Source organism: Micropterus dolomieu, linkage group LG02 (genome assembly GCF_021292245.1).
Source record: "Micropterus dolomieu isolate WLL.071019.BEF.003 ecotype Adirondacks linkage group LG02, ASM2129224v1, whole genome shotgun sequence".
In the NCBI taxonomy this organism is placed as follows: domain Eukaryota; kingdom Metazoa; phylum Chordata; class Actinopteri; order Centrarchiformes; family Centrarchidae; genus Micropterus; species Micropterus dolomieu.
The window spans coordinates 27,566,856-27,638,944 of NC_060151.1; the positions used below are offsets into that span (position 1 = coordinate 27,566,856).

Below are 72,089 nucleotides of genomic sequence, written 5' to 3' on the forward strand. Positions count from 1 at the left end.
ATTACTGTCTGAGCTACTTGTACCTGATGCTGGATGTACATCTATGGTTGTGCTAGTAAGCTACTACCTGTATTTCACCTGGGTCTGTGGGACCTGCCACCTGTACTGGGTCTGTGCTTGTACTGGCTGAGGCAGGAGTTTGTGCTGGTACTGCCTGATGAGCCAGCATCTACTGACAAACTTCAACATAGCACCTGTAATTTATAGATAACAATACTTGCTAGATATTGATGTTATCAGCTCCATCAGGAACACTCCTGTAATGCATTTTCAAATGTACAATACTAGATGACTTGACTGAATAAGTGAAGGTAATTACTGAAAGATGTGCATCTATATTGCCCGGTCTGCCCAGCTAATCAACATTTTAATAATCAATGGTCAATGTGAATCCACAGCTTTCCATCTTGCATTAGTACAGAGTTGTATCTAAACTTGAGACGGATAATTACTGTCTTGTTTTAATGATGAGTTGCAAGAGGAGTACCATCACACCTGTGTCTTGTCTGGACTGGTCCCACTTATGTTGCTGCTGGAATGCACAAGTTTAATTTCATGCACGTGTGTGAACTCTTCCAAGGTGCAGTTTATAAACACCGAGGCCAGTCGGCGGTAATCAACTGTAATAAAAAGTTGCAGTTCACTGTAACATTGTTCAGACACAAAGTCTGGCAAGCAACCAAAAACACAGACAGAGCACGATGCACTTCCCAGCTGGGTTAGCAAGACAGAAAGACAGACAGGTTCACTGTAGATAACACAACTTACTGTTATCTGCTGACATCAGACTTAGAGCGGAGAGTACACAAGTTTTCCTGACTGCTGTTCCTAAAAAATTCTAGTGTCCAGACGGATAGTCCCTCGTCATTCTCTCATCAATGTTACAGACACTCGCTTTCACCTTTGACTCGTTTCTTGTGCGACATTTCATAACGGTAGCAACACGCTGTTTTACTTTAACCAATAGTTTTATTTTGAAAGCGTAACCGGACGTCGTGTTTTTATTGTTGCTAACTTGACTGGATGTTGCAAATGTTTTGTTGCTAACTTGACTGTGGAGCGAGCGAGCTAGCTAGCTACGTTCATGTTAAAGGTGTTGACAGCCCCCCAAAGCCCGCTATCCTTACCATAACCATCAGAAATGTTAGTGCCTAAACCTAAGTCACTGACACATAGCACATAGCTGACCCTACTAGTACATCGGCCTTGCTGTGACGTAGCAAACGGTGGCGTTTCATACGGACGCTGAAGGGTACCTTTAGCATAAAATAATTACGCTTTGTCATGCTGTCTGAAAGTGTTGGTAATGATGCACTGAGATGAGAACGCGTTGGATTTTCATCTCAGTTTAACTTTTCTTATGTGTTGTTGAGGGCTGTACAAAATCGAGGCCTTAAAGATTATATTAAGGTTCAAAAAAAGTTTCAGTGCACGTTTCCTAGATTTTTATTTCCAGTTCATTAAGAGCTTTGTAGGCATGAAAGGGAAACTTTTGTTCACAGGAGTTGGGGTTAACTTCTGTATATGTGGGGATGGAAAAAAGTTGTAGAAAGAATTTTTTGGCTCCAGAGGGAGCTGTGTGAAGTCCGACAAATGTCCTCAAGTGATGTCACTTGAGACCGGTCAGGGTTGAAGACTACAAGTTTGAAAAAAGAGTAAGAAGGAAGTGAACTTACTTAGAGAGCCTAAGTCACTTGCTTCTGCTTCCGGCCCATGGGACCATATTTCGGAGAGACAACTTATTTTTTGATCCTGTAAATAAATCAGTAAAGTTACATGTTTTGTGGGAAACCGTTCAATGACCTACATCTCTCGTCTCATACAAAATATACGTCACCAACATGTTAACGCAGTAATGCTAGCTAACGTACATTGCTTGGTTGCTGCTAGATACATAACTTAGCTATGTTCAATGCGGAAATATATCTCACCTGATGTGTTTAATCCAACAACTCTCAGTACTTTTATCATCTACACATAGAAGTTTTTTGACGTTAGTTTCAGTCATTGAGGGAAAAAGTTACAACGTCACATACGCGACTTTTGGGTTTGTAGTCTTTGTAATTATGTATTTTCAGTCTTATACTTCAACAGTTTTACATCAAACTGTGACTTTCTTGACCTTTAAATTTATATTTTAATTTGACCATCATCATATGCGTAAATCAGAGCACAGTCCAAACGGGATCAAAATATTTGTTGTCTCTTGCCATTGACTAACATACATATTTTTTCCAAAGTAAGGTCCCAGGGTGGTCCACCGGAAGGGGAGGGACTTAGGGTCTCTATAGCAGTTCCTCATCTCTGCTGCAGGCTGTCAGAGGATTTGTTGCATTGTGGCTAATGTAGGTGGCAGGTTTTGACCAGTTTTTTTTTTTCATTATCAGTGCTATATGTGACGTTGTCTTTTACTTTTTCTATTTCAGTTCACTCACCGCACATATAGCATCACAGGCAACTATTTTTAGAGGAAAAGCTTTAAACCACACAACCTGCTCAGCAGGTGGACATCGTTAGAGACTAGCTGGTGAACATAGTGGCGCATTTAGCAGCTAAAGACAAAGTTATTTCCCTCAGGAGTTGGTAGAGACCAACAACAGAGCTAAAAGAGAGGATATTTTACTTATTCACCAGGTGGACAAACTCATAACTCAAGTAAAGGATCATGTTGCTCCTTAACTGCTGGGTGTGTAAAAAAGCAACTATTAATTCACCAGTTCACCATAACAGCTTATGTGGATTTTTTGTTGCACCTGGGTGTAAGAATAACATTGCAAGCTGATTCAGGGGTTTCGACATCAGCGCTACATCCATGTTTGTCCACAGTCTGTGGTTGGGCAACTTTTGTTGCATGTTTCAGCTCCAGAAGTGACAATGTTGAACTTGACCGCAGAAAAGTTCATGTTTACCAACCCAGACAGTCTAACTTTTACCAGCAACAGATACCAAACAGATGAGAAATCCTTTCTGTTGTGGTGTTTTGTCCAACATACAACACATTTGAATAGTTGAATGTAAACAGGGTGAATATGCAGCATTTCTTTTTCAGCCTCAGTTAGGAGTTTCAAAAGGGCTGTATTTATATTTAATATCTGCCAGGAGAATTTTAAGTCTATAGCTTGTCTGCAAAATGAACAGTATGTTTTCAGCCTAATAGAGAGCGCCTGATGATTCAAAGGCATTCGATGTTGGAGTACTCATTATAAAATATAACCAGCCTCAATCAACCTGTTATCAACCCCTAAATTAATATGTAAGACATTGACTGCAGCAATAAATTAAGGCAACATGATAAGTACAAAGTTATAGAAAATGGGGGAGAAGAATGTCTGGAAAATGTTTGTAAATGGCTTAATTTATGTGTTCGTTTTACTTTCTTTTTCCTCTGTGTCAGTTTTCCACCAACACGATGGCGGAGCAGCAGAAAATGCCCTAGCAACAAGTGCAACATTACTGGATAAACACAATATAAACAAAAGGTAGAAAATATCAGGAATGCAGAAGAGCGGGTACATGATCAGAAAGTTTACATTGCACAGATTGATGGTATGACACATGTGTGAGGCCCTGTTCCTGTGAACTGCATTCCTTGTACAGGGAGGCCTCCAGGATAGGGGCTTGCTGCAGTATTCTTGTGCCTGCCTGTTTAATCACATTTACAGGAAGCCACAAGCCGTGGCCGGGGACCGCCGGGCCGCCTGGACCGGACTCAGGAGCTCACGTGGCATGCCATGCTCGATGCTTCCATCTCCTCCTAAATCCTAACACAAACCAATACCTTAACCCGTCCGTCAACGTTCCCCCCGCCTCCTGATGTGCCTCAGCTCCTCCCTCAGTCTGCTTCAGTGCCGGAATCCACTCCACGTCTTCTCTCTAGCTTGTTCCCTACTTCGAAAGTAGGTCACTGTTTGCTTTGTATTATTCAGCAACTGGAATGATTGTGTGGTGAGGGTTCTTGACTGAGATCTGGGTGACATGCAGCCAGCCAGTGGTGTGCAGGGCAAAAGAGAGAGAGGAACCCACCAAGCAACAACACACCCAGACCAGTCGATGAAGATAATGTTTGGCTCTGGAAAGCGCAGTGAAACTTCCCCATGAGTTTTGCTCCCTCATGCTTATATTGCAACTGTGAATGACCTCTCGACCATATCAGCCTGTAAATTTCATGCCACAGAGGAAACAGATGAAACATCAATGAGCAGTCATGAGGAAGCCTATGAATAAACAGTGAGCTGAAGACCAGGGAGATCACGGCAGGATAGGGTCATAAAATGTTTTAGCATGGAAGAGCATTAAATAAAATTAAATAAGGCTTCTGCAGACAGTCATTGAGATAAGATCATTTCGTCTCATCACAGTCCCTGCACAGCCTTCAGAACATTGATAAAATCTGGCAAGAGTTTAGTCTGCGTGCGTGCAGGTATATACAGCATATTTGTGCCCACTTGGTATAAAATATATAAAAAAAATTTTTGTGCTAAATGAATCTGTATTCGGTCCACTGGGGTATTAGCCCAGGCTTGGATCCTACCTGGAATGCAGAGCTGTTATATAACTCAGAGGACTTAGGATGATCTGTGATTGATGCACTTTGTGGAATGTTTTTTCAACCATCTCCATCTGAAAATACAGCAATGACATGCATGCATGCGTACACGCACGCACACACACACACACACACACACACACACACACACTAAAACTATTGGTAAAATGTTAAGCTGTGTGTAAAAATCAATGAACTCTGAACAATGAATTACCGTCTGAATATTTATGTACGTCCCGTTCTCATCTCAGGCGTCAAACACACATGCTTTGACAAAACCGTGGCTACAAAACGTCGATTCTGCGTGTGTATGATATGCTGCAGTTTGCTATTGCGTTGCAACACAAAGGAGGCTAACCCTACCTGCCACGCCCGCTGTGCACAGCTGTAGGTTTAGCTGGTCACCATGCATTTATTTACTGACTTAGGTTTTAGGCACAAACTTCTGACGATTAGGGTTAGGGTAAGTTGATTCAGGACTGTCAACGCCTTAAACACAAACTTTGCTAGCTAGCTAGTTAGTGACCGGAAGCGCTACTAGCGTTCCCGGTGACCCCAGGGCCTGGATGCGTAAGTAAGTACAAAGTTCACAGTTGGAACTTTTTAAGTGGAACGCCCCCTGAAGTCGGATTTCCGACTTAGAAAGTCGGGACAACCGCACTACCAACTTCGTGATACAAGATGGCTGTTGGGGTATCAGCAGTTAGTGAAAGCTGTAGTTTATACTGTTTATTAGCACTTCTGTGTACTTGTGACTCATGGAAATGTTCGTACACAAAGTGCTGTCCAGCAGTATGAGTAAATACCGCACAGTGCGTTGTTTTTTTTTTGTTTTATTTTTTTAATCAACCTGTATCAATAGCTAACCTGGCTAGTTGTAAACAATGGCCGGCTGAGCGAGGTTTTCCGACTGGAACGGCGTCAACTCTAGTATGACGTCTTTCCCAGCCCGGACTTCCGAGGTAAATGGAACGTGCCATCATACACACGCACCGAGGGGCGTCTCCTCTACACCCATAATTGACAATTTGCGTGAAATAACTAGACTTGTCTAGCGTGTGTATATGATGCCTGAGATGAGAACAGGCTGGGATGTATTAGAATAGAAATATGTTCTGAGAGTTTATCAACTGTCATTCTCATAGCTAGAGACTGAAAATTATTCAAGGCTCAAAAGAGGAAAGATTGACGATTTTTCTTTTTGCTGAAAAGACGCCAGTCGGACATTTTTGTAAGACCTTTTAAAATGTTCTCAGTATTAAAATGGAGTGAATAATGGACTAACATTCATCAGGTGGACACAAACATGACTCCAAGTGAATCATAACATTGCTCTGTAACTACTGGATATGTTTTTGCAGGTTTAAGTTTTACTTCATTATACAAGTTGAACTCATTCAGCGCTGTTATATTATTTTAACATTAGTGGGGAGGGTGTTGCAGGAGGATCCATTAAAAGTCTTTAACAAAACTGGACTTCCTTTTTGTAAAAGGTGAACTATAGGCTTTAGCTGCCCTCCCCACAGCAATCATTTTCGTACAGTCCTTCGGTTTTTACGTCTTCTTATTTTTCCATACAATATATTCTCATTATAAATAACCAACATAATAACCACAGATGATGTAACCTGTCATCACGTTAATGCCATTGATGAAAAAGACTGAATGCCTCCGAACACAAAGGCTGCTGGTTTCAAAGTGATACACTGGCCAGAAAAAAGACGGCGTATGTGCAGGAATAAATCATATCTTTGTTTCCTGCTGCGGTTCTGATAACCTTTTCCTTTCCTCATTAACAGATGGAGATTACAGATGTTCCCCTTTTTTAGAAATCTGTCGCGGTTTCGTCTCAGCGTGATAAAAACCCATCAAACTGGCTTTCTGATTGACCTGCCTCGCTGTTGTTGCTGCCACATTCATCTTGGTAACTCATCTTTAGTCATTACATCTGATAAATACAAAAGTCGCTCGAGGTTCTAGTTTCCTGTAAAAGAAGCATAGCAGCTAATATTTATCCAACATACAGGAAGGCTGCAGAGATTCTTTTACAACCCACAGAAAATCAGACCTTTCCTCGTATCATGTTTCAGTTACAGGAACATCATTGTCTCTTTTTGATGATTGCCTGGAAAATGGCTCACCCAACAGGTATTAAGGTGTGGACGAGATTAGACTGTACTGAGAATAGGTCAGGCGTGTCATGTAAAAACTGAAACTGACAATCTTCAATCAGCCTTCCACATAACAATGTGCATACTTAAAACATCTTTTGTGACGTGGTATAATTAAAGACACTCTGAGACATGTAAAGTTGTGATACACTGTTGTTCTGTGCAGGAAAAGTGAGAAGAATACAATGAATGAAACAAAGGTTGACAAACTGCCTTCAGCAGTGATCTTGTAATTTAGATTCACTCCCTTGTTCATGTCAATAAGCGAGCCTGTCTGCACCAGCACAATTAAAGACTGGTGAAATGGTTAAACCCAGACTAAGGCAGCATTTACACTTAGCATTTCTCATATCTGGATTAAATCAGATGTGAATTAACGCTTAGCCACAAACAGTATGTGTCTCTGTCACCCAGATAACAAATCTGTTTGCATCACAAACTTAATTTTCCAGTCCAGAGGGAAATGGTGATTAACCTAAAGCGCTACATAGTCTTGGGACTCAATCGACTGGCAACTGACCTATTCTGTCGCTTAGATATGAGGCTTAAATTTAATAGGAAGAAAGATTTTTAAGATTAAGTATGGGAGAGAGACAGATGTATTTACACTTTTTCAACATCCAGCCAAATGCATCCCAAACCACTTTCAAAGGCACTTGGGTTTTTGGCTATCTGATAACCCTCTGATCTGTCAAAGATCGCATAAAGTGACAAAGGGGTATGTTTAATTTTTTTGCTGAAAAGCAGCCAGTGTGGCCACAACATAATGGTAAAAGCTAAAACATAGGGTTAAAGTAGCACAAACATGTCTATAAGTTTGCTACATTAGCTATTGGTTATACCAGACCAAGTGAGGCTGTATCAGCAATGCCCCTGAGTGCACTGAATTGAGCAAATTTTCTTTCTAGTGAATTGAATTGTTTAATTTGTAAAAGGAATGTTGTTTATTACCAGCAAACTATTTCAGTTGTGCAGAAATAATGGCTGCCCTCTGTCAGTGGCAAAGGAATTAGCCAAAGTCAGCCTTGGTTTAGTTTAACCATAATCACCATCTTACCTTAAACTAAGTGATGTAAACAAAGGAACTAGTCATCCAAAGTCTTTCTAAATGCCCAAACTTAACCAGACTGTAGCTAATAGAGGTGGAAGATCAGAAAATGTCCATAGTCTTTTCTAGAACAGGCATTCCAGTTCAGGAAGACACAGGCCTGGACCTGTCCCAGTCCTGTCCTGTTCAGGGGAACATCCACCTTTTTGATAAATCTAATTTCCCAATTATACTTGTACCACAGTAGAAGTAGAACTTCACTTTTTGTTTTGTTGAGCAGCTAATATTTAAATGTATTTGTAAGTGATTGTAATGTTTCCCTTACATACAAAAACTAATATCTTCTTTATGAACTTCATTTGTAAAAGGAAGAATGTGTTTTTGAAAGGTACATACTAATAAGTGTAGATATCATGGATTTTTTTTTTCTGTTGTTCGTAATCAGTAATACCAACAAAAAGCCTGAAACTGCCACTGTATTTGCCACAGTCAGAAGCTCACCTCCTGAACATCACACTGTGTCAAAAACATCAGGTTTGTGATCTTTAATGTGTTTTAATGCCAGTACAAACAATCGTATTTGTGATAGTCTGCATTTTATAGTTTGTGCTCAATGTACAAAATTGTATGAAATTCCTTGTGCATTTAAACATTAAATCCTTTCCAGTAAAGGAAAGTGAACCATCGTAGCATGGTTTCAGTGGGAACATGCAGCCCACACAGCTGCCTGCTTGTTTCAGGGTGTCTTTGTTGCCTGCTCAGTGGTGGGTTTATAGCTGGTACTGTTCTCTGCCTCGTCCTCCACAGGGAACAACAGAAACTCATCCAACGTGTCCTGCAGAGCTGGAGATGGAGGATGCTGTCTGCTTCAAATAAGCTCTGTACAGAGGTGAAAAAGGACCAGAATATTTTGCGCTAGCAGATGTACTGCTTCTCTGAAGAAATATAACTTTTTTTTTTTTAGTCTTGTGGCTGTGAACTTTTGGCAGCTTTTGACAACTAAATTGTCATTCTCTGCCAACTGAAGACTTGTGATATTCACATTTTCTTTAAAATAAGCGCCAAAAATGAACATGCGAAGAGTCAAACTTATGGTAAAAATATTAACCGGTCCCAGGTAGCCCGCCATACTGGGCTGATTGAGGTCAAGTGTCAGCACACTTGGCTCGATTCGAGTATCAGAGGACCTAATGTGAGCTGGTTCTGATAGGGCCTGAGTTTGGTTATACAGGGCTAATTTTAACTAAAACTCATCTGCTGCTGTTTCAGCAATTTGTTACTTCCAACCTTGTCTCTTGTCACCTCTAGCATACATCAATTTTCGTTTTGGCACGTCTGCCAGCTTTACTGTTCTCCCAGTATTGCCTTATCTTTTCTGCAGGATCATGCAGACAGACACTGCTGACACAGACGAATCAGTCAAAGCGTGGTCGGTGCTGAACTTACAGCTGCCATCTGCTGTGTGCCCTGAGCGGCGTCCTGAGCTCCGCCCTTAAAGAGACACAAACCAGGAGAGACTCATACACAGTTCAACCCCTGAGTGCTGCTTTTTATGCTGCTTACTGACATGCTTACTAACCCCGCATCTGCCCCGGGTGTCAGGCGGATAAACATGAAGAGATCAGTTTGAACTCACTGCACCACATCATCTCAAATTCACAGAATTACACAAGACTCCATATTCATTATTTTTATTTTCAGAGTATTAGCATCACATAGAAGGTGTCTCATTTTTTATGATCTGAACAAAAAAGATTAGTTATAAATTGCACAGAATACTGCAGGTGATTCATGAAGTGTGCAAAAGGTAGATTTGGACCAGTTCAATTTGCTAAGACAAAATCAGAGAGACAGTGCTCATTAACATCAAAGTTGGATTACCAACCAGCCCCAGGTTCACTGAATGTCAGCTGGTTCAGATAATTTGATTTATTGCTGATTTGTAAGGGGAATTTGCACCACTCGGGTATAAGATCAACTAAGGCTGCTCCTTAATTATTAGCTTATTTTGTGAACATGTCTGAGAGGAAATGTCTCAAACTCAATTATAAACTTTATTATTTTTATTTACATAGTGCTCACATGATGCATTTCCATAATAATACTAAAATTAATAATAAAGTTGCGTTGAATCAAATTATAGCAAACACACTGGAGCTTGGAGGCAACAGGGTAAACACACATTGCACAGAGGGCCATAGGGGTCAGTTGGGTCCCAACAGGTTAATATGAATGACTTTAGTATTGAAGCATCAGGAGTGCAGCTAAGACTTCAACATCCAGTTAAATAATATTGCTCGGGGTGGAAATGATCCACTTCAACATTTATTTCTCAGCAAAATCATTTCTTCAATTAATTTTGTGATTTATTTTTGTTTCAACAATACATTTTAGTGGTTACTATTAAAATGTGTTTGTTTTGGGGGGCTTTGTATTGTATTTATTTTTCTGCTGTATGGATTCCCTCTATGGGATCAATTAAGTTTATCTTATATTACATTTTTGTTGTGCCGTAACTTTAGTGATCCCATGCAGGGAAATTGAAAGCTTCTTTTGTTGTGGTTTCCTCTGCATCACTTACATTCAATTGCAACACCTATTACCAGAGCAGCAAAACAAATGTCAGCCTCTTAAAGTCTCTGAAACAGCTTTCAGCACATTGAGCAACACTAAAATGCTCAATTGAAAGCCATATTTATGTGGGAAAATATGACAGCTCCTGGTGAGGCATGTTTTATTCCAGACTGATACTCCTCCTGTAGCTGTAGTGAGGAACATTCTCCCACACTGTGATTATTTTAATGGCCATCTGAAAATGCCAGAAATAGCAGTGTTATTAGGTGGACAAGCACTGAGGGTTAAATTGGTTTCAGAGCTGCAGGTTAAATTTGCAGCTGCTGCTATTTTTGTCCTGGCAAGTAGAGGATGCGGTCAGAGTAAGTCAAAGTGAGCAAGTAAACCATTGTCGAGATAGATGTGATTGGCTCAGAGGTGATCAGTGTGTGAGTGTATATGTGAAACTAGGTCGCGTTAACCAGAATACGTAAGAGAGCGACAATATGAACATTCCTTTGTATATTTGAACTGGCCACGGTCAGCAGAGACGATGTTGCCTGGAAACAGAGAACGTGTACTTTCCTCAGCTGTCTAAGGTTTCATCTTGTTGTTGTTGATTTTGTTTGTCATCAACAAATACAGTCAAGGAAACAAAAGAACACAACATGATGTTAATATACATGTTCACACAGATTGTCACATTATTTTCTTACTTGTGAGTTATAAGAACACAGACTAATCCTTTATTCTTGATGCAGATTTAGTCAAGTAGGACCTGAATGTGCAGCATAATGTGCACATGAAAGACAAGTATTCACATTGTACAGCAATAACATAACTGCATACCGTATTATACATTATATTTGATCCACTTCTGGTTCTGTGTAATTGTAAAGATCTGAAGTGCCCTCCAACACATTTAGGTGGCTTGTTAAGATTTCCAGGACACCAGGGGATTTACGAAGTAATCCTCAGCTGGTCAAAGCTAGTGGTCGACTATTTTTGCTCTAGTGATAGTGCACTGTACTATTCCTGTAGTGATTTTAATCGTACAGGCTGTTCTGTATGGATTATCATGGGGAGGCATCAACTACTGTTCAACTGGTGGTTTAGGTACATTGTTAGTGTCGTAAACATACATCAAATCTCAGATATTACATGAACAAAAACATGATTAATAGATATTAGTCCTGAAAATATTTTTTTATCTTAAAAATGTAAATTACTTTGAATCAGTTGAGGTAATTTCAGTACCAGTTTATGTTTGCAAGCCCAAAATATTTCAGAGTGACAGTGGTGGCCCGCACCAGTAATCTTCAAAGGTTACTGTAGGGAGATTATAAAGGGCAGAGCAGAATGACTAGAAGCAAGGAATGGAAATGGAAGGAATGGCATATACTAAATTTGTTCATATACATTTCAGTTCAATTTACATCCAGTTTGAACCATTTGTTTCCCTTTAAGTAGATTTCAGTGTTGTGTTGCACTTTTTCTGACCTCATATTATAGATGTTTTTTGCATCAGTATCCTAAATTCAGCCTAATTTAGTGTCCTTGGATCCTTTGGACTCTACATAGACTTTAAAATAAAGTTGTGTAGGTGTGAAAAGTTTGGAGGCACAGCATGAGTTTGTAATAACTATAACCACCAGCAGGTCACCATTAAGGGGTTAAAACACCACAATTAGATTTATGCTCTTTGTTTATTTCTCTGTAACTTCAGATCATTTCTTCTTGACCTTCCTGTAACTGCATTATTTGATATTCTATTGTGATTTGATTTATTTCTGTGAGTTTCAGCGGGACCACATATCAACCACGTCATCGCCATCATTTCCATAAATACCCACAGGTCCTAACTCCTCCCCTTCGCTCTCGTAACCTGCATCCCTCCGCCCCACCCCTTTCTCTGTCCTGCCTCCTGATCTTCTTCCTCTACATAGGGTTATAGGGGGGTCCGTCGTGCCCGGGTGCTACGGCGGATTTCCCTATCGTAGCTTCCCCACAGCGCCTTTGAATGTCTCTCCGGCAACCGCAAGCCTCGTACATCTTCTGTTTAGATCATCAATAAATCATTTAATCATACCTGATGATTGTGTGGTCCTTGCTAGTGAAATAACTGTTAACAGGGAATTTGTGTAAAAAAAAATGTATATAAATGTTAAATGACAAACCACACATGGAGCTTTTTTTAAACAAACTATTAATATTGGTATCTGGTTCACTGAACTTAGTTAAGCCCTGTAAAGACTTCCTGTCCCCTCACTCTGTGTAACACAGACTAGATCCAGCTCAGCAGCTAAATGCTTGTGTTACTAACTACATGCTATGAAATTAGCGCCTGTGTGAATTACTTTGAGGCTGGCTGGCAGGCCTCCAAGAGGCTTCCGTGACAACACTAGGACAACCCCCACAAACTCACACACACTCATACAATAACACACACAACTCGTCGTCCTTCCCTATTCTGCTCTGAAGTCTCAGCTGGTGTGATGTTGGTACGGCCACAGCAGCTGCTGGCCTGGCGGTACCATCGTCCTGCCTTCAGGCGGTCAGAGCAGAGCCAGGCCAGCAGCTGCTGTGGCCGTACCAACGCTGGTACACCGGAAATAACAGACGGGCCTTACGAGCCTGAAGGACGCTGTGTGCCATGTCCATTCAGCTAAACCAGGGGATTTCAAAGTGTGAGGCAGGCCTCCCCAGGGGGCTCCAAACAGTTTCAGGGGAGGCTCAGTGAATGGAAGTGAAACAGTTTTACATTACTTATTGCATTAGTTATCAAAAGGAGATGACATATATCTTGTGTGAGAGTTCAGAGATACAGTAGTTTTTGGGAAGTTATGTCAAACAGCAATATTAGGCTATTTTGGCTCAAATGAGTGTCTATGGGATCAGATAATATAATCGTGATCCCATAGGCATCTAGGAATTGAGCAAAACTTTCCAAGTAAACTAAAGATGGGGGGGGACAAGCTTTGTCTGAGGGGAGGTCCCGCAGTCTCAGACTTTGAAAACCCCTGAGCTAGACCAATTGTGCATCATTCGTTATGTTTACCTGAGAGAATTCACCCAACCAACTAAACAAATCTGGTTCTAAGTAGACATACGTAAACATTATCCAATTATGAGAAAGCCAGTTATGATACTTGTCTCACTCTTATATTAAACCAGTTCCTGCGGCATGCAAACTTATTTCACCTTTGGTTCAACCCAAGTAGAACTTAAATTGGAGTTCTGCCAATAAATGGATTAGCAAGTACATGAAAACACCGTGAACATTCACTGTTCATTACATCTTTTCACTTCAACTCTTCTAAATGTGAGTGGTCTACAGGCCTGTTTGTTCAACATTAGAGAAACCAACACGCTAACGCTAGCGCAGAGAACGATTGTCTTGTACGTGATAATCTGAGATAATCAGTCCAATCAGAACAGGCAAATGAATCGCACAGTTTCTGACGAATTATGATGTTATGCAAAAACTCTACATTGGCAGCATTCATTGCCGATGAAGGAAGTAGCGTGCAGATAAAACAGATGGTGTGGCAGTCAAGGTTATGGGCGTTTCCACACTGGAATCCTGCTTAACAATTTTACAATCTGAACATGAATTCAGTCGGCTTCTAACTTATTGAGGGGTATCTCTAGCTGTGATTCATCACATTTAGGAATAACCTGTTGAGTTGTTGACAGTCAACATTTTAAAGATACATTTTTGTACAACTTTTCCCTAAATTATATGTTAATAATTCCAAATAGTTGTTTATGAGCACCTGAGCTGATACTGAAGGAAGAACATATTTTTAAACCTGCACACCTGCTGCAATTGGCTGCAATTTATACCTTCAGGGCAAAATACTTTCTTTCCTAATGTTACTACACTGTGTGTTACAACACAAAAGAAGCACTTTTTGTGTAAGTAATTTTGACGGTTGCAATTGCCCCAAAGGACTATGTTTAAATATTTATTATACTGTTTCAATATACCCAAATTACCCCATTTGCTGCTATAACAGCCTACTCTGATTTCATGCTTTGCACCAGATATTTGAACCTGGCTGTAGAGATTGGCTCCCATTCAGCCAAAAACTGATGTTGCGATAAAGTCTGGATTGGAATTGACGTTTGAGTTCATCCCAAAAGTGTTGGATGGGGTTGAGTTTAGGGCTCTGTGCAGGACACTCAAGTTCTTCCGCACCTGTTTGGCGATGGCGTGTTTCTTTATCCTGTCACTGAATGTCTCAACTGTTTCATGAAGTTAGTTTTAGTTGCACTGGTGCACTGTGTCATTTTGCACCCTACCAAATATTGTATGCCTTTTTTTATTTAATTAATTATTACATTTAAAGAAGAAAGAGTCAAAGTTGAGTTCAGGTCTCTTTGATTTTGTTAAGTTTAAAGTCAGCAGCTTCATGGCCACAGTCGAGTCCAAGTCATGTGATGCAAATTCACAGTTCTGTTAACTACTGCTAATCATTTATGTAAAGTAGTAGTCAGTGACAGGGAGTAATTTAATAACAAAATAAATGTTACTGTTATCCATTACAGTTACTGATGAAATTGTTCATTATTACTTTTGGGGTTACATTTGAGTATTTTCTGTATAAAGCTGGACTGTATGTTCAATAATATTCATTTTGTTGCTTTGTGTGTTTTTCACATGCACAATGTCTTCCTTTGCCTTTTCCAGCCACAGCCGTTTAAAGTTTGATGCTGTTCTGATGCCTTTGATTAGTTTTCCTTTGTTAATTTGCTGCACCACCCGTCTGCTGCCAGTTAAATTGCCTCTCAAGCTCTCTTTTGAAAATGGTTGAAAACATTCATTAGAAATTTAGAAAAGTAATCAAAAAGTTACAGTACTTTGATAAAGTAAATTAAACAGTTACACTACTATTACATTTTAAATAGGGTAACTTGTAATCAGTAACCTCTTACTTTTACAAAGTAACCTTCCCAACAGTGGTAGTAGTACATTGGAGAAGCCAATCAAAGCCAACTGAAGTTAATTGTGGTGGAAAATCACTTATTCACTGATTGTACATGTCATGCTTTGGCTCAACACCAATAACTTCAATCAACTGAACATCGAAATAGGAGCAGACAGCAGTCGTCTAATGAGGCGCTCTGCTGGGTCCAGATTGTTTACGCTCTGTGTCATGGAAAAATGAGAGGACTGAATTAAAAATGGTTTGCTGTGCCATGTGGATATTCACTACCTGTTTCACACTGCTCTTCTGCAAGAGGCATAAACATGGAAATACATTGGCACACAGCATCAACACGACAGGTTTTTTTGTTTTCTTTATGAGACAGAAAAAGAGGTTTCGGAGAGAGATGTAGGAACAGCGCAAGAGTGGAGACTGTGCAAAATAAGAGAGAGAGACAAACCGAGAAGAGAGAGAGAGAGAGAGAGAGAGAGAGAGGGCATGTGCTTGGAAACGTGTTTGTCCATGCTGACAGAATGTGACTCCATACAAGTCTGAGAGCAGACCACAGCAGGGGAGTGGGTGTGTTTGTGTGTGTGATTTTATTTTTTTATTCGGATGTGTGTGTCTCTCAGTCTTTCTCTCTTTGCATGTGTGAGCAGGTTTGTTTCACCACCTTGAATACTACCTTAGTTTTGCTGAATCACGCAGACTGTGAATGAAATCTGGTCATCGTGTCACATTAGACTCCGTATGTAATCAAACTAACAGCCTCAGAGGAGAGGATCAGCCTGGTCGCTCTGTTTAATCCTCGCAGGCACTGTTGTTTTGGCAGGTTGTCTCCTACAGGGAGGATTGGCCTCGCTGTGTGATGTTTCCTCTCAATAAAAACCAGGAGGAAATATGTTGTGTGTCACGTGAAGGCTGGCGAGGTGACTGGGTGACAAAGAACAGATACATCAACAAAAGTAGATGGGACATATCAAATAATGACTCAGCACGGGAAAAGGGGGGAGAAAAAAATACTACAAAATATGAAATATTAATTCTCCGAATTATTTATGTATCATTTTGCAGGGAGAAATTCTAATTAATTTATTCAAAATTTTTTGTGAACATTTATTAATTTATTTCCATGTCTCTGTTGGGCCCCCGTACACAACATCCTGCAGTTTCTAAAAATCCAAATATAACAGTAATTTACCCATCTCCACTGTGACTGACTGGTTTTAATATTGATTTGGTCGCAGACTATTTGGGTTTCTGCATTTATGTTAATTAAACAAAACTTTGGTAAACTTTTACCAAATTACCAAAGCCGACTTTCCTTGATAAATGGAGAGGATTGTTGAAGCAGCTAGCAGCTGCTTTAGCATGGCTAAAAAAATACATTGGTCGGTCAGTCCACCACTTTGGTCCAAATATCTCAACTGTTGGATGGATTGCCAAGACATTTGGTTCAGACATTCGTGGTCCTCCAGGGATAAATCTTACGGACTGTGGCGATCCCCTGGCTTTTTCCCTAGCAGCACGATAAGGTCAAATACTTTAGTTAATGACTAAATACCTGTCATTAGCATTTAGTGCAAAGCACCGCTCTGTCAGTAAACCTCACAGAACTTCTGGCATGGCTGTGGACTCATGGTCTTATTTAATGTTTGGTGGTGACACTAGATAAAGGTAGTCTGTGGGATTCATCTTAAATGTCTGTACTAAACTGCATGGTAAGCCATTCAGTGGTTAGTATATCAGTCTGTGTTCAATTAGGTTGAGATCAAGTGACTGTGAAAGTGATGCACATGATTCACATTGTTTTCATCAAGTGCCCTTATACCATGTATGGAAGCATTTGAATTCATTATGTCTCTCCATTCATTTATTCAGGTTTTTCCTTTATTTGTCACCCATCAGTAGAAGTAAATCAATATAATTTGATATAACAAAATATTTAACAGTGTTTGAGAGAAGATGTCCACTTTTCTTAACTAACAACATATAGGCCTACTGTGAATCCTGCAATGCAAAGTGCATAGAGTTGATTGTAAATTTTCAACGAGAATGAACAAACATCCAGATATCCAACAAAAGTGCAAGTTAACATTTCACACTCAGCCATGTACATAATGGAGACTGACAGCAAATACTTTAATAACTTTAACTTTAATTTTTAATACTTTTTCCTTTATAGAACAGACAAGTCTGAATTAGCGACCAAACGCCAACACAACCAACATTCACCGTATGATTAACAACCACCACAGCTGCCATTTAATTTGTTTCCCCTCTGCTCTCAGCATTAATTACCAAAAAGGCAAAATTAGCCAAAGTACCATTTCCACAGTACTTTATGAAATTGAATTTCAAGAACACTGAGTGGCTTGCTCTCGCCAGAGCTGCCAAATCATTCATTTTCATTCCCAAGTGTTACTCTGCTCTTACAAAAATTACAGCATTCTCACAAAGAGAATAATCACTTTAATGGACAAAAATTCTGCTCACATAATTTTGTCTGCTGCTGTACAAAGCAGACTTTAGGAAGGAACAGATTTTGAGAGAAATGCACTGAAATAAAAATATTCCTTTTGTAACCGACATCCTTTATATATTTCCCTATTATAGGAATGCTTTTTGACTAATTCATCCTTCTGCATGTTAAATAGTCAAGTCCTAAAGATAAAGAAACCCAGCAGAGCATGTATACATGCATCAGTTTTCCATCCTACCTCTATAAATGGACTCACAGCACATTACAGGCTCCAAAAATATACAGTATCTGTCAGCCACTTGTTTCACCTGTAGCCCTCTCAATGTGTGTGGGCACCTGAGTGTACGGCGGCGAGCAGAGGGATGTGAGTGTTTTAATGCAGTGTGTGGGATGTGGAGATGAACAACCCTACACATCAACATCTCTCACCTGCTGGCAAGAGGGGATGATGAGCAAGTAGGTGGAGAGTCAGCAGGAAATCCAGAGCTGTAAGTGTTGATTCGGTTTGTGCAGAAAGCCTGAAGCAGGGCTGCAAAACACAAGTTTCCATTTCTCATTCAACATACAGGAGAATGTGGTTTGATGTAATTATCCTACCATACCGTAAACATGTATTACTTTGTGGTAAGGTGGAAAAACAGGGAATCTGAGCCCCAGAAATGAGCTAAAATAATGAAATTATGAGGGCAGAGTCTTAATTTAGAGCCAAATGATTCATTAATTGGCACATCAAGCAGATCATGTTTCATAAGGAATTTCTTCTCCTTGGCTGGGAAGGTTACCAGAAAAACCTGAGACTGACACTCACGATTCGCCCTTTTTCTAAAACAAGGTTTTGTTGAAGACTTTCCAGTGGAATTTCATCTTGTTAAAGTATTCCTCATGGCCGAGTTATGTTTTCTATGAAGTACTGTGGCTCAACGTTCCTGGAAAATGATTTCCAACAAAGTAGCTAATTAATAACAACTGCAAGTATATGTGAATGAAATAATTTTCCAGAACAAGAAAGCTTGCATTAAGGGTCATTAGTATGAGTTTATTTTTGACAATAAAAGCTACAGGGGGTGGACAAAATAACACATGGCACATTACAGCAAGCATTACAGAATCTCAAAATGTTGTTTTAAATGAGACTCCTGATTTATGTAAATTTAATAAGAACAATTATCAGTATACAAAGTTTGGAAGGTTTTTTTTTTTTAGCCTCTCCATACCAAAATTACAAGATCAGTTTAATTTATTTAACAATGTGCACGTTAGCATGTCTGACTTTTTCCCCACTGTGTGGAAGTCTGCCCTGGATCCTCCATATTAGAGTTAATGGTAACAGCAGCGTCTCTGTCCTGCTCTATATGAGATTTGAGAATGTTTGCACTCCAGGAACCCTAGCCATTATCTACATTCTCCAAAAACTGGATAGTCCTTAATCTAAAGCCTTTTCTCCTGAAAACATTTTGAATGTTCAAACAATAAAGCATTAATCAAACCTCTGTCATACTCAAACCTCTGTAATGTGAGGATTAACTAGATCCATGCTGCTCGACAAGAACAATGCTGTTTCTTTATTTCTGTGTCTTTCTGCCTCTGACCTGTTTTCTAAACATGAAATTGGCCAAACTGAGTGTAACATTTCTTGCAACATTGTTTTATGTGTGACCTGAAAGACCGTTTTGGGCAACAGTGATGCCACCATATTTAAACTTAGACACAAGCTGTATTTTTTTTCCTAGAGACTGAGATGTGATGAAAAACATCCTAACTGTTTTTGTAATGTTAAGTGGAAGGCAGGATTGATCTAGCTCATACTAGCTATCCCTCCTGATTCCCACAATCCACCTCTATTTCTCCTGATTTATGAAAAATTGTTCGCAACTTTTTGGCCTTTTTCATTAATACAACCTGTTTCTGGCAATGTACAGTCTCTCTCGCTCTCTCTCTCTCTCTCTCTCTCTCTCTCTCTCTCTCTCTACACTGTTTCCACTCAGACAACAATACAGCTACACCAAATGTTGTGTCCCAGCATGCACGTGACGCAGAAGTCATCGTGTCATCAGCGTACATTTGGACATTAAATGTCAGAGCAAACCTATATGTGTACAGGCTAAACAAAAGTGGGCCTAGAATAGAACCTTTACTATGAATTTCAATGGTAAATATGCTACATTGCCATTATAAACTGCATATGTGCCATGTCAGAATGGAAACCTTGGCCTACGCAACAATCACTAACAAACTTTGTTGGCACGTGGTGGCCCAATACTTTACTGAGAGCGTACTTCTGTTGGTTTTTCCTTTTCATTTGCCACCCGTCTGTATGTGGATGCCCAAACTTTACACCCATATGTGATTATTGAACATGTCATTTCAAACCCATGGGCATATATATCTGCTGCTGTCACAGCCTCAGCTCTTCTGGTTCCAGGCTTTCCACCAGATGATTTAAGATGTATAAGCAATAGTCATATGATAATGTAATATTTTTTCTAATCTCTTACATGAATGCACTATTGTGAATGTGGTAAAAATAGACTGATGGCCTGACTGACTGAATAGTGTCTGCTGGGATGGTTGTGTACAGTTTCAGACTCAGGACACTGCTGTTATGAGCGAGGGATAACAGCCTGAATCCATGTAATTGCTTCGCTCAGTGTTATGTAACAGGAATAGTTTTGTTGCAGATTCCGGATCATTTCAGCAGCAGCAGAAGGCTTCGAGCCTCAATGCTGCCGGATTATTCTGGTATATTTCTTTTATTTCTTTTTATAAGCTTATTTGTTTGTGTCCCCTCCTCCTTCTGTTATCTCATTTATCAGAAAGAGAAAACATTTATGGCATCTGATCAGAATTCTACCCTGGGTATTATGTTACTTTACACACAGTTGTTGTTGTTTATCCAATTTTCTTGTCTAAATACAATGAGCATGTTGTTGACCGAGTGGAATAACTTTGGCTTTTGTAAACCCTGAAAAGACAAAAGGTTGTCTTATTTTTTTGGCCAAATAACTGTGCTATAATAATTGTGACACAACGGTCTACATACTTTTCTGTAGTTTTGGTCTATTGGGCTGTTGTTCCTGGTTTTGGCCCCTTTCTTCAAATGAAGGGAAATCTTAATGCCATAGCATAGAGTGATATTTTAGACAACGGTGTGTGTCCACCTTGTTGCAGTTAGGGGAGGGTCCTTACCTGTTTCAACATGACAATGCCTGTGTGCACAAATCTATGAAGGGAATTACACAACAAATAAGTTACTATCTGGGTAATGGTAATTTTCCCACAAATAATAACACTTTTTAAAAAATCTAATTAAAAAATGAAAGTGTTTATGATACAGCTTTTTGTTTTCCTTTCCACCTGATACATTTTAGCATCAACGTGCTTCATAAGTCCTAAAAATAAGAAAGTGGAAACAGCACTGCATTATACTAGGCTGCACTGGGCTGACAATAGTTTTATGCTCCATCTTGATAAAGAAAGCTTCCTTGTTTACAAAGAACACTTGACAAGCATTGCATTGAGATGGTAGTTAGGTTTAACAAATGACCTCGCTTTTTGTTGCCAGAGCGCTGTGCGTCAACACCCCTGCTGTGCCAACGCAGTGGACTTACTGAAATGACTCAGTCTATGCAACACTGCTGTCTGTCTGAACACGACCATAGGCTTCATCTTACTGAAATCTAAACGGTTGCAGTAGGCTGAATATTATTATTCCAAAAGTATAATTTACCCTATCAGAAATTCATTCTGTCAGTACAAACATCATTGTGTCGGGTAATGTTAACTGTATGTTCAGGAAGAGACACACATTAGCACAGAGAGTCATGCGTGTACAGGCTTCCATGCCAACCAAACAGCTGCGGCAGCCACCATCTTTCTGTAACTAAACATTCTGCAGTGTGTAGTCTGTCTACCGCCCTGTGGTCCTCACCCCCATTCTGTTGAAGTGCTTTGAGAAACTTGCTCTCCAGCACATAAAGAACAACATCCCATACAGCCTGGACCAGCACCAGTTTGCTTTTAAGAACCAACAGATCCACAGAGGATGCCATCTCCACTCAGCCCTCACACATCTTGAAAATAACAACACCTACATCAGAATGCTGTTTGTTCATTTCAGCTCAGCATTCAACACAATCTCCCCCATGAAACTGAACATAGCACTCTGGGCTTGAGTACAACACTCTGCAACTGTAGATTGGACTTCCTCCCAAACAGACCACAGACATTTAGGATTGGCGGTCACACCTTTTATACTCAAGTGCTCAACACCAGAGCCACCCATGGTTGTATGCTTAGCCCTCTCTAGTTCAAGCTGTACACCCACGACTACAACCCCTGACGAGGAGAGAACTCTGTGGTGATGTTTGCAGATGACACTACCATCATCGATAACGATGAGACATTATATCGGGAGGAAATAATCTTGCAGAGTGGTGCTCAGGGAACAAGCTGCAGATTAATGATTTTAGTAATAAGGAAACATACATTTCTGTCTACATCAGTGGAGCCTAGGTAGAGCAGTTGAACGGTTTTAGCTTCCTGGGACTCAGCATTAAGGAGAACCGGACATGGTCATCTCAAATCTCCAAGTACGACTGTTTCTTAAGGAAATCTAAGAAGGCAAAATTCCAGTGTTAAGTTCTTATGTATGTATGGAAACATGGAGCAGGAGGGCACTGCAGTGGGTGATTAAAACCGCTCAGAAGGTCATTGGTACCCATCCACTAAGCGGTGATATCGGTGAGGTGCCTGCAGATCCTAAAGAATGCTAAAGAACAGTACCCACCCAGCTTCAGCCAGTTCATCCTACTGCCGTCTGGCAAAAGATACAGAAGTATCTGTTGTCGTGCCACCAGACTACAGAGAAGCTTTTTCCCCCAGGCTGTAAAACTCCCCACTTTATCCTCCACTGCATCATAAATAAGTTTTCGGGGGGGGGGGTGTTTGAGTATATAGATATGAAGGGCCAGCTTGCATTTCATTGTACAGCCCTGTGTTGTATAACAATAAATAAATGAACCTTGAACCTGGAATCCTTCCATCCCTTTGACAAAAGCAAATCTCACCTCCCATCAGCACTTAACATTTGGTCCCCACAAGGATAGCCATTTATTTTAGATTATGCATGTTGGGGTATAAAGGGTTATTCACCAAAATAACAAACAAACCTATTTTGCGACCGTTATAGTACCTAGCCATGCAGGTAGTTTAGTTTTTTAGGGTTTGCAATATCCGACTCCTAAAAGTTGTACATATGCCCCAACACAATGGAGGTGAACAGAATATTGTCCCATACTACATTTGAAAGACTCAGCATCAATTCAACAATACCATCCGAGTTGCTCTGGATATGACACAAACGTCACTGTCAACAGCTTTCATTGAGAATTTATTTAGTAAAAACATAGTTCCTGTAAGGTTAGGCTAGAAGCCTCCAGGAAATTCAGTCAATACATCAGACATACTTCAGAAGAATTGTAGAACAAAACAATGGCGGGTGTGTGCCTCAAGTGAACAAGGTAATGATGGAAGAGCAACCGCACACTTCTCAGTATTGGCTAGCATTGTATGTGTTATTCCTGTGTTGGTTTCTATTTTTCTTAAAACACAGACACCAGCCATCCGAGATCACAGAGGGAGAACGTCCCCATAGCTTCTGTTAACTTTTTCCACAAGCTCTGATAATGTTGAGGGGGAAACGTTTGAGCTGCAGAACATTTTGCAGATGTTCACACACTTAAAGAAAACATACAGTGCAAAACATCCAGTAAATGTCACGTCCTCATTACCTTTCTTCTTAAGCACTGAATGCAAACATACATTAATATCCAGAGCCATCATGCAAGGACATTCTCTTTTGTAAGTTTCTTATGTCACTTTAAAATGATTTAGCCACATATAAATTGTAACACAAACATCATAACAAAACAAATATTTTATGGAAATCTTAATGCCTAGCACTGACACTGAAGGGCAGCTAGCCTCTGTTAAACTGTGTAATCTCCTCTGCTTCCACACACAAGTCTTTGTAGTCCACTGTCACAGTTGGAAATCACATTTTCATAGGGCTGAAGTTCTTTGAATTTATCTTTTTATGTGTCCTTGACTAACTCCAGCAGTGATTCAGGGGCATGATGCTCTGTTCAGCTGACCACTTTTGATACAACACATGTTTTGTTCAGCTTCTGCGTCATACGTTTCCTTCTACAGAGTTTTCTCACAGTTAAAAACACGTACTATTCTTGCACAGACAGACTGAAGAATGCTCTAAAATTCAACTATTTACGTGTCCAAGTGACCCATCAATATATGGACCCCGACCTTTAGCCTTAGCCACGTTTCTAGGTTCTCTTCAGCAACAAAGTAATGCAGGGATAGTACACCGGTGTTCAACACACGTTTTCACACAGGATAGTTGGTTAAATCCTGGGAGTGTTTAGTAGACAGTAGATATACAATATATACAATGTTGTGACTGATGTTTTTAGTTTTTTATTTGTGACTAGAAGAAAAGTTATATACAGCAGTGTCTTTTAAATACCGTGTTTGATGGTCCAAAGTTTTGACTTAAAATAAAAACTAACTTCAGGGCAGCAGGAACATCCTCGTCCAATAAGAGACCGTATGAACGATCCAACAGTTTAGCACGTACACATGGAGCCCCTGGAGAGTCTCGTTAAGATTCAAGATTTAAAAGGCAAATTCTGAATATAGCAACAGCGTCAGACCTGGTTGAATTTCAGGGGACAAGAGGACATTTTCATTCAGCAGTGCTTTGAACTTAAACCTTCTATGATGAAAAAAAAAAGAAAAAAGAAAAGACTTGCTTTGATGGCATGAAATCTATGGTTTGATATGGCGTGACATTTTTATAGGCATGAGGACAGTTTCAGATAAAGGGATTTGTCCCTGGTCCTAATCCATGTCTGCACAATCAGCTGCTTTCATAAGACATGTCATATATCTTTTAATACAATTAGCTTTTCTTCAGCTTGTCATTCTTCTCTGTTTTGGGGGAATTTTTCGTGGAAACCAACTTGTGCTGGTGATACAGACTAACTGATCCTTAAAAACAAACAAATGGGCAGAGTGGAGTGAGGATTTTAAACTATGACTCAGCCACTACTACATTAGCGCAGATAGAATTGCAGTCTGACAACACCCACTGGCTGAAAGTAGGTCAAGTTTATATTCACGTCATTCTTCACTGTGCCACTACATTGGATTCTGTCCTCATTTCTCAGATTTACAGTTGAATACAGCAGCACTGAAAAGCTTGTTTTGTCATGATTGTAACAAAGACCTAAACACTGTGTGAAGTACACAACCACTCAACGTGGAAATTTAAAGAGTTTATGCTTATTTTAAAACACATCTCGTCAGAGAGGAGAAACGGTACCAGTCAGGGATTTAATCTGTAAGAGCATAGTTTGCATCCAAATCAGTTTTAGTTGGTAGCAAATGTGTCACACAAATGTACTCTTACACCTATAAAAACCTTTTAAATGGCTGGTTGTAACTATTGTTTTTATGTGTTATATGTGTTTTCTATTTTGTTTCTATTATTTCTAGTTAATATTCAGAGCTGTTTTGATCTGAGAGCAGGCTTAAAACTAGATGAAATCCCAATACATACATTTAAGTTGGCAACAATGGTATTTTTAAATAGCACTCAAACACAAACTGAGAAAGTTGCCTTCGCTCAGTTTTCATTGGCAGTCTGATGACAAAAGATTTATGTGTTTTCAGATAAATTTGCCCACAGTCATAATTTTAGGAAACGTTTGGTTTGGTTGGGTTAAAAAAAATAACTAAACACTATAAAACGTACTTGTTAGTCTGTTAATAGGCCTGTCCATAACAAATTTCCAATTTTGCATAAATAACTTGTGGTGCTGCAATAGCAAAAAACCAAACAAAATGGGAGCAACTGATACAGTAAAGACGCTGGTAACAGACTACGACAGCAGTTTACAACAGGCTGTATGTATGTATGTATGTATGTATGTGATGGTGTATTAAGGGGAAGGACGCGTAAAGTGCTTGGTCAGTTTAAGGTTGGAAACATGCCATAAAACCTCAAAATGTTGCCTGCTGTGGCCTGTTGGTTCTCCAGCTTTGGTGTGTAGGTAAGAACCCACATAAGCATTGTTCTTATATTTGACCAGAGTTGATCTTTATTTGTTATTTGTTCTTGATGAAAACACTGGTTTAACTGTCTGACAGTGGTGACTTCAATAAATTGTTTATTGCAAATGCTATTATGTGTCATGCTTCAGTTTCTGCATACCATGTTGTTTGTGTTTAACGCTATTTAGGTAGGTTTATTGTCACAATATAACATGTTATAGAGTGAAATTGTGTTTTGTAACTCCCTTCTGCTACATAGCAGACAATATTACATTAATACAGAATCAATTATTTAAAAAAGGGTAAACAGAAATAAACTATATTTAATGGACGAGTGCTGAAGATGAATTAATATAAAATAATTGAGTTGGAGGTATATAAAAAAAATGTTTAATGTTTTATTTCAGAACAAATCTAAACGAAACATAAAAGTATTATTACATGATGGGCCAAATATTTTGTCTATACTTATTCAGCTCTCCTGAGATTATTGCAATATTTCGGACAGTCCTTTTTTACGCAACATTTTCCGGCACTATGAAGGGGTTTTTACCCACGCGACCTGAACGCGCCGCGAGAAGCGTCTCCGCCCTCCTGGTGGTTTGACGTCACCGGCGTCCGTCTCCGCACATGGATGGAGAAGTGTAGAGGCTCCGTCAGAGCTCCGGTCCCCCCGCCCTCCTCCTCCAGCTATTTGCCAGGCAGCCTCGACGACAGACAGCCAGCCAGCCGCTCACCGTCCTGCTGCAGCGCGGAGCTCCGTCTTCTCCCTCCGAGCTCCGGCGTCGTTTTCCCCCGTCTGCGAGGATCTGCACGGGCCCGGCGAGCGAGTTCGGTCGCTTCTCCGTCTTTTTTTTTTTAAGGGGGGGGAGATCCAGTCGTGTGTTTGCAAGCTTAATTGTCAAATAGCCCTTCAAGACATATGGAAAAAATGGCCAGACCTGTTCCTATAAACCCAACTTTCCTGCCGCCGACTCACGGCGTGCTGAAATCCCTGCTGGAAAACCCGCTGAAGCTGCCTTTCCATCACGATGAAGGTACGTTTTAAAACTTGACTTGCACGTCTCTGTGATGTTTTTCTATTGATGCTATTATCATTCTGTAACGTTAGACATCCACGGTTTTGACAGATCTCGCAGTGATGGACACAGGTTAAACAAATCCGATCAGAGTGACGTTTCTTATTATTATATGGGCTTTGTCGGAAAAAGAAACTGTGTATTTGTGTTAGTTGAGCGACGACAAAGAAATAAAATTGCATGTTGTCTTCTGGTCTTAATGTTAATTGAGTGACAGGTTCACGTGAACTTGACCTCGAGCCAACAAGCTATTTTAGCTTATACTTATTATCTAAAGTAACATAGTACAACATGGTTCTGACAACACCTGCGCTGTTTTTAGCCTGCAGGTGAGTTTATAACCTTTAAACCCTCTTGTATTCGATGGGATTTACATTAGTGATACCACGAGCTGTCGATAGAGGGCGTCTTTTGTGCTCTCTTGCAATACACCCCCTGTTTGTATCACGGACTGAGTGACATCACGTTATCTGAACATGAATGGAGACCTAGTTTGTACTCTTAAAGGGTCAGTTCACCCAAATTCATGCAGATAGTTTTTGGTTTTGTTTGTCCAGTTCAAACTTCTGTGACCGCCACAGTCCCGTGCAGGAATGAATCGAGTCGGTAGAGCTCACCACATTGAAAGATGACGCAGCTACATGCCTTTGCAAACAATGACGCCAACAGCTTATCCTGTGGGTGAAAACGAAAATATTTTTTCCTTTGGTAAATTGGTTGAACTGACCCTTTTTATGATGAAGCCCCAAGCATGCGTTCTATTTATACCCATGCATTGACCCGTGATCCTGAAAGACAGTGAAATGATTGTGTGCAAACATTTGCAGGACTTGGGAAAGACAAGGAGAAAGAGAAGAAGCTGGACGATGAGAGCAGCACAGCCAACCACCCACAGTCGGCCTTCCTTGGCCCGACCCTTTGGGACAAGACCCTGCCCTACGATGGGGACAACTTCCAGCTGGAGTACATGGACTTGGAAGAGTTCCTGTCCGAGAACGGCATCCCCGTCAGCGCAGCCCAGAGCAGCCAGGCCACACAGGCAGCGCCGTCGCAGCAGCAGTCCCCGCCGTCTGCGCCGCCCACACCCTCTGTGGTGGACCTCAGCAGCCGCGCCACCACCTCGGTTCACACAGGCCTGGCGCCTCAGACCTGCCTCCGCAGCCCCAGCACAGCAGGTAGGAGCCACATGCAGGGGAGCCCGATGTGCACCTGAAAGCACACCTGCATGCAAAGACAAGTTTTTCACACCTCTTCTGTGTCAGTGGGTGCTTTAGCAAAACATGCTGCTGTTTGCTCACCTAGCGCGCATACACACACACACACACACACACACACACATACTGAGTAAATGTCAGACCAGAGATGCTAACAGAGAACAAGTTGTTGTGGTTTGTGTCCCAGGTCTCTGAAGGCATCGCCCCTGAGCGCTGATTTAGATCTTTTCTCATTCAGCTCCTGTTGTAGTTAGAGCTTTTGACCACAGGTTAGATGCACACTGACATACTTGACACCTGATTTACAGCCTTGCATTGGACTTTGGAGTCCCAGGATGCAGCCCAGACAAAAGGCCCACTGCCATGAGTTGTGTTTTACTGTAGTTTTTTGTGCTGTTTTGTTTTTCACCGTAAGAGTTGGCTTTGGTTTCGTTTCAGTCCCAAGAATTCCCTGCAGGGTTTGGTAATTACCAGGTTTTTTTCCTGGCTTAAAATAAGGCCGAGTTGGTACCATCCTGATCACGTGCCAGCAACATATTTTAATAATGATATAATTAAAGAAAATGATTATGATTTTCGCATTAGTCCATATTAAAAAAAAATGTGCCTACAACATTAAAGCAAATGTGTTCATTTACACAGTTAACAAACAGCAAGATATTAAAATCAAATATAACATTAGCTGTTTTTATTTCTTGTTCAGGGTCCTCTTGCAGTGTAGCTGATGTGAATTTCTGGATATTAAATGTTGATCTGCAATTTACTCTAGTGGTTCCAGTAATATTTGTTCCTACTGAAGCAAGTCACATGACGTGGTGAAGCTCAAACATGGAGATCTCCTCCTGTTTTTATTTTAAATACTTTTGAAATGAATTAAAAAACAAATCATTACTAATTTAAACGTATTTGCTGTTTGTGGAAGTCATGTTTCGGATGTAGGTACAGAAAATGTCGGTTTGAACGTTTGTATGTGACAAATCGGGAGAAAAGTATCATTAAAAAATGTAAACTTTATTTCCTTACATTTCTCCAATGTAAACAAAAGCACACTGGCTTTGTAGTCGCTGTCCAGGACGGCGTTCAGTCACACATGTAGAGGTGCACAGAGCAGTGTTCACAAACGCCATTTGCAACAGCATTTATAAACGCCTTGTAATTCTCTATGCAGGAAAAACCTGATTACTGATTAAATACTGCTTGCGTCTGATTCATAATTTACTACACTTTGCCTTTGTCCTGCAGTGTAGACTCAATGACATACATTTTTGAATGAATTTTAATGCATTTTTAAAACGCACAACAACACGCTTTTTATGGAGTATGTTTTTGGTTTAGGACAACTTCCAAAGTCCAAATAGAAAATTAGTAATTAAGATTCACTTTAAAAGATTATTATTTTACTACACTACCAAGAATAAGCAGGTGATAATTAAACAGGGACATTGAAAAAGGAAATTTGAAATGTAAAATAATCTTTTGAAAATGTAAATTGATGACAAAAATGTTAAGCTTCAATGGTAAATGTCAAACTGAAAGCTTACAAGTTCTGAACATTAATAAAGCAGCAAACAGCTCTTTGCTATGTAAAGATATAGAATTTGCTTTGGTGACTTGGTGCTGAACAATGAACATAAACCTAAATAAGCAGAGCAGAGATTGACGTCACACCCTCTCCGTGTTTGTTGTCATCCGATCTTCTCTGTTCTTTGTTTTGGTAGCCGGTCTGGCATAGACCGCAAAGCAAATTTGTCAGTTGTTGTAAATGGTGCGAACATGTAAAATCTGCGTTGTTGAAAGTATTCAACTGGAGCGAAACATTTGTGTGCATCACTGCGCTTTGAACTTAAAGTGTTGTGTTTAGAGGACCAGGCAGAGCTGAGAGACAGAGCCTCTGCTCGACGACAATCTGGAAACTGTAGCAAACCGGTGCAGAATATTTTATGCATTTTATGATTCTGCTTTGAATTGGAGCTGTTTACCAGCAGGAGGATCTCAGAGTTAATGTTTTTATTAAATTAACTTTTTGATTGAATTTTTTGGGATTTAAAAACTAGATTTATCTTCACTCGCGCTTCCCAACTTGTCTGCAGCAGCAAGCCATTGAGTTTTGCGACCTCCACTGTCAAAACAGGAGATTGCTTGGAGAAAAGCAAGCAAAGAAGTTGAACTACCTGGTAAGTTCAGAAAATATGTGTCTGTTACTTGATTCCAGCTATCACTGTACTTTCAATGAAACAGTTGGCATAGCATAGCCCTGATCCATTCAAAACTCCATTTAGAAAACAAGCATTTTAAAAGTTATTTGCTTGTCATCTTGCAGACAGACCTGACAAAGCACAAATTCATATGTTTAACAAATCGGGTCTGCCAGGAGAGCTGGCTAACAGTAAAGACCAGCTAACTGGACAAATGTAACTTAACCATTTTAAGCAGACAGACCCATGGATATATGCCAAAATGGATTAACATTAACTAACGTTACAGCACATGCAATATATTTCTACTGTAAGTAACGCAGACTATTATAGGTTATTCTTAAGCCAAACTATTTGTGGTGTTGTCCCTTATGTATAAGTTTTCTCCTACATTGACTGACCATTAATGTTTATGTTTGATGATTGTCAGCTGATCTTCTGCATTGGGTCACTAACATAACATTGTCGGTCTTCTGTGGAAAGATTAAACAACCACAGCTAACACTGTAGTTCACCATCGTGTTTCTGCTCACCTGAAGTCAAACAGGAGGAAGGAACCACAGAGGGGACTGTTTACCCATTTAAATTAGGCCATAATTTAGTATATTAATACAATATATAACCCTCCCCCTGATTTAGAAAAGCTTGCAAATTTGTTGCCATCTGAGCGCCATCGTAACCTCCAAGTATTGAATTAGACCTGAGTACACAGCAACAGGGACACATGGTAATGTGCTAAATCAAATCATATTTATTGGTCACTTCACTGTGTACACAAGTATAAAGGCGAGCAGAAGTCTTACGTGCTTGCACCACAACAGTGTTTCTGTTTAAGACACAGGCAACCCCATACCCAATACACTCTAGTCCCAAAATGTAGTAGGCCTGATTTAATACAGGATTAGACTTATGAAGCAGTGCAGTGTCAAGGTTAACACAAGCTCCACTGTTTTTCTGTCACACTGACTTGTCCTCCTCCCTGCAGACGGATGTTTCACCTGAACGTCACAGTGAAGGACCACTTGGACAGAGAACAGTTTTGGATCAGCGTTCTGCCGCGGTGTATCCAGGGGGGCTCACTGGTCACAGTACAAGCTGGACTTTAGATACACAGCTGATTCTGTAGAGAGACATCTTGACACTTTACTAAAGTCTTGTATTTTATTTTATCTTGTACAGTTTTTAAAAAACATTTTTATATGATCCATGATTACCTGTTTTATTTTGCTGGTTATATCTTGCTGTTCCCTACAATACATTTCTGTACTCCCTGTAATTACTGCTGTGGTGCCTGAACTTCCCCTAGGGATCAATAAAGCGCAATCTTATCTTAATCGTTATTTGCTTCTACTTTGGCAGATCTGCTGCTGAAATTTTAGTCCGCTGTCCAAGGTGCTGAACCTGCTGAGTTTTCTTTTGAATATTTAAGGATGATTATCTGGTTCATTTCCCAATTGTGGCAAAGGCTTCATTATGAAATAGAAATCGCTATTTTGAATAAAGAAATATGAATCCCACTTTGCTGTTCACTTCGTCTTCTGATCATTATTACTATTATTATTATTATTATTAATAAATAGTAGTGACTGAATTTTTTTTTTATGATTTAGCCACTTCAAAGAAATAACTCCAAATGATGCTTGAACTCAAAGGCAGTGTGTATAGTGACAAAACTTATAATGCTTGGTAATATCAAGTACTTGACTTACTTATGGCTATTTATCAATTATTTACAGGGTTTTCTTACTCAGTGTAAATAGCAATTGCAATTACTTATTACAGGGCTATGCATTCAATTTTTGACTATTTTACTGATCAATAAACATTAACTTATGTGAGACATTAATGAATGAAATGCGTTTTTATTAAAGACTCTTTAGTGACAGTGACAGCTTAAATATTCAAAAACAACAGACTTAAAACTAAATGTACTCACCAGAGAAAGTGAACAGCCAACTCCTAATACTCTTTTTCAACAGTGCTGGTTAAATTTACACAGTGCCATGGGAGCCACTCTAGCCTGATTGACAGGTCATCATGGTAACGACTTGTCAATCACATAAAATGCAGTGATTTTGTGATTATTTCTGCTACATGTTGCTCCAACACACTTTGGGAAACATGCAGCACCTTGGCTGTGCATTTCCCATAAACACCATCCCCACATTTATAGAATTATGCCTTCACCATGCAGGTCGTTCACCTGTGCTCCCTCATGTGTGAAGGGCACGTCCACACGCAACGGCTATTTTGATGTCATCCACTCGCCATTGTTGTAGATATTATAGCCAAGTTATATTCTAAAGCTTGAATTTAAATGTAGCATACAAATTAGAAAAACAACTGACTATTGTAGTGTTTGATAGGCGACGATAATAGCTTAATAATGGAGGCTAGTTGTTATTGTTGTGCTTGTTTTTTTGGACTCCATCAGGCATCCAGTGAATTACAAAGTTAGAAAATTTTAAAGGTCCAAACAAAAGTATTTATTCAAAAGAAACAATTATACAATATATACAATTATATATTAAGTAGATTTTTTCCCAAGGAAAAATGTATAATCACTTTTACTAAAAAGGTACACAGTGTTGGAAAACTATATATCCTCTGCAGGTCAAAAAGTGCATGAAGGAGCCACACGCTCTCTTGAAGGGATTGCAAAACACACTGCTATCACAGTGAAAAACTAGGCTACTGCACAATTAGTTTTGATGATCATAGCCTACCCAAAATCTATAGGCCCTAAGATGCAGAATAAGCTCAGGACACATTGCTTAGCCCCCACCGTCAGACTCTCCTTCACTCACTGCGCTGACCAATGTCTGTAGTGGAAAAAGCGTTGCCACTAGCAACATAGAATATTTATCTAAACGTGCGAAATGAACAGCACGAAAATTACTGTATTCTCTATAGGGGTAAATTTTACCCGCTGGCACTTACAGGTATAAATGCCCATTTTTTAAATCTGGCTTTATCTTAATATTTTTAACAATTGGGGTTGCTGCATAACACACTTTTAGAAAAAATGTCAAAGACTGGGGGACTTGACTATTGTGTTGAAACAAATCGATTACATACGATTGAAAACCAGCCGCGGGTAAATTTGACCCTTTGGTTGATCTAGTGTTAAAGGGACTTCCGCTTTGGCCTCGCTTCTCAGACCGGAAGCTTCCCACTTGTTCTACGCCAAATACATAAAAACTTTAGTTACTCTGGGAAAGTGGGAAAGACAGTAAACTTCCCCTAAACTACTGTATCTTTGAACACTCTGTTCAGCCAAATCACACACTTATAGGTTATTCTATGTGATCTCCTTTTGATAAATAATGTCATAACCAACTTCAGTGTGCCGTTTATACACAGAAACTTAACAACATGACCGTCATAAACTTCCTCTTGAGATTTTCAACACCATCTACATTGAGTCATCAAAATATTTTTTAAAAAGGCAGCATTATGAACCTAAAAGCATATACAGACCCATTTATTTCATGTAGTGTGTACTTCAGTACTAGGTTCCAGTCTTTCAGTGTTGATGAAAGGAGACTTTTCGTAATGGAAAATTTTGTTATTGTAATGAGCTGACATTAAGTAGGCAGTTGGTATTTAGACTGAAGCGTTTAACTGTGTACCTGAGGTTGTTAAGCTGCTGCCAGACACTATTTGGGGTTTCAATTCACTAGAAACCGGAGCGATTTGAATCATTTATAGGGCCGACCTTCACAATAAACCTAAACGGAGCAAATCCTCAGCGAGCAAAAGCCGAGCACACTGCTGGAGACAGTTAGTGTTTAAATTCCAAATTTAACAGAAAAAGGCTCCTGGCAGAAGATCTGACGATGTGTGACAGATAAACAGATGGAGTATTTGGATGCTGATGGTGTTTTGTGATGCTGTGTTTTACCTGTAAACGCTGAAGAGGTGGGGCCCTGATGAAAAGCAACATGTATTGTTCCACTGAAGAGTCAGTGAGTCACTGGCATGTGTCAATGGACCAACGAGTGTGTAAATCACACGAGCTAGAATCAGTTAAATGCATATTAACCCTCTGTGCATTTGTGTATTGATCCCGCTTTGGATGACAATGGAGGATGAATGGTGTTTGTTCACCATCCTATCAGCTTTTTAAGGACTGATTTCGACCTGAGCAACAGCTGCTCCACCGCTCAATTAAATACATGAAATGTGTCTAGCTTGTATTTGGGTGGAATCGACTTCCCCATGAAGGAGCCTCAAAACAACAGACAGTCCCATTAATAATAATATACTAATAATCTTTATTTGTAGAGCACTTTTCCAAAACAAGTTACAAAGTGCTTCAACAAGTGCAAAGACAACAATACAAGCAAGAAAACATTGAAAAGACCAAAATACACGTTTAAGATAAATATAAAATAAGTAAAATATAATAAAATAAAAAGGATAAAATAAAGTCAAATAAGATCGAGAAAGGCTCTCCTATAAAAATATGTTTTAAGAAGGGACTTAAAAGAGTTCACTGACTCAGCCGACCTGATTTCCTCGGGCAGGCTGTTCCAGAGCCTCGGGGCCCTGACAGCAAACGCTCTGTCCCCTTTAGTTTTCAGTCGAGACTCTGGAACAGACAACAGACCTCTGCCCGAGGATCTCAAGGTACGTGCTGGTATGTATGGGACTAAAAGTTCGGAAATATAACAAGGTGAGAGGCCATGAAGAGCTTTAAAAGTAATCAATATAATTTTAAAGTCAATTCAAAAACATACTGGGAGCCAGTGTAATGAAGCTAAAATAGGAGTAATGTGGTCATATTTCTTTGTTCTGGTTAAAAGCCTGGCAGCTGAGTTCTGGACAGTCTGGAGTCGATCAATAGATTTTTGGGTTAAAGAGGTGAAAAGGCTGTTGCAATAATCCAGGCGTGATGAGATGAAGGCGTGTAAAATGGTCTCGGTGTCCTTAAAAGTTAACATAGATCAAATTTTTGCTATATTTCTAAGTTTATAAAAACATGATTGAACAAGCTTTGTGGTGTGCTGCTCGAAATTTAAATTACTATCAAACCAAACACCAAGGTTCTTTGCCACAGGCTTAATGTGATTTACTAGGGAACCAGCAGATGGCAGTATTTGTTTGCCATCTGCTGGGACCCGATGACCAGGATTTCTGTTTTGTCTGAGTTCAGCTGGAGGAAATTATTTGACATCCATTTTTTAACTTCACAAAGGCAGTTGTTAAGTGAACTCAGCATTCCAGGGTCTGTGGATCTGACGGGCAAGTACATTTGTGTGTCATCAGTATAAATATGAAAAGAAATACCATGTTTATGGATAATATGTCCAAGGGGAAGCAGATACAAGGAAAACAAAATGGGTCCTAACACCGACCCCTGAGGCACACCATATTTAACTGGACAGAACGCAGAGACATAGTTGTTTACAGACACGCAAAAAAACAGTTATGTAGGGATTGTTTGTAGATCCGCCCAAACACTTCCTCTCGGTGTGTTGTGTCTTAAAGTTTGAAGATTGGGAAGGAAGAAATCTTGAGAAGGCATTGTAAACTTATCATATGACATAAGTCTTTCTTTATAATACCGGTAGATAATAAAGTATCACATTAGTGACGTTGTGAATTCCTTAACGAACTCTCAACGCTTTTCTTAGTTTAAAAGAATGGGATCCAAAGTTCAACCGACACTCCAGGCCAGAAAACCAGAGTAAATTAAAGTCTGTTTATTTATATAGCACATTTAGAAACAACGCAAGTTTACCAAAGTGCTTTTACTGAGGCGAATTGTCTGAACATGTATTATAATATATACAATAATAATGTCTGTGTTTTATTTAAAAATCCCTAATCCTCACATCCTCATGTCAGGTTAGTTGCATGTACCTTGATGTTTATCTTACACCATAATGACTCTATTCCTGGAAGTTGAAGCGATTGCAGACTGAGCTGAGATTCAGCTGTTTTAGCCTCCTTTCCTTTTTCCTTCCTGCAGGAAGGAACTGAGTCGACTATTAGATTTGATGAAATTATTTATTTAGTCTATAAAATGTAGTGAAAGCACAACATTCTTCCCAGGGCCCAGGTGGTGTCTTAAAATAGCTTGTTTTGTTCGAACCAAAGTCCAAAACCCAAAGATAATAAATTTTACGATTAACAGAAGAAAGCAGTAAATCCTCACATATGAGATGCTGGAAACTTAGCATGTTTTGTATATTTACTTAATAAATTAATTTAAAAAAAAATAGATATTAATTAATTTCTATATCGATTGATATACTAGTTTTTTTGGACAGTTTATAAGGATATAGAGTTTTCATGTAACCTTGTCCGCCGAATAATTCTATATTTGCAACTAGAAAGGTTTGCAGACTAAGGGTAAGATATCTTTTAGCTTGAATCTGAGAACAGTGCAGCCAGAGATAAAAGGCAGCTCCAGAGGAGGTGCATCTGTACAGGACACTGTAGCTCCAGCTTTAGTGCGTGTGTGTATACAGAGGCAGAACTTCAAACCACAGTGTGTGTGTGTGTGTGTGTGTGTGTGTGTGTGTGTGTCTGTGTGTGTGTGTGTGTGTGGGGGGGTCTCTGTCTGCATCTTCACATTTACCTCTCACGTGAAAGCGGCAGGGGTTTCCTGCAGTGTGCCGGGCCATGTGACGGACACATGCAGGCGCCGTGTGCTGCGCTGAGCTGCAAACAGGAGCTTGTCACGGCATGAACCTACCAGCCTCTCATCCCTTCCCCCCCCTCCCCTCACTCACTCTCACTTTCACCCTCCCCTCCCTTCTCTCCCTTTAACACCCTCTACTTCCCATCCAGTCTTCCTCTCCCTCCCTGGCCGGGCTCAGCTCCGACATAGCCCGGACTCGGAGCCAAGGCACAGGCTGTACCCTGCAGAGATCACATGGACTCTGGTGTGCTTTTGTCACGTGCACGCAATGTTTTTCCAGCTCGCACAGTCTCGTCTAACCAGCCACTCCACTACCACTAACACCACCCACAACAACCACAATCCCTCTGTGCCTGCACTCTGCGTGCGAGCAATACAGCACGCGGCTTAAAACCTTGTTATCGCATCCAACGAACAAATATAAGCGGCTTTCAGTATTTTCTCTATATCTGACTTGCCTGCAGATTTTGAGAGTCTTTGTCAGGGTTGCTTCAGGAGTTGGACACCTGCGTGCTGTTGGCAGGGTCCAAAGGGAAGTCAGAGTCAGGAGGGGTCAAAGGGTGTGTTGGGGTGCATTCCAGTGTGTTAGTCGAGGAAGGAAAGCTCAGTGAGAAACATAAATCAACACATTCGAGGAGCTAAATGTGGAGTTCACATATTTATGTAGAAATAATTTAGTGTGTCAGAGAAGGCTGTCAAGGCTGCAATCAGTCAATATTTATCAGTGTGCTTTTAAGTCCTGCACTGCATATCTTATTTTATCTTTCCCATTGTTGTAGTTGTAATTTCCTCTAGCCTGGTTTCTTGCAAGCCAAGCTTCCCTCTCATATATCTGGTCATGTGTCCTGTGGACAGGATCAGCAGCTCCTGCATGACTGACCTGGAGGATTGAAGTCCTCTTGATTTGCATGTCATGGTTCAAACTTTACTCAAACAGCAGCAAATAACGTGCATTTGGTGGGGACTATTTTCAGTTGTGTTTTAATGCACAATCTTAAATCTAAGCAATATAATAGTTAATATTTAGTCAAAATAATCTATAGTGTGTGTTCATGATAATAAAGGAACATGTCACTCAGTGCAATAGTGTGGCTCAATGATGTGTTTTTAAAAGTTTTGTGGACAACACTGGAGCTGTATGGTACAGAGGAAGAAGCTGCACACACAGCACTTGTTAGTGAGGGAAATCCATTGTTGATTTTGGTATTTTAATGGGATTTGTTGAGAAATATTAAATATGTGGTCATGTGAACCAGTTCCAGTCGTCTTTTTGCCCTTTAGCCCCAAAGTGCAGTCTTTGAGGGAAAGAACTGGCTGTGGTCCCGTGTTACACCCAGGTCAGAGTTCAGCAGCTCTGTCCCTGCACACAGAGACAACCAGCAGCTCCGCTTATCACGAACTGCAGCACTATCACCCACAGAGCTGCATGATAACACTCTGATATGATCACCTAGCGTGACACCGACCTGCAACCTTCACATCTAATGAAAGCAATTTCTGCAGGTATTTAATCAAGAGTTCCAGCTTTCACACAGCTCTTTGTAGGTTAGATCTGCGCTACCTTTCTTCGCTAATTTTAGATTTCCTGTTCAGGAGGGTGGAGGAGGACATGGGGCGGCAGGGCTATTTTGTGAATTCACGTTCGTCTGTTCCCTCTCAGTTGGAGTGTGTCGTACTTTAGTTTAAGGCCATTATAGGCCAATGAATGGGCTTGTACGTCTACTTTTAGCCCATGACCAAGCCACTGTGTTTTAACTCTGCTAATTAGGAGATCAAAATGACTCCCAAAGGTGATTAGATCAAGGTGGCTATTTGCAGGTTTGAGTGCAGGCCTGATAGATTGTCTAAGACAGCGTCTTAGTTAGTAAGTAGCTTGCTGTGCTCAGCTTATGAATGGTGGGAGGTTAAGTTGGGCGATATGTGTCTTAGCTTATGAAAAGGAGTTGTGTGATGATCTTAAGGTCAGAAATTCTAAGAGCTGCTGGCAGAGAAAACATTGTGTTTTAAGATTAGCAACAAGTTTGATAACCTGTTAGTTATTTCAATAATTATTCAAGCAAAAATGCCAAATATTCCCTGCTGGTAAAGGTGTCGAATCGCATCGTTTCTCTGTTTTATATCATTACATTTTTACCTTTTAGACTGTTAATCCAGTAAAACAAGCTATGTAAAGACGTCACCTTGGGATCTGGAAACTTGTGATGGATGTTTTTCACTATTCTCTGACATTTTACAGACCAACCAATTCATTAACCAACACATCTAGAAAAACTATAATAAAAATAATACTTCCACATAGCGCCTTTCGGACCAGTGCCTTACACTACAACACATTCACATTTACACACTGACGAGCAGCAGCTAAGGTGCTCATCAGAAACAGAAATTAACACATTCTTACACATTCAGAAATGACAACAATTAGAACGAATAATTTTGGACAGTCAAATTTTCCTATATCAACATTTTAAATAAAGTCATTTTGGTGTTACCATACGCATCCCTACTTGTGTGTAGTGAACTGCAACATCAACCATCTGTAGAAGGCATGCATGTGAAACGTGTCTTTTCTGAGAAAGTTGTTGTTTTCACTGGGGTATTTTTCCACATTTATGCTCAGTTTTATGAGGTGATAATAAGCAGTTTTTAACAGCCCTACATATTTTTATTTTTTTAAAACAAAACACTTTTTCCTTGTTGTGAACAGAGAAATCTCAGGCAGCGTGGCCCTCAGTTGAGGTTTTGTGTCTTTGTGATGTGACTTTAATCTGAGCAGGATTGAAGTGATCACAGTGATCAGTGTCCAGATGTACCGGCTGAGTACTGACTGAGCACAGACGCCCTGTACGTACACAGAGAGCAGTCAGAGCCAAATCTTATGGCCCCTTCTCAAATCTCCGCCGCACCCGAAAGCAGTTTGGCCGTGTACACCCCCGACTGAAGGTCAGCGGCCTTGACTATCTGTCACTGCAAGTTCACAAATACGAAATGTAGGTCATGATGTACGAGCTGCCAGCACATCAGCAGCTAATTAAAATGCCTGCTGCACTTTGCTGCTTTCAGTCAGATTCCCAGTTGTTGTGTTGCTCGTCGAGCTTTTCTTATCAAGTGGGGAATGCAGGTGTGGTTTGAATGACAAAACAAATTAGTGCTAGTGTAATGAGTCTCAGAGAAATTGTTCCAGGTGGGCCGGCTGATGAACTGAGTCACCCTCTGCTGGTCGCCTGCAGCTTCAAATCAAGTGGAGAAGCTTAGTTTGCACAACAGGCAGAGAAATGTGAGGAGCAGATCCCCTCCAGACAGTTGAAAGACAAAACCTGGTGGTTTCAGATCAGCTGACGGGGACTGCTGATAGCTGCAGAGTTTAAGTGAAATGATTTCTCAGGGTGCAGCGTTTTTAAAGCTTATGTGATAGCACCATCTGCTGGTCAGGTTACGCAAATACTTTTCTATACAAATGAAACTGTTCTTTTTCTAGAAATGAAGTCACCTGTTCTCTTGCTTTACATCTGCACCGACACTGAGACTCTGTCAAAGCCTGACATTTCTTAATGGCCTTGAACACAAACATGTGAGCTCAGAGGGAAGAAAGGCAGCATTCAGCTCCCCCTCAGAGGCCTCCTGCTCAGTTCGAGAGGCTCCTACTGTGTCCTCTGTCCAGCTGTAAGAGCTCCACAGAAAAGATCTGCTGATGAAGACTCACTCATAATGTTACATAACCAGTAACTAGGGCTGGAACAATTAGTCGACGTAGTCGACAACGTTCCATTGTCGACGCGTCATTTCAAAGATGCCGTTTAAGGGACAGATCTTCTCATTCAGAACATTTCTGGTTGTTCATTTCTAACAGCAATGCGCTACAGGAAGTGCTGGGGGTAGTATCGCTTGCATTGTCTGGCATGACTGCTTGACTGTAAGACTACTAAAAATTAAATTAAATAAATTAAATTACTACAAATTCTGTACACCATTTCATCTATAAATACACTTTTGACAGGTTTTGAGACGAGAAATCAACTGTGTAGAACTTGAATATTGGCAGTTTTACGAAAGTTGATGGCGAATCGAAAATGTGCTGAAACCATAGACTGTATATAAAAAGGCTCAAACGCTCTCTGGTCCCTGTTACTCAGACCACTGCAGCAGTCAAACAAAGCGGGAAGCTTCCGGTCAGCAAACTAACGAGGAAGTCCCTTAAACCTGCATTCTGTTGAACGGCCAGCAGGGGGCGACTCTTCTGGTTGCAAAAAGAAGTCCGGCTCCATTAGAAATTATGGTAAAATGAACCTACTTCTTAGCTGAATAATTACCTCTGTAAACACTTTCCTGATGAGTTTATGGTCTCAATCGCTAGTTTCATGTCTTCGTCAATACAACATGATATTTATTTAGTAAATCATGGTCCCATTTAAAGGAAATTGGACCATAAAGCAGAGAATGCTTAAGGGTGGGATTATCTTTATTTTTAAGACTGTTGTTCACTAGACAAAATTGTCAGTTCTGTTAAAATGAAAGTTAGGGTGAATTACAGATGTACCTAGCTAAGCAAGCTAGCTAGCTCCACACACGGCCGTTAGCTCCACCGTCTCATCCAAATACGGTCGCGTCCGGTGCCGCTGGTTGCAAAAACTCACAGCGACCTATAGGTCAAACTCAAGGCTTCAAAACGGCAGTCCACAAACCAACGGGTGACGTCACGATGACTACGTCCACTTCTTATATACAGTCTGAGTCAAACAGAGCAGCAGCGACAGAGGAAAGGCCACAACTGTAAGATAGTCTCAACGTTCGTACCACTGTTATTCTGTCCTTACTGATCTGAGTAATGGTTTAACATTTTAAAGTAAATCAAGAACCATGTGGCTCGTGATGTAGCCAACAGAAAATTCTCCACTTACAAAAGCTAAATAAACTACAGAAGTATTATGAAAGGGGGCTGTTGCTTTATTATTGTAAGTAGACATTACATTGTTAGTGTACAGTTGTGGTTACAGTATCTGCTTTTAATGTGCATTTATTTTCTATAGTTCCAAAGCAAAAATCTTTTGTTGAAAAGTTTTAAATTTTAAAGTTAAATCTCTTGGCAATAAATCAGATTGTCAGCTTATTGTTTCGGGTGATAATGCCTGGCTGTTATCTTGGAGCAGCCTCTCTGTTGTTCTTTGCGTTCTTGTTTTTGAGGTCTCATGGATGATTCTGTGAACGCTCTTTTAGTTGTGTTAGCAAATAAGGAAATGGGTGAATTATAGGAGTATCCTACGCTGTCTTGTCTTCTTCCCTATTTTCCCCCTGGTGTTGATAGTATTGTTTATTCTGAATAGTAAACCTCGTTCACTTATTCACTCGAAAGATATTTAATTAGTTAAATGGTTTAATTATGGTTAGGGGGTGACAAAAATAATTGTGACTAGTAAACTAATCTAATGAATAATTAACAGATTAGTCGACTACGAAAATAGTCATTAGTTGCAGCCCTACCAGTTACCCCAAATGGAAGTGCCAGCTTGAACTTTAATGGTGCCATTTCTTCCATTAGAGTCACAATCAGAGGTACTTAGAGTTTGTTTCCCACTGGCTTCTCTCCTCTCCACTCTACTTAGAAGTTTTCAGCACTCTGTACACCGTCGTTTTGAGAAAACAGGATGACTCTGTGTATTTGCTGGCAGCTAATGTGTGATATTTTTTCCTGTCCTCCTGCAGCATTGCCCTCAGCCCGGGACACCCCCAGCCCCATAGACCCAGAGTCCATCCAGGTGCCCCTGAGCTACGAGCCTGACCCGGCAGACCTGGCTCTGTCCAGTGTGCCCGGCCAGGAAATGTTCGACCCCAGGAAACGCAAATTCTCCGCAGAGGAGCTGAAGCCACAGCCCATGATCAAGAAAGCCCGCAAGGTTTTCATTCCCGAAGACCTAAAGGTAATAAAAACTGAATTGGCAGTTTTCAATACTCTATAAGCACATTTTATCGGTACAAAAAAAACTCTGAACTCTTTCTTTACTGCAGCTTCCGTCCATAAAACTTCGCACTATGTTTAGCAGGAATTGTAGGTCGTTTGGTGTGTTGGTCTAGGCCGGTTGTTTCAGATGATCCGGCATTAGAAAAAAGAAAAAAAATACTCTGACCTTGTGCTTTTATTATTTATGAACCAATGTTTTTAACAGATAGGTTAACATGTTCAGATTGGAGTTTGCTGTGTAACTCAAATGTTTTTTACTGGTGCTAATATTTTAAACGGACAGCTTCCCGACCTTTTGACCCTGCCAGCAGCTAGCAAGAGGGCGGTATTAGTGATTTCTGATAAACATTGCTGTGTTCAGTGCTAACCCGTCTGCTCTGCTCTTCAGGATGATAAATACTGGGCCCGGCGCAGAAAGAACAACGTGGCAGCCAAGAGGTCACGGGACGCCCGGCGGCTGAAGGAGAACCAGATTGCCATCCGGGCCGGGTTTCTGGAGAAGGAGAACGCCGCTCTCCGCATAGAGGTAGCGGACATGAGGAAGGAGCTGGGCCGGTGCAAAAACATTCTGGCTAAATACGAGGCCCGACACGGGCCTCTGTGAGCCCCCCCAAAAAACCCAACCCACTCCCACTTCATTACCCCAACCCACCTTCCCTTAAGTTTGAAGGACTATGTGCCTCTTTTGGTGGCACTGCCCCCTCCTCCTCCACCACCCCCAACTCCAACTCGTCCTCCTCCCGCAAACCTCCTGCCTCCCCCTCCCCTCCCCCCTTAACCAACACACACCTGTATGATTCAGGTATTATATCTGTCATTTTGACTTCTATCATAAGCTTCAATTTGTCTGTTCCTTCTTTTATTTTCTGTACACATTGTTCGACTAAATATATATACATAGATAAATATATGTATTTACACATGCATACTTCCCACTTTAATGTACTGTGAGGAGTTATGAGCCAACCCACCAGCTGAGTCCACCACAACCTTCCACTTTTGAAAAACGATGCCATGGTGTTTGTTGTTCACTTTCATACCGATTTTATACGTGACATCAGGACTGAAAACTGTTTCCTGTTTCCCTTCTTCTATGTCTTCTTCTTCTTCTGGTATTAACATGTGACGTGTCTGCTTATAACCCCCAAAACTTGTGTTTTTAATGCCCTCTAAACCGTTTGCTTGTCTCCCATTAGCAACATTTAACCCCTTTTCTTGATGTACATGTTGTGTTACTGTTTTGCCTCCCAGCGCTCTAACTCATCTACCCCTCTGGCTTCAGTAACAGCGTTTTCGTTATTTTAAAACATAGCACATTTTTTGTGCAATGGTGGTGCAGAGTTGCCGTTTCAAAAATATATATTGTTTTAGTTTTTCTCCTTCATCCGGACACTGAGCAATAATTCCTATCCAGAACTAAACTAACATGACTACCTACATGTCCCTCACCCCTCCCTGCTCCCAGATCTCGCCCTTCTTTCCACCTCTCACTTTAGCTCACCTCAATTAACTAAGGGTAGCTAACCTCTGCACTAACGCGCGTCTCACAATCTGATCCGGTGCAACGGTTCCACTCGCTCAAAATTCCTCCGCCTCATATTTATCAACCTTTTATTTCTCAGATGGAAGATTGTTGTTTTTTTTAATATATATATATATATATATATATACATATATATGTATTCTGTTGATATAATTGTTAGTATTAATACTGCTCTTGACATTGTTGTCGTTTAGCCTCCTCCTTGTTTTCAGATTTAAGCATGATTTTCTTTCACTGAACGAAAAGCTGTTTGCAAATCTTTTTTTTTTTTTTTTTTTTTTTGCAAAGTTGTTGATAATTCTGTTTGCTTCTGTTTAACTTAGCATGATTAATATGAGTGCTTTTAATTTAGAAATGAATCCAGATGTCTGTAGTCTCTCATTGTAGCTCTATGTTTGCCCTCTTTTTAAAGATGGCTGTATGAATGTAAAAGATGTTGACAAAAAAAAAGTTGGATGGTGTTGTCCAATACTGTGGTTAACCCAATCAATTTGTTTACTGCAGACCAAACGATTCACAACAGAGATGATATATTGGTTACAAGAGATATGTTTATATAAACCTATTCTATAAGTTGTTCTTTTTGTACAGTATTTTTCCTATACATTAATGAACTATGTATTTTAAAGGCACAACAGATCCAGAATATTATTAAAGAATACAAGTATATAACTCAAAGACAAATGCATATAGTGGTATTTTGATAATCTATATTAGCTAGGATGTGGTAGTTTTAGAGATTTGTGGATATTAAGCAGCACCCAAACCTCCAGGGCATTATTATTATCTTTATGAATATTATTATGATGACACTCCTGCTTATGTTGGTGCCACCTTTAACCATGCCATGTAAATCCCATTTAACTCTAAGGAAGCCAATGCTGAAAATGCAGTCCAAAAGAGAGAATGTACACTTGTGCCCTATTCAAAATCCATCAACTCAAACCCAACAAGAAAACACTTGTAACCTTCCGCCGACACTTCCGGACATTTAATAAGTCGTCGAGGCTTTCTTTTCTTTCAGTGGTGAATATTTTAACTTCTCAAGGCTTTTTGTAACCACACAGCTTGTTAGTTTGTTTCTTTCTGATCTTATTTGACGGGATGAAGTTACTATGAAGGAAGGGAAATCTATAGCTGGTTTTCTATTGCTGCTCTGTGTGTGTTTGTTTCCTTCCAATGCAGTTGTAGCGTGTCCCTGACCCTGAGTGATGGACACTGGAAAGCTTCATTTCTTTTGTGAAAGTGAAAGCTTGCAGTGGAGTCCCCCCCACCCCCCACCCCCCACCCCAAATGTTAGTTGTGCTGTAGTGTAGCGCTGCATGCTGCAAAACTTTTTGCCAGTCAGTCCAAGACTCGGATGCGACCGATTTATGTTTTTGAGGGCTGATATTGATGTTTCTGATAATTTGTATGGAAGTCCAGGGCTGTCGAATTAAAAATGAAATCATCCAAAGAAATAGTTTGACATTTGCTGACAGTTAATACCACTTTCATGTTTCATTAAATATGAAAATACAGTTAGCAACCATTTAGCTTAGCATAACACAAAGACTCAAATGGAGGGAATCAAAACCCACCTACCAGCACCTCTAAACTGATATTACACTTTGGTTTGGTGTACAGTTTGGTTTTATGTATGTATATTTCCTGGATGGGTGCAATGGTGACAAATACTTTGGTCACATGATATTTTTACACTTTTGTGTCTTTCTTGTACAAATTAAACAGATGGGATATAAAAGTGCTGGTGAGTTCTGGCAAAGGCAGGATAGCCACTTCCCCTATTTCCAGTCTTGTACCAAGCTAAGCTAACCAACTGCTGGCTGTAGCTTAGAGGACATGGGAGTGGTATTGATTTTCTGATCTAACTGGGCAAAAAGAATCCCAAAATATGAAATTACCCCCTTTTTATACAATAGAAATGTCCTATTCTATTTGGGTGTGTATAACGTGATTGAAATTAACATTTTTATGTTACATTTTATGTTTCATCACCCAAACAGTAAATGAAATTATTCTTAATGAGTAAATAATTTTATTTGAATAGTGGCAGCCCTGGACTTCCATATTTTTGTGCCGACATCTTTATATTTTGAGGCATCAGTATTTGGTTCTTTTCAGGGTAGAAAAGATTTGAAAACATTACAATCCTAAACAAAACAATTAGAAAAGCCAATATCGGCCCAATAAAACATCTAAGGATATATAAGTCAAATCCCAGTCCAGGCTTGGTTGAACGTTATTGATCCGATCCATAGGTGTGTGCGACATAAAGTGATTATTTTCTAACCACAAACTAATTTCTTAGTATTTCTGCGCTTTAGAGGGAGTTTCCCTTCTTATCTGCAGAGACGCACTCGAGTATGAACAGGGTTCGAAGAGAAGAGTCAAGACTGGAACGATGCCTCCTGAATCTGGGTAGCATCTTTATATGAAATCATACAAATATAGGAAAAAGCCAATAATTAATCCATGTGTATCCCAAAATTACCTCACTGTCGAGTGATTTCACTACCTCACCCGGAAACGTTAACCATAATTCTGAGTCTATTCCAGTGCCTTGAATACACTGACTGTTCCCCAGTCTCTCAGCAATGTAAAGTTCTCATCACAGCACCAATCGGATAGGTTCACATCTGCACTGAAGGGCTTCTTAGTGCGTCAAAAAATCTATATATTATATACACTGACAACTCTTTTCATTTCTTATTTTGGACATTGCAACAGACTTGTAACCATTGTATTCATGGCAACACCAACAGACTGTTTCAGAGTGTATAAAAATACAACAGAAATGTGTATTCGGTCTTGTTTGTCATGGAATGGATGCATAACATTTATTTGTGCAGTTTGGCCCTTAGCCTCTCCGTTTCTCTGTAATTTGTAGTGTCTAATAAAATCCCAATTCTTTTCTGACATGTTTTTTTATTTCTTCTCTCACTCAAGCAGAATGGTTTTAAAATACTGATGGAAAAGCCATGTTTTTGTACAGCTGTTTTGTACAGGATAAATAGAAATCAGAAATCATTAAATTCTAATAAAGGTATTTTTTAATGTTTTCACAGCAAATTTGACCACAATGAAATGTAAAAATCCAAAGGATTGAAAGAAAGACAGATGTGGGTGCCTTCTAATCAATGTTTCCATCATCAGTGAATGTTTTTAGCCCTTTGTGTGCAAGAAATTAAAGACCATTACGTAAAGTTAGACTTATTTTGGTTTAAAATGGGTTGTGTAGAAAAACCTTCAAGCAAATGAATCAAAGACACTATTACTTTCTCTGTACTGAAACACAGGCAGTATTGACACAGTATCAAACTTATATTCTTATGGGATACTGACTAAAACGCATCTCTAGCACAGAGTATTGAAGTGTCAAGTACTTAAATTTGGTGGTGAAAGCTTAGTCAGATTCATAGCAGTATTTAAAAAAATTCTATGATCAGATATTTCCTGATTTTAATATTTGTTTTCCTAATTTAAGCACATTTCTTGTATGGCTGCCTTGTGTTAACACATTGTTAAATAGAAGACATTTTAAATATTCCTCAATAGTGTATCGTATTAGCAATGGTATCAAACACAAATTCACTCATCAGCGGGCAGTGCAACAGCCACTGTACATTTAGTTAAAAGGTTCCTGTTTGTTTTTTGTCCCTGAAAGAAATTAATGTCTAATGAGAACTTGAAATTGAAAACAAGACTCAATACAAGCAGAATTCAAAAGGAAACCTACGAGTACTCATTATGAATGAGGCTTGTTGGGAGGCTGAGACGTGGGGTATTATTTTTATTGTCACATTAGAAAGGTGATACTCAGTATAGTGGAGGAGCATTCATGTATATGCAGCACCGTTAACAGCCAGTGGAACAGACAGGAAGCAGTTTTTATCTCTGCAAAGGCCAGGATCATGTAATGAACAGAACAAAGAGTAGAACATACAAACATTACAAAACAGAGTGGTTGAGGAAACCATTTCAACAAGAGGAAAGCAACAGAAAAGTCATTTTATGAGCCATTGAGCAAATTTACAAAACCAACAGCATAAGACAAAAACATGAACATGTTAATTCTCCACTGATCAAACCCGCTTCAGAATACAGACAGGAAACACTGTCCGTCTAGTGGTGCAAATCAAAAACACAGAGAGAGAGAGAGAGAGAGAGAGAGAGAGAGAGAGAGAGAGAGAGAGAGAGAGAGAGAGAGAGAGAGAGAGAGAGAGAGAGAGAGAGAGAGAGTCAGTGGAAATGTAATACTGGACTACAGTACAAAGGTCGTGCATCCACACTCTACTGCACATTGTTCACATTAATAATAAAGTGGAAAAAATTCTATCTCATCATACTGCCTGTACTGATTTTCTCTCATCATTTGGCTCATTTACAAATTCCCTCCTCCCCTGTTACACCTCCACACACCATAAACTGCAGATAATTCCCTTTCTTACACCAGTCCACCTGCAGAGGGCGCTAAATACTTACAGAAGAGAAAGGTTCTCCTATGACTGCATTCAAATACTGGTCAGAAACATAGCATGCATTGGGGGGGGTAGGAAAGAGTGAGAATTTGGATCAGATGGGTTGAGGATGTAATCGTTGTAAAAGTAGAATAAAGAAAACGGGGAAACAAACTTCTGTCAAAAGCTTTTTCTTATCGTTTCATCCTACCTGATCGAAAAGTCCACCAACAGAGCACTGATCTGAACACTTCAAATCACTATTAAGCTACACGGGGTAGAGGTATCGAAACCTCAATACGTTGTGGTACAGAGTATCAAAAGTTGGCATCAAATAGCTATTCATATTCATTCTCTACAGTACTTATTCTTTGACAGGATTCATGATTTAAATCTAATTTTGCCAATTTTAAAACTATTTTACTCTGGCAAACCTCTAATACAGCTGCTTGTGAGATATTTGGTTTCTTTTAAAAAGTACTTTTGTAGAGAAACATGTTTATAATTCTGTATCAAAAAACGTATAATTTTGGTTTTTGGTGCTGAAATGGTTTCACGAAATTTCCCATCATACTGATTTTAAGAACCTCATTCAATCCCCAGTGTTCACATCACCAGCATGAATCGCCAGGTTCTGACACACAAATGACCCCAATATGGAATGTGACTCACAAGCGATACAAAAGACGGCTATCAAAGGTCTCAAACACTCATTGATGTGCCAGGGTTATTGTAAAAAGTCAACCCCCCCACCCCTTGACTGAAGATGTACAAAACAGCTTTGAAAGTAGCTTCTGGTCGTCATAATGATGCTGAAAAACCTGTTCTCCACTTTAGAAAACCGTAAACAATTCATGGTCATTATTTTCGTAAACCTTGCGGCTGTGTTTGCAGCTTCAGTGGGCAGTTGAGAGAGTCTGTGTGCAGGCGGCCCTGCTCAGGAGCACAGGGTGCGGGTGGAGAACCGGCATCCGGCCCTGGCTGTGGTCACAACTTGAGGAGGGTATCGGCGCTGGGGGCCTTGTAGAGGTATTTCCAGATGGCGTAGTAGTGCACAGCCGCAGCCAGCGCCACGAAGACATGCCAGATGGCGTGGGCGAAGGGGATGACGCCATCACTCTTGAAGAAGAACACACCGAGGCAGTAGATGAATCCACCGCATGCCAGCTCCTGAAGCCCCTCAGTGTTGCTCTGCAGGAAACAAGACGCAAATGAGAAATGTTACATAACAAAAAAAAAAAAAAAAAAAAAAAAAAAACACTTATTGACGCCGTCTTTGTTTAAAATCTACTAATCAATCTACTGATACAGACCGTTGAATGAGTATGAGGTGTCTTTATATGGTAAAAAAACTATGCACTTTTGAAGGTGTTCTTGACAAACACTGTCCAACAGAACGGAAAATTAGTATCTGATCACGTTGAAAATTCTCATAAAAAGTCTACATTCTAATCTTGTTAGCAACTATTTTCTCCCATTTTGATATAGCGGTACGATTTGGCACACACAATACGGCATGTACAGAGAAATGTAAAATGAAAAGCATTGCAGGAACAAAAACAGAATGTGCAAAATACAATGACAGAATATTACGTGCATTTCTAGGGGCTAAGTGTCTTGCTCAGGGACACACTGGTGGATGTCACTGTGGGGAATTGAACCTGGGTCTCTCACACCAAAGGCATGCATCTTATCCACTGAACCATCAACACCCGCTTCTATGCAAGGTATCAAGTGAAGTACTCTATTGGTATCGGTATCACTTTAAGGGTACTGGTATCGTAAGATTTTAAATGATACCCAACCCTAGATAACAATATGTTTATTAATAAAAGCTCGTTCTGCTTTGAACTCTCTGAAATTACCCTGCAGACCCCTTCAACAGGAAGAGGAAGTAAAACACACTCCTAATGCCTCCACCCTGCTGCAGCAGCATGGGGGCTGCTGGTTGGAAGAAGTGACATGCAATAACTGACTGTGAATATATTAATAAATAATAATATTACCATTGATGTTATCACTATTGCGGGGGCAAAACCCATCGTCAAGTAGAAGGCCAGCTCAACAACTTTATACCTGTAAAGACAAACCAACACAACACGTTCACTGACAACAAGGTCAAAGGGATGCCTCTTTAAGCACATTTCAGGCACGAGCACATGAGTGGGAGGTGTTACCGAACCTGAAGAGCAAACTAATCTTTTTAAAAATTACCAGACCTTGAGAGCAATGAATCTACAGTTCAAAAATACCCCCCACATAAGCAGTATCTTAAAAGAATGTCAAGTAAAACAAAAAGTAGAATGAAATAATCTAAACAAGCAGGTGACAAAAACATGTCCGATGTTACTTACAGAGCTGATATGATTTGCATTTAAATTCATCACATTCACATTTCATGTTTCACAAACTAACTCAGTTCATAAATTAAAATGTATCTTATCAAACGTGTAAAAATTTGTTTTGATGAGGCTTAATGACAAAAAATCTTAACGTTGCTGCCATTTTAGTGACTGGAGCTTTTATAGAGCCTAAATATTAACCAACTGAATTAAAGTTACACAGTTAAAGGTTAAAAAAATCTGACTACCTTCTTTCTGTACAGGCTAGTGCTTCATTCAATAATTATTTTTTTTTTTAACTCATAAAAACTTTTGAAATGGTTTTACATTTGGCGCATTATGACTTGTTTAGGACTCGAAACTCAAAGTTTAAGACTTGGACTTGACGGTCCTGGACTTGGGACTCGACTCGGACTTGCCAGGCATGATCGGTCTGGACTTGGGACTCGACTTGGGACTTGAGTGCTAAGACTTGAGACTTGACTCGGACTTGTAAAACGATGACTTGGTCCCACCTCTGCAATCTGCACAATTAAAAGACTGTGCTGCCTCAGTAACGACGTCCGGGGGTGCTTCTGGCTAATTTTGTAAACAGTGTTCAGTTAGGATTGAGATCCAGGCTTGGTATAACATGCTTGTGATGAAAGGCCAGATACTTTACAACACCGATCTCAAACTGTGTGCTAAATGTCCCGAAGACTCTCGTCTTCAGGACATTTGGAGCTTTATAGTTCTATTTACTAAAGTGCAGTTTGTTCATAACAGCAGAAAATCTTCTGATGATGAAATAGCACCTTAAATACCTTTAAGAAAGACGCTGTGTGCATTTACGCCCGAGGTTCAGCAGCATAACGTCACTGATTATTTGAATCTCTCGACACTCCGACAGGATCGGTCGGGATGAACTGACAGCAGTCTCTCTGATCATGAAAGCAATTCATTAAAGCACAAACTCGTAGCCTACAGAAATCTATTTACGCATGATTCATAAGACGAGCCAAGCTCCCCCGTATTTTGCAGCCTGCCTCCAGTCTCGACCATCGGATTCCCGCAACAGGAAAATAATGTTACTCTTTCACTCATGGATTTGTGTTTCTGCTGCCGAAATGTTTTCGGTGTTGATAAATTATTTTACAAAAACACCACTTAATTTCAGGTTAAAATGTGTTGTAGCGTGCGTTACTGAGATTGTAACAGGTATAATATTACTGATGTGTTATATTACTGCGTTTCAGCAAAAGGCAATACATTACTGTAATTGTGTTACTTTTGAAGACGCGTTACTCCCAACACAGGCGATAAAATGAGAGTGTATTTAATTTATGGTTTTGTTTTCTTCCTGTAAAATTCCGTGTGTTTATTAAACAGTGTTTTCATTTTAAGATCAAAGAAACTGGATCCACACAAGTTAGATAAGCAAAATCATGAAGACTGGTGAGTGTCTGTGTCTGCATACATGCAAAACACACACCCACACAGATATATGATTCATCAGACCATTTCCATCCCTTGTGACATGCACAAGGTCTTTTTCCCAGCAAAGTTCCCATGCAGGCCTATTCAAAGAGCTTTATGTTTGCAGGCAATAAAAAACTATCCCTTTACTTTCAACTGTGTGCGGATAAAGAATCAAAACAGACACTAAACAACAACAGAGAGAGGAGGGATTAGGGCTATTTCAGTTCAGCTCGAGCGAAGATGACGGAGGGTTATAACTGCTATAACTTGTTAGCCAACTTTATTAGCTAAAGCCTATTGCATTTTACACCATAAATTACCCCAGCCACTAGTGGACTTTTCCTCAGCTCACAGTAGGGCTGAACGATTTTGAAAATATATCTAATTGCAATAGCAAACACTGCGTTGTTCATCCACTTGTCTCTAAGATGCTAAAGTTAATAATGTTGAATTATTATTTCTTATTTATGGGCTATTTTTTGAGCAATACATATAGAATAATTAATAACAAGCATTTCAATTTTTCAAGTCATCTTAAGTCTTAAGTAATCACGACCAAAATAATTGTGATTCATGGTTCATGACTCTGATGATAGCCGGGCTCTTTAGAGATTTTATGAGCTGAGGAAAGTCTTCAAGTGCAGATGATGACATTGGTTACTTGGCTAAACAATGTATAATGGGATGGGAGAGAACTCACTTCCCATAGGCCTTTGGACTAAAACTTACCTACAATCTAGGAGGTATGCTACACAAAATTTTTAGAGCGGTATTTCTCATGAGTGAGAATATGTACATGTTCTTTAATATGGATTATGCATTAATATGCATTGGGAAACTGGTTAAAAATGTGACTTTAAGTACTTTTTCATAAGATAAACTTTGAGTCTGTTTTGATTTATCTGATTTTATTGTCTTTGTTGCTAATGTAATTTTGCTTGGTTATTTTATTCTGCAACTGAAATGTTTTCATTATGAATTCTTTTGTCGATTATTCTCTCCAACAATTCTTCAGTTTCATATATAAATGTAATACCATTAAAAATAACCAATATTCCAAAACCCAAAAGATGCTAAACACATTCGAGGAGCCAGAACCAGTAGTTTTGTTTTGCATTTTCCACATAAAGTGATTAATCGTTTCATTATTTGTTATCAAAATGTAAACATCAACAAAAACAATGTTTAAAAATTTCTCACTAGATTGTCTTGTGGGGAATTTTTCAAAGGGGTGCTGCAGACTCACTGGCAGTTATTGTCACATACTTTCTGTATGATGGCAACTTTTACTTCCCATCATCACATACATACTGACCAACTTTGAAATTAACTCACTTTTCATGATAGTTGAAGACATATATGGTTCCAGCACCAGCCATGAGCCACACAAACCAGCGCATGTGTGCTGCTAGGGGGCCCAATTCACGCAGGTTCAACCTGAGTAGAAACAAGAAAATAGAATAGCATATACATCGATTTTATATATGACTCCAGCCCGTCTGAGCATTTACTCCCCCTTGCCCTCTGACACTTACCAAGGTGTGTAGGAGGCAGCAATGAAGACATAGATGACAACTCTGTCACACATGTGGAAACAATGTTCCACGGACCTGAAACACACAGGTTATTTCTTGTTCGGTCACAGCAAAGCAGATTGCAAAGCAACACAGATTTCAGCATTAAAGAAAAAAGAACATCACAGTACAAACAGTATGATGTTTATTCTGGCTTTGTATCATTATTCTTCGTTGTTTACGCAAATGTTTCATTTGATTGTGAGCTCGTCATAAAAGCACAGATGTTGACAGAACGGCTGGGTATCAGTTCTTAATACTGTATCATCTAATTACTTCTATATTAATGCATATTGTCTGCTACGTAGCAGAAGGGAGTTACAAACTGAATTTCACTCTATATAACTGGTTATATTGTGACAAAATAAATCTACCTACCTAACTGTCAAGTGCGGAAAGCTGGTATAAAATGTTTGGTCAGATTCATTATCAAGTTTATGTATTCTCTGATCAAATGCTTCCTAACTAAAATGAAACATCAGTCAGCTTTGGACAGTACTTAACTTAATTTGTGTGTGTCTGCTTGTGTTTAGACAACATTTAACACTTGGGAACCTATATAATGTCTAATTGTCCTGGTATCCCTAAAAACTCCCAACATTAAGCATGTCATAACGACACTAACGAAGCTAAAGAATGTGAAATATCTGTCAGCAGTGAGGCATCAATGTCGTGTTGTTATTCCATGAGAGGACACTGATATTCAACTTCCAAAGCTCCAGCTGTATTGTAAATTGCTTCGCTCTTTTGTCTGTGTAACAAGTCTGAGTCGTCACACATGATTTATGTATGTTAAAGTATGTATATATGGTTTTCATGATAGCTTGTACTGGTACATGTAAGTCTTGGTTCTCTGCCAGCATGGTTTGTCATTGCGCTGCTCCTCCTCCTCACCTCATGTGGCTCTTCTTCCAGGTGATGATATGAAACACAGTGGAGACCACGAAGAGGGCACACAGGCCCATGCCATACACCCAGGCAGTGATCTTCTCCCAGCCGTTGTCTGACAGACGATGCAGCAACGTCATGCCCACGAAGGCCGGCACAATGAGGAGCTACACAAACGGAACGAAACCAAAGAACCATTAAACAACGCCTTTGAGATTATGTCATCTCTATTAAAAAAATGTATTCAAGCCACTCACCGCATGAGTGTAGCAGTTTGCAGCATGCTCATAGCAGGTGGGCTGGTAGCGGCAGTTAGCAGAGGCCCGTCTGTTCATGAACCTGAAACACACACAAATATAGCAACTATGGACGGCTGATTCAGCACTGTAGAGCTTCTTATCAACAAAACCATCATTGTGGTTCTTTCCTTATCAAATATATTACAGTATTCAGAACAATGAAGAACATAAACCAACTAAAGGTAAATGTATTACAGGTATAACGTGTGATAGAGTTGTTACAGCAACCAAGTCACATCATCATACATAAAAGCAGAGAAATATAAATAATACACTTTTACCTCTACCTAGAAACTGAAGCATCATACTGTAACTGTAATTACATACAATGATAGTACCTTGAGCATGACTGCCTGAAACATAATGTTATATTCACAACTATGCTTAAAGGTAACTGACAGACAATAATAAATGCATTATCATTTCAGGTACAGCTTCTTGTACTGGATAGCCTTACTCTTAAAGCTGAAAATAACATGTAGTTTGATTATTTAATCAATAAAATGTCACACTACAATTTCCCAAAGGCCAAGATGATCTGTTCAAGTGTTTTGTTTGGTCTGACCAGCAGTCCAAAACCCAAAGACACTCAGTTCGTGCATTATATGAACAGAGATAAGCAACAAATCCTCGCATATCTGAGAGGCTATAACCAGAGAATGAGTGGTACTTGTCCTTGATAAATCACTTAAACAAGTTTTATAATCAAACTCGGTGTTTATATGATATTGCCACACAGCTTTAACTGTTTTGTTACTCCACCCTAACAGGTTTATGGCAACAGAATAAGGTCACTAACCTCAGCTGACAACGGACGATGCTGCAATTATCTGGTACTCTAAATGTAATATATGGTTGAGTACAATCTCTAATATTTGACAGCCCCAAACATTATTTTTACAGCGAGATTTCTTGATTTCACCCACCTCTGAAAGCTGTTTAACGTTACTCCCTTCATTTCAGCGTCTTACTCACCACGTGGAGCAAAGCAAAAGATCTGCAAACAAAATAGCTACCAAAAACCCCGCTTTACAAAGGGAAGAATAAAACAATAACCTGTACTGAAGAACCAAAAGGAAACGGAAGGCCTAGCATTAGCTAGTCAAGCTAACGTGATGCCACTCATAAGCTAACTTTCACTAACGTTACAGCCACAAGGCACCGGCGGCGGCGTTAATACTCCTGCTACAAAGGCACAGTTTTAGTCTTTTTCTTAAAAACATTCTGTAACAAATACTGGCTCACTGCCTCTTCTTCAAGCTAGAAACAGCCATAAGCGCCAGCCGGGACAAACCGAAAAGACCCCCGCAAGCTCGCAGCTACACCGGTCAATGACTGTCTGCTCCCTGCTGAGCCGCTTCACAAAAAAAATATGATTTCTGTTTCGTGCCACACCGCCCAACGGTGGTGAGATGTCGAGTGACAGCGGTTTGAGCCAATGAGAAGCGAGACGACCGGTAAACCGGCCAATCACGTGTTAGGTAGGCGGAGTCGTGTAGAGTACCCCGACAGTCACATTCTGGACAATGTTTATGACAAACGAACAAATTCACAACGTAGGTAAATTAATAAATAAACATAGAAATAATGTCAAATGGTTTATCTTCAGCTCTTTCTCTTTTCTGTGTGTTGTAGGAAGTGGTTTCTGTTTATATTAAGTGACCCGTTTGTGATTGTATTTGCATGTTTGAAGACTCTTTCGCGTCTTGCTTTGCGAAAGGAAAATCAACCGCAAAACTGCTGCCTTCTCATATTTTAGAACTAACGGCTTTTATAATGGTCAAAAAAATGTATACTACTGCTTTAATATATAATATAAATAATATATATATAAAAAATGTTGCAATGTTTAGGCTTTATAGATTTATTTGCATTTATTTATTATTATTATTATACCTTATTTTGCTTTGGCAACGTAAATGTCTGTTTCAAATTCCTAATTAATTAATTAAATACAAGCCATTATCAAAGCCAAATCAGGGAGGCTGAGTCAGTGAACTCTTATCATTTTTATAATTGCTTCTGTATTAATGTATATATTCTTCTATGTAGCAGAAGGGAGTTACAAAGCTCAATTTCATTATATAACATGTTATATTGTGACAATAAATGTACCTACCTGCCTGCCTTAAGTCCCTACTTAAAACATACTTTTATAGAAGCCTTTACTGATTTTAGTTGATTTTAATTATTTATTTATTTATTATATTTTTCTTTTAACTGCATTTTAATTTCTTAAGTTTCTTCCTGCTTTTACCGTGTATCTTGCTATTTATTTGTGTTTTATAGTCTCTTGTAAAAGCACATTGTAACATTGTTGTGAAAAGTGCTCTATAAATAAAGATTATTATACTATTATTATAATTATTATAATTATTACTAAGACATTTAAATTAATAATGCTCCTCCATCAAGACACTTGCATTAAAATTTAAAACTGCACAACTGATGTTTTTTTATTAGACAGTGAGAAACTCACAATGACCGTATTTAATGACTTCAATATTTTTACCTACTATATTTGATTAGGCTACGTGTTTAAAGGAAAGATTAGAATGACTGTAAGAATACTGCAAAAGCAAAACAATTGCAATAAGAACGTGCCAAAGCACGATTAGGCTATCTAAACTAGCCATGTACTGCCTGTTCAAGAGGATTTTGTTATTACAGTTGGATAAGCCAAATGTTTCTTGTAAAGTAAGTGCTTTGTGTTTAACATGGTCTGATAATCCTGTCACCTACAGTATCATACAGCATGTAGTTCGTGTCAAGCTCCCGTTATGTAAGATGTTCCTCCCCGATGGAGGACGCAACACACTGATTGTTTCAACAGCTTACGCTCAGCATGAAATCAGACTAGCTGATGCTCTAAGTCAATTCTGATTTAGCTTTTTATGTATTTACAACTTAACCATGTGACAGGATTTGCTGTAGACGAAAAGATACCTCAGTCATCTTCCTGTAGTGTGTATCATGGACAATGATGCCTGATGATGCAGCAGACAAAGTCACACAGCCAGACAGTGAACTGCACACACAGTGACATGCTGTAACAGCTCACTTACATAATAGCATTGTAATTTGATCAGTGGCTCTTGCATTTAACAGAGTATTTATATAAGACCAAAGTGCAATCCCCTGGCTTAATGGAGTTCATGCTGTACACTATTGCTGTGAATGTTGCTGAACCCTGAGCCTGTTCCCTCTTACAAATGTTTTCTAGGCACTTGAAAAATGTTTTTCTTTCAGCAAATACCGGTACCACTTTCTTTTGAATTACAGGGACTTACAAAGACAGGTCTAGTATATATCAGAAATTCTAAGAAGAATGGTGCACTAGCCTATTAAACATAGGTATCTGGACCTTTGTGGTACACATAGCAGTTGCTGTACCAGTGAGAGCAGAGAATGGGATTGGTCGAGACGAAGAGAAAGAGCTCATTGTCTATGTTGGGGTTTTAAAAAGGACAATAGCACAGACAACAGGAGAATGCCAGAGGCCATATGTCAGGGGACACTGTCTTCTTGTTTCCGGCTTTAGTCTGCTTTTTCCCCATGCTGCTTCGCTAACACCTTTAATGCGATACAGTCCTGAGAGCTGCAGGTTGGCAGCGCGTCACAGCAGGTCAGGATAACTTTCTGTCCTCTGTGTCTGTGCCTGAGTTTCACTGATCACCTTGTCTGTTTCGTGGCGGATGGAGTTTCTATGGTGTTTAACCTGCACTCACATCACACAAGCAGCTGTATCAGTTTACACCGTATTCCTTTCTCTTTAGGACTTATAGGAAGGAGGATTTGGGTTTGGGTTATATTTTTTTGATTGAGGTCAGGGTACATTATTTAGGTTATGGTTAGAGTGCATTACTTTAAAGCCTTTGCACATCTATGGTCCACCCACACAGGTGTTTTCACTTATTTTGCTTGATTATACCTCTTCACAGGACTATTTAGGTGTGTACAGAATGAGCTACTGCACTGAGTTAGCATTGCTATGACATCAATGGACAGTTTAAGAAAAAAGTATGAAAATCAATGCAGCCGAAACAGACATATCCCTTTGCTTTAATACATTCATTGTTCTTCCTTTTCTAAACCCGGTCCTACATTACCCACAATGCAACTTCACCACCAACGACCGGGTCAGAGGTGTTATGCTAGTAATCAACCAACGCTGATTCAAGTGACATCAGTTGAGCACATTTATCACAACTATCTTTGGAGCCACAAAAAGGCTGCAACTTTTTAAAATTTATAGATGTACTCACCAACACCTGTACTGACAACTGTCACTTCTGTCCTACCGGTTTTCTGCCTCCATTAACTTTCAGTTTAAAGGGACAAGTGCAAGCATGCATCTCCTGTTTCAGTGCAATCCCCTGCATATACTTGAAGGTCAGACTACAAACTGCAGCATCGCTCCCACAGACTTTGCAGTTTAGGGTCGCTGTACTCAATATGTATTTATTCCCCACATCAGTAATATGACATCACATCATTTTAAGAGGTGAGTGCAGGGCGGTTTTGCTGATGTGCTTCCATGACGTCACGTAATTCCCTGCCAAGATCCCAACCTCAACCTGAGCGTAGCTCTAATTAGCCAGAATAACTGTTGTGAAAAGTATTTAATGTATGTTTTTGGACATTTCTTCACTTTTTTGACTCTGAAAAACTGCCACAATCCACTCTTTTCTGTGCATAATAGGACATTAGATTTGTCTGATTAGACAAATTATTTGCATTTCTTGTATCTATTTGAGGAAATGAAAACCTATGATTGATGGATGGTCATGTTAAGGAAAACTATACTTTACTTTGATTTAAAAATGTCTGTAGAGTGTGTTAAAAGATGAGGTTGACGTCTGTGCAGGTGAACACTTGTAAGTAAACATGGGACCCATCCCTATACTTTTTATACAACTTGAAGGTGGCATTAGGCCTTCACTATTCATCATGGAGCTTTCCAGACCCACCTGTTCAGCAGTCACCTCCAGACCCTCTCTTCCCTGCACACTTGTCCCTCTTTCCCTCAACCCCTCAGCACACAAGTATGAGCTACCCCCCCCCCCCCCCCCCCCCCCCCCCCCCCCCCCGTCTCCTTTCGTGATGTGTGACTCGCATTCATTACTTTGTCAATTGGGACTATTTTGCTTGTTTGTTGAGTGTCTGCAGTTGGGTCAGCCTCCCAAGAACGTCAACTGTTACTGATTGTTTAAAAACCTGATAGAATCACACTGACAAAGAAAGAGTAGCAGAATGTGATTGGGAAATAAAGCATAGTAAATTGAAGAATTGGATGACTTGTCTAATTCTGCATTCATAAAAGTCAAAAGTAAACTGTGAAAGAAAAATGGAAAAGCAGATTCTGAACATAAAACAGCCTGACCAGTCTTAGATTTATAGCATTGGATACAAATGCACACAAAGATTTTTTTCCAGGTTCAGTTCATGTATCACCAGAATTTAGTTTTTTCAGCCAATTTAAGGCTTCTCAGTTAAAGATTGTCTTTATTAATGACTGCCAAATTGACTGCCAACAATACTCACATTTACAGACACTATGTGTTTCTCCTTTTCTGATTAAAAACATTATTTTTACTTCGCCAGGAGCATTTAAAATGTCTGCCATATATTTTATTGTTGGTTCAACACTGACCCACTGAGCAACTAAGTCAGGGGTCAGAGGTCAGACAGTGCTTATGTTGATTGACACAACTTAGTTGGCAAACGAGGGCCGGACACCTGCCAACCTCATTTCAGTGTCCTACCTTTGTCACTTAGCTGCTGAGATCCCAGATAATCCATCATTTTATACTCAGAACACAAACTGAAGATCAGAACTCAACAGATAAAATTTACAAACTATGGAGACACTTGGTGCTCTTGTAGGTAAGACATAGTTGGGAGTTCACTTTGAATAGAAGAGGCTTTATGTACACACGTCACACGGGGTTAAACAGCTTTGTAATTGGTTTACTGTTTGATGCTAGAATGCATTGCCCATAGTCACCTCCGGTGGGACAGACAGGGACATAAATACAGAGTCTATGTGATACCACATCACCTATATAACAAAGTTAAGACTATAACTTTTACAGCTGAATGGGAAATTAATTACACAACTAAATTGATAACAAAATATGAACACTCAGGAAGAACTGCAAAGAATAAATCACCATACTTGTGGCAGTTACAGTTAGATCAGATTAATTATACATTTTACATTTGTTTTGCATCTTAATAATGTCTACCTTGGTACAAAAACTAAACGGTGTGTATGTGTATTTAGGTCAGGAGCTTTGCTGCTGCAGTGTTTTGCCGCACCTGAGTTAATTAATCTTGCAGATAGCAAGCAAAGCTTAGTGTGCTCTATAGTGGAAAGCACAGTGTTGCTTGTGGCTGAGGGTCACAGAGTGAAGTCGTCCTGTACTCACTTTAAATATGTTAATAAATTTGTCACAAAATTATTTAAATATTTTCTCATAGTTTGTTTTCATGAGCATATTAAATAGAAAAATTATTAAACATTCATAAATTAGACCCATTTTTTGATATCTGGCTTTTACAAGGTTGAATACATAAAGAAATTATGTTCTGCTGGAGGCAAAGAGTCAATGTTTGGGCTCCAAAGGAAGATTTTTCTTTAGTTTGCAAATTCTCAGAATAACTTAAATGTGTATAAGGCCGCAACTTTAATACAAAAGCGCCCCAGCATGTAATACAAGTATTACATTACAAACTTGTGAGTGATGACGTTGTTTACTAAAAAAATGTTATGGCGCATTTAATTGTGTGAAAGTATTGGTGTTATTTCACATCTGTACACCCACGACTGCATCCTCCGACATGGAGAGAACTCCGTCATCGGCTGGATTTCAATTAATGATTACATTTTAGATTTGGAGGAAAGTAATCTTGCAGAGTGGTGCACGGAGAAGAACCTACTGCTCAACGTCAGCAATACTAAGGGACTGATCGTTGATATCAGGAAAAGGAGATAAAGACACACACTCCTGTCTACATCAGAGGAGCTGAGGTGGAGCTGAGGTGGAGCTGAGGTGGAGCTGAGGTGGAGCTGAGGTGGAGCTGAGGTGGAGCTGAGGTGGAGCTGAGGTGGAGCAGGTGAACGGTTTCAGGTTCCTGGGAATCGGTATCACAGAGATGGTCATCTCACATCTCCACGCTGGTGAAAAAAGCTCAAGAATGATAAATACGGTACTAAGAGTTCCTCTGGCTGTTAAGATACCATGATGGGATGGAGACCAGTTTAATATAATTTGGTCAGTCTTTACTGGAATAGCAAAATGTAGGAGAAATTATCTAACATATTTAGCATCTTTTTTGCTAATCTTTACAGACTTATACCATTGACCTATTTTATGAATGAGATTCATATCTTGCACATTTCTCAGAAATCGCAGATTACACTGAGCTCAATCCCGGTTTTACTGTTTACTGTGAGAGTTCTCAGCAATGGGATCTATTTCTGTTGAGTGTTGGCAGCTCACACTCAAAGCTGTAATTACAATCTGTTGAATAATCAGGTACTAGGCCACATAGTTTCTGTATTCATTTGTTTCAAAAGGCAGGTACTCTAGAGCCTGAAAACGTCACTAATGGATCCTCAGACCTGAGGGAGTCAAAGAGTCAAAGAACCAGATTCAAGCAAACGTGAATGCATGTATGCATATAATAAACATCGACTACCTCCACATTTGATTTATTAGCAAAGTGTTTGCAACTCGCGAGCATTCATGTCATCAGAAAAATCAAGAGAGTTTTATGATTGTCGAGTTGATGTGAGCATTATATAGAATAGAACTATATCTATTAAATTTATTTTAATTATCTTGAAGAACAAACTCTGGTTAACATGAGGCGTCCACGTTTGTTGGGTTTTCAGACAGATTCCAGTCATACTTTCAACTTGCATGGTGACATTATTGTATTTAACTAACTAGCTAGCTAGCTTCCTGCTTTCTATGTTTCATTACTTTGCTGGATCTCAGGCTCCACCCACTGACTTTAAACTCAACCAATAAGATTATTTTGGCCTCCAGAAGAGCCTTGTCTCCAGGAAATGTTTGTCTGACTAACACTCCAATCCAATCTTTTCCAAGAGGCGGGTTCAATGACTTATCTCCAAGGCTTTGTTGAGTTAAACCTGGCAGTCTCTTTTTAGTCAGTGTTGTTGTTTCTCTCAGCACGGTTATCCAGATAATTCAGTAAATCTGATCCTTGGGGGGAAAAAACCCTGCCTTGATTTCAGACCCTCTGCTCTGACAGGCCAGCTAATCAGTCTGACTCAATTACAGCATGGCGCTCTACAATGATTGGCATATAAAACAGTTTGGACGGAGCAAGAAGGAGCATAAACGCAGATGCCAAATAAGAGTTCAGTCGTGGCAAAGGCCACTGAGAGAATAAATAAGTGCATTAGAGAAGAAAGTGATCAAAACAAGTTTTCAACAAGTGGTCGGTATATTCATCCTGACCTGAGGAAATGGCCGTGTACACGGCTGCAGCTTTATGTCAACTGTAGCCTACTTTAAACACCGCTATCATGTGCTTCATTCTTGTTTACACAAAACTTTGTTTGCATATTTATACAGATTTAATACACCATATCTGCACTTGAGTGATATGTGCGATATGAGAGACAAAGGAAAAGCTTTCAAGCTCAAGCCTTTCTTTTCATTGCTTATTTGTTCATCATCCCCGTTGAAATGTTTTACGATAAACACCAGGTAAACTTTCAGCCATAGTTGTGCTTGTATAGTGGCAGCTGAGTGGAGCACCGAACTGATCAAAGGATTATTATCTTGTTCCTGCTGTGTGGGCGGGGTGATTAAAGAGACACGCATCAAAATAAGAATCTAGACGTTGCAGGTCAGGACCTTGATCTGAGAGCTTTCACCTGGCTGCCTGCCACTTTGACAACCTACATCCATGCGCATCACACTTCCTCGAATTGTGTAAGAGGTTTCTGTCCATCGAGACTTAACCAGCAGTTGAACATTAATCCCTGAATGGCAGCCGATCAAGAGCAATGCTTTGAGTTCGATACAGTAGTTAAAGTAGAGATAACAGTTTTATCTAGGCCTACATGTTGGAGAAGAACACCAAAGTCCAAAGAAGTCAAGATGTGATAAGTATTTCTTTGCTTAAAGTTTGTTTGTCTGAAGAGAGCCACAGATGTTAAGACACTAACTTAATTTCTCCTCTACGCCACGCCTTTATATGTTTTCCTAACCTTAATCCTAAACCTCTCTCCCACTCTATCAACACGAGACATCAGAAATGCCTTCTTTGTTCCCTGTGCATTATCAGTTGTGACATTTCCTCTCTACGGTGGGCTTTGGCATAAAATCCTTGAGATAAAGAGGGATTTCATGTGCATACACACACAGCCCTTAAAGACATCAACATAAGTCACTCTCCCTTACCGTGCAAGTCTGGTCCTATGTAGATCAAATCCTAGCATTGTTCCAGAAAAAAACAAGGAGATGTAAAAAGAAACGTACGTACAAAAAAAGTGTCAAGTATATACAAAAGAGAGTCTGCTGAGTCTTGCTCAGACCATAGTGCTCTTCTTCTCCCTGAAGTCCGAGTGTGTTGGTTCGTGGTAGGTTGTGATCATGTTGGCCGTGTCCCACCGTCCCATCGGAGCTGGAGAGCTCTGCATCACCACCAGCCTGATGGGAGACTGAGTGGGCTGCGGGTCCGGAGCGTACTCCTTGGTGGGATCTTTGCCCCGGCAGTCATACATGATACACGATATCAGGAAAACAAGGAGCAAGATAACATAGCTGGCAATGAGGATGCAAAGGTTCAAAGTGACAGGATCAATCTCCTGGTAGTTTTCCAGAAAGCTCATGGTGTCACCTGCATGCTGGGCGGCCCCGAGGCCTCAACGAACAAGCGCCTCAGGGGCCTGAGAGGAAGGTAGAAGGTATCGACGGCTGCTAGTCACTGAGAAACACTAACCAAGCCTGGTGAATACAGGGCTGTCTCCCTCTCTATTATCCTCAATCTGTCTCTCTACTGTCCTCCCCCTCCCTCCCTCCCTCCCTCCCTCCATCCTCTCTGCCTCGCTTCTGTCGCTCACCTCTCTGTTTCAGATGACCGTCGTGGATACGTGGCTTTGTGGTAAAAATACTTTAATCCGTGCCGCTCCTACAACCTTGACTTTCTGCGATCCATGCCCCCCCCCACGTTAATAACTTAGGCTTTAGTTGTAACTCAGCAACTGTGACAGATTCTGTGTTATATCATCTGTAAACAAGTGAACATTAATTACTGTGTGTGTGACGTATTTGAGTGCATGTTCATGTGTGTATGTGGTGTAATCTTAATCTTGATTGTGAGTGGGGATTGACCGAGGAAGCCATCTGGCTAAATAGAGGCCAGAGAGTGTGACTAAAAAGCCACTCAGAAAAATGCTAACATGCAAGCAGAGGACTTCAACAGGACAAGGTGAAAGACATTTTGTTCTTATATCTATGACCTCGTATCATTTTGTTGAAAACAACAAAATATGTACAGAGATTACAGCAGCCTTCTTCTTCCAGGAGTCAGAGTCTTTGCTGTGGTCTACCAGGGAATCAGAGTTGGGATTATCACTGTGGACAGCAAACTCCTCGGTTTATAATCTCTGTTAATGCATGACAATACATGCTATGTTTGCGTGATCGTGTGGGTTTGCAGGCATGTGTGTGTGTGTTTGTGTGGATTGTGTTCAGTTTCAGTTGCATTTGTTTTACCAAGTCATCTCGGCCTGTTGTTGTGGTTCAGTTATTTGAGATTATTGTGCGACTGATAGGCAGCAGAGGGCAGCAATTAGCAATGTTAGCAGTAGGTAGACTCAGAACAAGCAGTGCTGGAGGCTAAATTTTGACTCAGACAAACACTTCAGGAGAAAGAGAGGGGGGTGCACACAGAGCACAAATAAAGCAATAACTCATACTGGCAATCTGACATGGAAAATTTTTAAAAAGTCAGCATGTATACACTTGGTGTTTGAGTGTGCTGGCAATGTATTTACATTATTGTCCTACAATGCAGTGCTGCAAAGGTAGTGGAGACTTGGCTCCAGATGGAAAAAAATATGATAATAAATATATAAAGTGGATAGAGGTGAAATACAAGGCCGTCACTTTGTGTTGAAAAGTGGTGAGGACACAAGGGCTCAGAGAACACTATTTTCAAGAAATAGGAAATTCCGAAATAAATGAGCTGGGGTTCTGGGGAAGATTTGGAGCATGAAACACTTCATTTCCTGCATTATGGAAACATTTTGTGCTCAAATTTATATAGTGGAAACAAAAAAGCAGGTGACAATTCATAAATATAAAAATATAACAGAATTAGGGCCGGGCACGTTGACGCGTTATTATCGCGTTAACATTAATAAATTAACGCCGACAATTATTTTATAGCTCGTTAACGCAGTTTTTATTTTATTATTATTAGTTTGAAAGTCCGTTTCTCACTGGCTCTGAATACACATACAGTCAAACCATGGGTCACAGGAGGGGCGGGATGTTTATCAGCCTACAAATCACCCACCCAAACAAGCAGTGGAGGGAGGCTTCAACAGACTACCCTGCCATCTATATTTCCATTTTTTTCCACCCGCGATCCGTTATCACGGCAGCAGGTGAGCCGCTTGCTTTTTAATGACGCAGCCTATCAAACAACTCAAACAACCCAAACCAACATCTGCACCCTGTGTTCAATGTTGCTTTACGTTACCTGGTCTGTGCTTGTAAAACATCCACCGCGACTGGTAACATCATTTCAAGTTTTTAACTGAGTGAAGTCTGTGCAAGTGAACACATGCACCGACCCCACTACACCCCCCATCAATAGTTTAGTAGACATCGTCCCAACCCTACTGAACAGACTCTACTGCTCCCTGATAAAAGATACCTGATACCTGTTCAGAAATAAAAAACAAGAACATTGGACTCTGATGGTAACTTGTCTCAACAAGCTAGATAAAAGGTAAAGCCCTGGCAGTGCAGGCAAATAACTTTAATATTTGATTTGATTACATAAATGTTTAAGTTGAGATTTACCTGAAATATTTTATTGCTGCTGTGTAAAGGGAATACTGCTGGTAAAAAGCACCTTATTTGTTTAAAGTGTTTGAAAACCACGTTATTACACTTTTATGTATATAGTAGTACATTTAAATTAAAATTGCGCAATACACTACTTTAGAATTCATTATTCAGTTTTACTCATAACATGCAATTAATCGTGATTTAAAATTTTAATCGTTGCCCAGCACTAAACAGAATATAATGCAGTAATCAGCAGCTTGTTTTTTGGAACAATGCACATTTGTTTCTTCTATATATAATTGCATTGCATTCTTATTGTGTAAATGAACCTTTCTCAAAACATATTCATTTGTTAGTTAATATTTTTATGGTGCAAGATATTTTCAGATAATTTTTAACAAATGCTGTCAAAACGTGATGGAGGCTAAATCCATTTCAAAGTGTGGTGGGGACATGTCCCCAGTGGTCAAACAGCAATCTCAGACAACAACAAAAAAAAGTTAAAAAGTGACCATTTTAATTGTCAGTGTCATTCTACATCAGTGTGTCTGCTATCATGCTCAGTTAGTACAACACAGTGAAGTACATTAACTCATCGTGTAAACTGTAAAAATCAGTACGTTCAACGTTTAAGTCTGTCTGTGCAGTTGCTTTCTACAGGGCCTGTTTTGACCCTGTTTTGTTAATATTCTTAATTAAGTTTGTTTTGAAATATATTCAACTTTCCCAACAAACAAATCTAATACACTCCTTCAAGTTAAAATACTCATCTTAATAGTGATAATCTTTGGAAATTCTTGATTAAAGTTGCTCTAAAAAGTGAAATATTCAAACCACAAACATGTTTCTTTTTATTTGCATCATTCCATCAGAGCAGACATACTGAAGCTGCCATGTGCACCTTATTATACACATTTCAATAAATCTACCTTACTAATTTTAAATGCAGTTTCTCCACACAAAATATGTTTGTAATGATGTGGGTCTGAGCAGTTGAAGGGGTTTGAACTGTCATTTGTATTCGGCAGGTGTCATTTACAACATGTTACTTAGAAAAAATATCTTTCTTTCGGGGGTTGAATCTTTAACAAATATAAATCATAAAAACTTAAAGAGACTAAATCAACCTTCAACATCTACACAAGAGGAGAACAGAACCGTCAGGGCAGCACACTGGATTTTTCCTGGACAAAAAAGTATTTGTAACATAAACAGGCAGAGCATGAAATAAAGCATGTTACATCTGCAGGGCACAGAATGAGCTCACTCCTCTCTTGATGTTAAGACTGTAATCCCTCTGCATGTTTAAGAAAGTGATGTTAGAAGCAAAAGGCTTGACCCCGATCCTGACTCCACACAGCTCCTCTGGCCTCAGGATGAGAACTTATGAAGGGAGGGGTGTAGTTCCACCTAACATACAGCGACCTGCGACCTCAGTGAGAAATCATCTGTCAGTGAGAAATTATGACCTCTGTGCGTCACTGATCCTGGTTCCACTCCAAGAGTTAGCATCTGGACAAGTCAAAGTGCACTCTGCATTCTGGAGCCAGCAATGACAGCATCTTTTCCACTTTGAATATTTTCATTACGCGTATTACTATTCACTCATGATGATTGATTGTCTTTCATGTCATAACAAGGACATTCAAAAAGGCTTTATAACACTCAAATTTAATTTAACAGACTCCTGCGGGACACATTTCAGTCTAATTTCATACATGTTGATGTAATTTACAACTTAAATTAGTTCTTCAGATTTTGTAAGAGGCTACACAAGATATATCAAAACGTGATGGAGTGAGGATGTCTAAAATCAATATTGAAATGTTATGTTGTATGTGTGCTCTGTGTTTTTATTTCTATTTTTTATTATTTTGCCAACACTTCAAATGGTGGATTGGGCTTTCAAACTGGTTGCATCTTCACTGGCTTATCACAGTTCTAAAGGGAAATTACGATTTCCCTTTCGGGCATTCCCAGATACAGACAGAGATTCAGATGTTATGATTATGTCAACATGGTGCGGAGTACAAGCAAATTAATACAAAGATATGCAACATAAGGACAAATCTGAAATAATGAAGGTGTGTTTGTTTTCTGTGCCGTAAACATAATCATAGATTCTCGGGCATATTATGTAAATACTGGTGATATTTCTAACAATACACAAATTGTGTGCAAAAAACAATTTTTCTGCTCAAAAATGAAGCATAGCATTAGTTCAGAGAGGCAACGAAGTCAAGCTCCACTCATTCCAGCATATCAGCTGATAGCAGCCATCTTCAGCTGACAGCTCAGCTGATTCCTCTGTAAATTCCAGACATGGCGTCTATTTAATCTGCCGTAGCCTACCTGCCTGTCCTCGCTGCTTCCTATGCAAAGCTCATAACCCACCACCACCCCAGCTCCACCTTTCAGGCTGCCGATCGGGCATATCTCATTACTGGAAGCATATAGGGGAATGAATTTGGCAGAATAGAAACAAACATGCTAACATGCGCTGCCACACTTCTGCACTCTGGGTCGTCCTCCTTCCCTCTGTCACTGCAGGTAACAACGTGCAGATTGAAGCTACATGGCAATCTAGTCTTAACAGGGATGCCGATGGCCCAATGGATAAGACCATGCCTTCGGTGTGAGAGACCGGGGTTCAATCCTCCACTGTGACCCATCCACCATTGTGTCCCTGAGCAAGACACTTAACTCCTAATTGCTCCCAAGGTGCGTGACCTCTGACATGTATAGCAATTTTAAGTCGATTTGGATAAAAGCGTCATCTAAATGAATAAATGTGAACAGTTAGACTACAGACAGCTTTCATTTAGCTCGTTGTACATCTAGCTTTGCCAAGCTAGCGTTAGCGTGGTGTGCTTTTAATAACAGAGGATGAGAGATTTGGATAGAGCGGATCAATTAACCCCTTCTACACAGGCCCGGATTAAAAAGTCAGAGGCCCCTGGGCACAACGTTTTGTAGGGCCCTCATCCGCCGACCCACACACGTGCTCTGCAACTCTCATTGATAACAGCGCCACAAAACAAAGTAACAAGGCTAACCAGAATCGAGCAATACAATCAGAACCAACAAAAGAGTTCAGATGAGTTGGTCATTTGTCACGTGAAATACATTACTTAAATAATAAAAATAGCACTCATCACTTCTAGCCCAAATAAGCCTGAAGACCCCCGTTTTTCTAGTGCCCTCTCCCCGTTTCCTCCCGGGTCACAGTAGTATGTTTAATGTTACAGTAGTTGAGTGTTGGAGGCTATGCTGTTGACAAACGTGATTGTAGATTTATTTCTGAAAGTGTGGCAGTTCTAGCGAAGGGTCATCATTTCTCTATCTATCATTTCTCCCTAGTTTGTCACTTACTGATTTAGGCTACTTAAAAATTATCTAATATCGCTTACAGCAGCTAATGCTGCCCATTGCTAAATTAGATTAGCCAAAAATCCAGTTAATGCAGTGGTTATCAGTGGATGAGCGCTAACGTCAATGAGCGGTTATTATTATAGCATTTAACTTCTTCTAAATATATCTGCGAGCTGCGAGTCTGTAGTTACAGTCCAAACCCAGACGGGACATGTAAATAAACGTGAGTTGAACCTATCACAGCTTCCTGCCAAAGAAAGTTACCCAGCTCCTCTTTTAAATGTGCAACGGTGTGAAATCTCAAAGTTGAAGACAGTCATGTAGTGGTTGAGAAATGGTTTCTTGTAGCTTTGGATATAATTTAGGAGTGCTGGTAATGGGATAAACTAGATATGAATATGCTACATAGGAAATAGTTATAATGGCAGATTTAAGGTCAAATACACATGCTTATTCTCTCTCTGCACTTTCCAGCAGCAAATATTTATTGATGTGCAGTTGTTTACATGTTCAATTGTTGAGACTGTAATCTTAGGCAATTTTAACATAATACAGTTAGGAAAATATTTTATAGTACACCTACAGAACAGCTTTCAATATCAGCCTGTTCTAAGTACTAGTTAGTAGTTTATACAGGAAACGGGTCTAGGCCTACTATCCAAATCATTTTCAAAATTAAAATATCAGTTTATAAATCTGCTCTTTTTCACTTTAATATCAGCATCTGCCCCCACAAACCCATATGGCCGGGCTCTACAGGATGATTAACACCTGTAACGTTACACATCCTCCATCATACAGGATTTACACCACATGACTGCAGCAATGCTTTCCTGAACCACAATATCAATACATGTCCCTGCTTACTGTAAATCACATCATGCAAACACAGATGCCTCACCTCTAATCCAGTTTTATGAATCACATTCTTCCATAATTCACACACAAACACACATACAGTAAATACTTCATTGTCGCCGCGTAAAGGCAGCCCTCTTTCACTTAAAAGCTTTATGACAGCCTGCTTCTCTCCCTCCAGCTGTTGTAGTTTAGATTCACAGTGACAGATGAGCTCCGAAGCAGTGCTAACATGTAACAACAGTGCTCTGTGTTTTTCTCACGCACACAATC

General features: G+C 39.8%; 2 protein-coding genes across 2 annotated transcripts; one reads left to right on the forward strand and one right to left on the reverse strand.

Moving 5' to 3' along the window:
* The first annotated feature begins 26,509 nt into the window (after positions 1–26,509).
* Positions 26,510–47,419, forward strand: hlfa (HLF transcription factor, PAR bZIP family member a). The gene is made up of 4 exons (XM_046036733.1): positions 26,510–26,898; positions 27,768–28,115; positions 42,702–42,916; positions 43,346–47,419. Exons 1-4 carry the CDS (start codon positions 26,784–26,786, stop codon positions 43,559–43,561), a joined length of 894 nt encoding a protein of 297 aa, XP_045892689.1. The 5' UTR covers positions 26,510–26,783; the 3' UTR covers positions 43,562–47,419.
* Positions 47,420–48,742: 1,323 nt separating this feature from the next.
* Positions 48,743–56,884, reverse strand: mmd (monocyte to macrophage differentiation-associated). The gene is made up of 7 exons (XM_046042502.1): positions 56,448–56,884; positions 55,480–55,561; positions 55,229–55,389; positions 54,296–54,370; positions 54,096–54,197; positions 50,967–51,036; positions 48,743–50,151 (listed from the first exon to the last, which is right to left on the reverse strand). Exons 1-7 carry the CDS (start codon positions 56,477–56,479, stop codon positions 49,948–49,950), a joined length of 726 nt encoding a protein of 241 aa, XP_045898458.1. The 5' UTR covers positions 56,480–56,884; the 3' UTR covers positions 48,743–49,947.
* Between the last annotated feature and the right edge of the window lie 15,205 nt (positions 56,885–72,089).

Bases quoted from the DNA above. Each gene is read 5' to 3' on its own strand.
- hlfa (XM_046036733.1), top strand. From the start codon at position 26,784: ATGGAAAAAATGGCCAGACCTGTTCCTATAAACCCAACTTTCCTGCCG. The intron at 28,116-42,701 runs GTAGGAGCCACA...GTCCTCCTGCAG, and splicing joins CCGCAGCCCCAGCACAGCAG to CATTGCCCTCAGCCCGGGAC. The intron at 42,917-43,345 runs GTAATAAAAACT...TCTGCTCTTCAG, and splicing joins TCATTCCCGAAGACCTAAAG to GATGATAAATACTGGGCCCG.
- mmd (XM_046042502.1), bottom strand. From the start codon at position 56,479: ATGAAGGGAGTAACGTTAAACAGCTTTCAGAG. The intron at 55,390-55,479 runs GTGAGTGGCTTG...CCGTTTGTGTAG, and splicing joins CAAACTGCTACACTCATGCG to CTCCTCATTGTGCCGGCCTT. The intron at 50,152-50,966 runs GTAATATTATTA...TGTTTCCTGCAG, and splicing joins CAATAGTGATAACATCAATG to AGCAACACTGAGGGGCTTCA.